General features: G+C 37.3%; 3 protein-coding genes across 4 annotated transcripts; 1 reads left to right on the top strand and 2 right to left on the bottom strand.

Annotated features, from left to right (window-relative positions):
* The first annotated feature begins 36,811 nt into the window (after positions 1-36,811).
* LOC132608516 (beta-glucosidase 11-like) lies at positions 36,812-40,774 on the top strand. 2 transcript variants are annotated; one of them, XM_060322422.1, is made up of 13 exons: positions 36,812-37,085; positions 37,163-37,226; positions 37,915-37,970; positions 38,048-38,123; positions 38,224-38,295; positions 38,445-38,532; positions 38,661-38,919; positions 39,014-39,129; positions 39,263-39,483; positions 39,723-39,754; positions 39,840-39,927; positions 40,058-40,148; positions 40,467-40,774. In XM_060322422.1, the coding sequence occupies exons 1-13, from the start codon at positions 36,945-36,947 to the stop codon at positions 40,672-40,674; spliced, it is 1,512 nt and encodes a 503-aa protein (XP_060178405.1). In that variant the 5' UTR covers positions 36,812-36,944; the 3' UTR covers positions 40,675-40,774. The 2 variants fall into 2 exon arrangements, with proteins under 2 accessions (XP_060178405.1, XP_060178404.1); XM_060322421.1 differs by having other exon boundaries at positions 36,816-37,085; positions 40,449-40,774.
* Positions 40,775-41,505: 731 nt separating this feature from the next.
* LOC132608542 (universal stress protein PHOS34-like) lies at positions 41,506-43,459 on the bottom strand. Its single transcript, XM_060322423.1, has 4 exons — positions 43,075-43,459; positions 42,907-43,001; positions 42,242-42,363; positions 41,506-41,806 (listed from the first exon to the last, which is right to left on the bottom strand). Exons 1-4 carry the CDS (start codon positions 43,238-43,240, stop codon positions 41,719-41,721), a joined length of 471 nt encoding a protein of 156 aa, XP_060178406.1. The 5' UTR covers positions 43,241-43,459; the 3' UTR covers positions 41,506-41,718.
* Positions 43,460-44,586: 1,127 nt separating this feature from the next.
* On the bottom strand, positions 44,587-60,498 carry LOC132608500 (uncharacterized). Its single transcript, XM_060322420.1, has 27 exons — positions 60,260-60,498; positions 60,012-60,189; positions 59,814-59,941; positions 56,352-56,474; positions 56,089-56,232; positions 55,275-55,966; positions 54,331-54,452; positions 54,147-54,238; positions 53,148-53,370; positions 52,915-52,978; positions 51,099-51,247; positions 50,917-50,987; positions 50,632-50,799; positions 50,473-50,544; positions 49,814-49,915; positions 49,644-49,733; positions 49,165-49,240; positions 48,982-49,078; positions 48,752-48,821; positions 48,479-48,658; positions 48,220-48,342; positions 48,049-48,132; positions 47,625-47,809; positions 47,363-47,501; positions 47,159-47,218; positions 46,833-46,937; positions 44,587-45,001 (listed from the first exon to the last, which is right to left on the bottom strand). Exons 1-27 carry the CDS (start codon positions 60,347-60,349, stop codon positions 44,888-44,890), a joined length of 3,741 nt encoding a protein of 1,246 aa, XP_060178403.1. The 5' UTR covers positions 60,350-60,498; the 3' UTR covers positions 44,587-44,887.
* Positions 60,499-72,089: the final 11,591 nt, after the last annotated feature.

The raw sequence follows: 72,089 nt of genomic DNA, 5'->3' as shown, positions 1-72,089 counted from the left end.
TAACAATGATCATATGCGAACTAAACACAAATGAAGCAAATAGCAACAAAGCAAACAAGCGGAGATTAAATAGAATTAGACAGAAAAGGGGAGGAAGGTATTTACTTACTTAAAGAAAACTAAACTAAACAATCATACCTAAACATGCTTGACCACATAAACAGGCTAACACAGAAACATATTTAACTAAACATGAATCGAACTTGGCATATAAACACAAGAACACATCTTGACTGCTGAAACAGAAATTAACTAAATAAAGAAGAGTTGTTTACATACTTAAGTAGACCAAAACTAAATTATCATACATAAACATGTTTTACCACATAAAACAGACTAACACAGAAACGGATTTATTTATCGAACTAGAATAACTTAACTAAAACTAACATACTTGAATTATGGAACAATAAACTAAAATAACACAGAACAACAAAAACGCAACAGAAATAAAAAAAAAGAATGGAGAATTACCTTCTTCGGGTGCAGCGAAGTGGGTGCGAATCTTCGATCTACACTCGAACACTTTGAAATTCGAACTTGCGTATGCTCGGATTCGAACGAACACCCACAACAAAAACAGAACAAGATCTAATATTTTGTTACATCCCGCGTTTTCACAAGTTGGAAGGCGTACGAGTTCAATGACATTAGTAACGGAATAAGTTTGATGAATTTTTAAACTGTTATATATGGTCTTGATATGGTATTTTCTTTTAAGTAAACCCCTTTTAGTAAATATTTGATAAGTATAATTTTCTATAGTTATTACTGTTACTACTTCTGGGATACATTTTTAATTATGTGCGCGGTATGAGGACATTTAGAAATGAGATTTTATTTGTTATGGGTACATAAATTATTTCCTCTTATGAAAATCTATCTTTTTCTATTATGAGAATTATTGAGGAATACGTATGATAGATATTAATATCTGCACCATTGCTATATTATTACCATATGAATACTACGTTACCAATTAGATATAGTGATTACTAGATGAAAATATAGAAGGAAACATATGGTGCTTTTTGTTTACAAGTGTAACAGATAGGAAGTCTTTTTAGTTGGAAAATATGTATTATATATTAAATGTTAAGTGGGACAGCAAGGATGGAATAGCTACTATTAAAAGGTGTAGTGACTACGTGGATTAATGGTAGGCATTCATTTTAGTAAATATAAGGAACATTACATTGATAGGATAAGTGTTTCGTACTATTAGTGCGTGAATTTGTTAAATTCCACACTTTTGTGCATTGGATTTGTCGTAAGTTAATTGACATAAGTTCAAGGACAATATTATGTGTAACAAGTGATAAGTAAGTGTCGTGGAGGTTAAACGAATCGGAGAAAATAAGTTTTGTCAAAGTTTAGAAATTGAACAAGTTATAACGAACTATATGGAATTTTAGTCACATTCAAGTATGCAAATAAAGAGATCATGGTATAAAAGTTTGAGGTCCCGAAATTATTTAAGACTCGAAAGTGAATGACGGTGATTGGAAATAATATTTTGTGTGTACAAAAAGGGACTGTGGACTACTGCTACATCACATGATCATGACAATGAATATGGAGTGTATTAAAAATGATTACTTTTTAAATGAATTGAGATCAAGAAATTAATTACGCGGGCAAAACGTTGGATTAGTGGGGGACATAATTCGGTGATCACCACAAATAAAGTGACCAGACGTACAAGCCGTGTAAGTGTTATCTACACTTAATCTCTTAAGGTGCAAATAATATAAGTGGAAGGGGAGGGGGCTTAGGTGTCAAGTTTATAGTGCAAGCATGCAAAAAGTTTGCCAGCAAGCACCACTAAGTATGTACTTATTTATTAAAATAGCAAATCAACATATGAGGCTACATTTCATTTGGATACTAATCCTTGGGAGAAATTGTTATATCCCGTATTTTTGAACCTCGGAGTATCTGCTGGAGTGGGGCCCACACACCGAGATTTTTTTTGGAACATCTGAAAAGTCATATGAATCACATATGTAAAGTTAAACACAACTCATGAAGTACCCTTGGACCAAATCAAAGTGGAAACCCTCCAAACGAATATTTTTAAGAAAACGTTTTCGGGTGACCTGACTTTGGGGGGGCAAAAACTGTATTATAAGTTTGGAATTTCGAAAATAACTTGAAATAGAAGTTGTAGATAATTGAATTAGCTTTCCATCCATAGGTCGTGGGTTCCCAGGTGACGTCGGTACAAGGAGTTATGAACGTTTTAAGGTTGAAAGGTCAGTGGGCTAGGCCCAACTCGGGACCAACCGAGTTGGCCCAAAAAAAAAAAAATTTAGGCCCAATGTTTAAAGGGTGGCCGGCCAAGTGAGGCCCAACCCATGGCTTTAATGAGTATTTCCATGTGCTAATTAATTATAAAGGGATCAATATCCCTTAGAAGGTTCAAGAGACTTAGAAGAGAAAGAAGAGCAAAACAAGAGCAAAAAAAGAAGACCATTTCGGGTTTGAGGTGCAAAAATTCACCACTAAAAATCTTGCTCCTAAAATTTTTCTTTTGTGGTTTTCCTACTAAGTTAAGGTTCCTTTGTAACTTGGTATAGTTGGATTGGAGTGGGGAGCATTAGAATCACCAAAGTGATCACATCTCCAAGTGAAGAAGACTTGAAGAAAAGGTAAGAATTTCTACCTTTTTATTGTGTTATGAAGTTTTGATTGTGTTGTAGTATATAGAAATGTGTTGATTGTATGGAAAAATGGAAGTTTGCAAAGTGGGTGTGTGTTGTAGGTGTGTAGCCGTGGGTATGCACAATTGTATAGCCACAATGTGTTGAATTTATGTTATATTCTAGTTGTGATTGTGATGAAATGCATATGGGAATTGAAAGTTGGATGAATTTAGTTGATATTGGAAAAAATAGGCATATGGCCGTAGGGTGTATATGGTTTGGGATAGAAAGGAATTGAGTTGTTTAGTGTGTTAAAGTGTTGTTGTGATGTTTGTAATGTAAATGAAGTTAGAATGATATAAGTTTGTATTGAATTGGAATGTAGAAACTTATGTCGTTTTAGTATGATTTTCCGACATTAAGGAAATGAAGTTGTTTGGTTGCTAATAGTGATGATCATTGATGAATTTGGAAGTTGGAAACTTGTTATGAAGTTGTATGCCAAAGATTTGATGTTTTGCATAAGTTATGACTTTGGCGGAAAGTTGTATATTATGTATATCGAGTGTATATCTTGAGGAAAACGATATGAAATGTTTCTAGAACTATATGGTGATGATCATGATTGTTGTTGAATGTGAAATTATTGATCTTAGTTGAAAGTTGGGTTGAATTGAAGATTATGTCAACTTGTGAGAAAAATGACTAGTTGAAGGATATTTATGTTTTTAATGTTCATTGTTGATATTGATGTTGTCGTTTGGGTTGTTGTTGATGATTTCTAGCCGAGTTGAATTCTCGGGGTGCTATATGTATAGGGGAAGTGCTGCCGAAATTTCGGTAGCCAAATATGCATTAAGTTGAAACTTTGGTATTCATAGCTTACAATTGGTAAACTTGACCAATTGCAGTTTTTCGACGAAACGGGAAGTGAGTTTGGAAAGGCTTAAGGAGCGTGAAAGGTATGTAAAGCAAACCCAATTCTTCCCTTGGCATGCCGTTAGTGTATTAGGGTCGGATCCGGGCCTCGAAGGACCTCTTGGCCCTCGGAATCCGCAAGACAAAATTTCAGTTTTTCCTTCAGTAGAATTGAACCATTTTGATACGCTTTTTCTGAAATTATGCAATTGTGCTCTAAGTTACTCAGAAAGTCATAGAGTGTCTGTATAACCTTCGTAGATGATATTATATGTTTAGAGGGCACAATTTGAGCCCGCCACCTTATTTGTTCTGAGGCGGGCCCACTATTTACGTTTTTGCCCCTAATGTGTTAAAGCTTCCTTTTTAAGCGATTTTTGAAAGAAATGTTTTAATTACCCTACTAATCGCTTAACGAATATTATTTTAAATATTCTGTTAAATATTATAAATTATTTTGACACTCGGAATGACTTCGGGAAAGTTATACTTCTGTAATTTATTATGATATCCGAAATACATTTATTATGATTCCGTCTGACCCCATTGGATTTGTTTGTCTTTGATACGCTTCATCGAGTCTTTGAAAACATTTATTATATTTTTAAATTGCATTAGTCTCTCACTACTTTATTCGTGGATGTCCCAATGTTTCCCACACTGAGCCCGGGCCAGGATATGTCGTCAAGCGTAATTCTCTGCATTGTTCGCCGCGTCCCGATGTGAGGGGGCAGGTATACGCGTACATGGGTCTGTGGAGTATGATGTGCCATGTCCGCCTATTCTGATCTGATCTGTTATGGCCATTTTGATATGACATTATATGATACGGGGCCACACCCCTTTTTCTGATTCCTCTGTATAGTGGCACCAGCGTCGGGAGGGTGGCCACATTCTGTCTGCCGAGTCCCGTGGCAGGGATCGGATATGATATGATATGACATATGTTTCTATACACATTCTGTCTGATTTGGAAATATGCATTTGACACTCTGGATTTTGTACCCATTTTCTGTAATCATTATGATTTGACTTCTGTGATTCCGCTTTATATATTCAGTACATATTTCGTACTGACCCCCTTTCTTCGGGGGCTGCGTTTTCATGCCGCGCAGGTACGGACGACAGGTTTGCTGATCCGCACGTTTAGGATCCCATTTCTGCTATTTTGGGGCGCTCTCTTCTACAGAGCCCATCTTTTGGTACAGTCTGTCACTGCTATCTGGATATGTACTTTGTTCAGGGTATGACGGGGCCCTGTCCCGTCTTATGATTATGATATGTTCTGTAGAGGTCTGTGGATACATCTGTGTGGGTTCTGTACATATGTTTGGGATGTTTTGGTTTTATGACAGCCTTATCGGCTTCTGTGTGCCAAGTCTGCTTTTCTGCTAAATTCTGTAGCATCCACTAATGTTGCTATTATATTACATTATTTTGATAATATGCTAAATTGGGTATCGGGTACGTATAGGTGCCCAGCTAGGGCACTGGTCGCGGCCCACGGAGTTGGGTCGTGACAAAAGTGGTATCAGAGCAGTTCGTCCTCGGAATGTCCACAGACCGTGTCTAGTAGAGTCTTGTTTATCGGTGTGTTGTGCACCATGCCTATAAACAGGAGGCTACAGGGCATTTAGGATACTACCCTTCTTTCTGTCTTAGATCGTGCGATAGAGCTGTGTTATCAGGATGACCCCTCCCTAACGAGTGGCTATATTTGCAGATATGCCTCCAAAAAAGGCAACCGCGGCCCAAAAGGCCAAGTCAGCAGCCTTGGGAGAGACTAGCCGGGTCCAGAGGATTACCAGGGCCCAGACACATATTGCTCCGGGGACTTTGCCCCAGACAGAGGGTTCATCTACACCGCCACTCGTGGAGGAGATTGGGGCGGCCGCAGCCGCAGATCGGGGGGCGGCTCCACCGCCAGCTCCCGCAGTTCCAGTACCTGAGCCTCCAGCTCCACGGCCAGGCACTGAGGATCAGTCTATGAGGGAGGTAGTCCAGTTGCTGACGAGACTTGTGGCAGGGCAGGTTCAGGGGCATGGACTGGGAGGTGACCGGGCAGTCAGGCGTGATAGTTCGAGAGCCCGTGAGTTTTTGACTTGTAACCCTCCAGAGTTCTTCGGGACAAAGCCCGAGGAGGATCCTGAGGAGTTTATCAGAAAGATGCGATGCACTCTAGATTTGATTAATGCTTCCGAGACAGAGTCAGTCGCGTTAGCTTCGTACCGGTTATATGATGTGCCGGCAAACTGGTACGAGTCATGGGGGCTATCCAGGGGGGACGGCGCTCCTCCAGCAGTTTGGGGCGATTTTTCTCAGGCATTTCTTGGACATTTTCTGCCCCCAGAGTTGCGACGAGCCAGATCTGATAGATTCTTATTATTGAGGCAGAAGGGCCGCAGTATCCGGGACTACAGTTTGGAGTTTGATTCCTTGGCCCGATATGTTATGGCGGACCGGATGCACAGATATATTATGGGGCTGGATCGGTATTTTGTTGATAGCTGCTTAGTATTGGCTGCTCAGCCCCGGTATGGACATTGCCCGTATCCAGGCCCATGCCCAGGGCATGGAGGATCGGGGCAGAGGAGGACACCAGCCTGACAGGGGCCAGGATCGGAGACAGCCCAAGAGGGCCAGGTCATCTGGAGATTTTCGGGGCAGACAGCCCCAACAGCCGCAGCAGCCTAGCAGATTTTCATCTCAGCCGACGCAGAGCGCGCCTCCCCAGCCTACAGGTCGCAGATTCGATAGCCCAGGGTATTCAGGAGCAGGCCAGAGCTCCAAGGCTTCAGGTTCGCGAACAGATAGGGGTTCTGGTCAGATGAGGCCACCCAGGGTTCAGTGTTCTTTTTACGGCAGATACCATACGGGAGAGTGCTACAGAGCCACCGGTGCATGCTTTTCTTGTGGCCGTCAGGGCCATTCTGTGAGAGATTGCCCGTATAAGGGTAGTTCGGGAGGTGCAGCGCAGCCTACCGGATCAGCCGCTGGGTCTTCATCTTCGTCAGTGGCTATGCACCCTACGGGGCAGGGTATTTCGGCACCAGCGGGTCGCGGCAGAGGCCGTGGTGGAGCTTCTGGTATTAGCGGTCCTTCGAACCGCATTTATGCTTTGGCCAGCCGCCAGGATCAGGAGGCATCTCCTAATGTCGTTACAGGTACTTTATTGGTCTTCTCTCGGTCTGTGTATGCATTAATTGATCCAGGTTCGACTTTATCATATATTTCACCCCTTGTTGCCGGTAAAATTGGTATTATGTCTGAACCTATAGAGCCATTTGAGGTAGCCACGCCGATAGGGGATTTTATTGTAGCGAAACAGGTTTATAAAGACTGTTCTGTGATCGTTTGTGACCGTGACACTAAGGCAGATCTGGTAGAGTTAGATATGACTGAATTTGATGTTATTATGGGTATGGATTGGCTAGCTTCCTGTTACGCTAATGTTGACTGCCAGAATAAGGTAGTTCGCTTCCAGTTTCCCGGGGAGCCAGTTATAAATTGGGCTGGTAATACAGCATCGCCGAAAGGTAAGTTTATTTCATACCTTAAGGCAAAGAAAATGATCAGAAAGGGTTATATCTATCATCTGGTTTGGGTGCAAGACTTGGACGCCGAGACGCCGACACTTCAGTCAGTCCCCGTGATTAATGAGTTTCCAGATGTTTTTCCCGACGAGCTTCCAGGTCTTCCTCCAGAGCGGGAGATAGACTTCTCTATTGACTTACTCCCAGACACTCAGCCTATCTCTATTCCTCCGTATAGAATGGCGCCTGCAGAGTTAAAGGAGTTGAAGGAGCAGCTGAAAGATTTGTTGGATAAGGGCTTCATCAGACCCAGTACTTCGCCTTGGGGAGCCCCGGTATTATTTGTGCGTAAGAAAGACGGGTCGCTGCGTATGTGTATTGATTATCGGCAGCTGAATAAGGTAACTATAAAGAATAACTACCCCCTCCCCAGGATTGATGATTTGTTTGATCAGCTGCAGGGCGCTAAGTGTTTTTCGAAGGTAGATCTTCGATCCGGTTACCACCAGGTGCGAGTACGAGAGGCCGATATCCCTAAGACAGCTTTCCGGACCCGATATGGGCATTATGAGTTTAGGGTTATGTCTTTTGGGCTTACTAATGCCCCCGCAGTATTCATGGATTTAATGAACCGGGTATTCAGGCCATTCTTGGATATGTTCGTGATTGTATTCATTGATGATATCCTGGTTTATTTTCGGTCGGAGGCAGAGCACGCAGATCACCTGAGATCGGTATTAGGGGTACTCCGGCATCAGAAGTTATATGCGAAATTTTCTAAGTGTGAGTTCTGGCTGTCTTCAGTGGCTTTCTTGGGGCATGTTATTGCAGCTGATGGTGTCCGGGTGGACACACAGAAGATTGAGGCCGTGAAGAATTGGCCCAGACCTACGACGCCCACAGAGGTACGCAGTTTCCTAGGGTTAGCAGGTTATTACAGGAGGTTTGTGGAGAAGTTTGCTTCGATTTCAGCGCCTTTGACAAGGCTGACTCAGAAGGGAGCTAAGTTCCAGTGGTCTGACGCTTGTGAACGGAGCTTCCAGTTGCTGAAGGAGAAGCTGACTACAGCCCCAGTTCTGACTCTTCCAGAGGGACCGGACGGGTATGTTATTTATTGTGACGCTTCTGGTATGGGGTTAGGCTGTGTATTGATGCAGCACGGCAGAGTTATAGCGTATGCTTCCCGGCAGCTCAAAAGGCATGAGAAGAATTATCCTACCCACGATCTGGAGCTCGCAGCGGTGATTCATGCTCTGAAGATATGGAGACACTATTTATATGGCGTTCATGTGGATATCTATACTGATCATAAGAGTCTCCAGTATATTTTCAGACAGAGAGAGCTTAATTTGCGGCAGCGGAGGTGGCTGGAGCTTCTGAAAAATTATGATGTAGATATTCTGTATCATCCGGGCAAGGTTAATGTTGTTGCAGACGCGCTCAGTCGGAAGTCTATGGGCAGTTTAGCCGATTTACAGCCAGACAGGAGAGAGATAACCCGTGATGTTCAGCAGTTGGCTAGTCTCGGGGTTCGTCTGGCCGATTCTGGAGATACCCAGATTTCTGTTCGAGGGGTTTCTGAGTCATCCATCAGGGACGATATTAAGCGGCATCAGTTCGAGGATCCTGTCTTAGCTCGGTACAGGGACACAGCCTATGATAAGGAGAGGACTTCGTTCGAGTTTTCACCGGACGGCACTATGTTATACAGAGGCAGGTTGTGTGTACCTGATATTGCAGGCCTTCGGCAGCAGGTCATGAGCGAGGCACATTATGCTCGCTACTCGGTCCATCCTGGGTCTACGAAGATGTACCATGAACTCCGATGCTTATACTGGTGGGACGGTATGAAGCAGGATGTTGCAGAGTTCGTCGCCCAGTGCCCTAATTGTCAGCAGGTCAAGATTGAGCATCAGAAGCCGGGTGGACTGTTGCAGGAGATGGAAATCCCGACTTGGAAGTGGGAGGTTATTAATATGGACTTCATTACAGGATTGCCTCGCACTCCACGGAAGTATGATTCCATCTGGGTCGTCGTTGATAGGCTGACGAAATCAGCCCATTTTCTTCCCGTCAGGACTACCTATTCCGCCGAGGATTATGCCAGGCTCTATATTAAGGAGATTGTGAAGCTTCACGGAGTTCCCATATCTATTATTTCTGACAGAGGCGCACAGTTTACGGCGCATTTCTGGAGATCTTTTCAGGAGGGACTAGGGACTCAGGTGAGTCTGAGCACCGCATTTCATCCTCAGAGCGACGGGCAGGCCGAGCGCACTATACAGACGCTGGGGGATATGTTGCGGGCCTGTGTTATTGATTTTAGAGGCAGCTGGGATGATCACCTGCCGTTGATTGAGTTTGCATATAATAACAGTTACCATTCCAGCATCCAGATGGCTCCGTACGAGGCTTTATATGGCAGGAAGTGCAGATCGCCGATCGGCTGGTTTGATATTGGCGAGACAGAGTTGATTGGCCCGGATATGGTCCAGCAGGACGTGGACAAGGTGAAACTTATTCGAGAGCGACTGTTGGCAGCCCAGAGTCGACAGAAATCATACGCGGATAAACGGCGTCGACCGTTGGAGTTTCAGGTAGGCGATTGGGTATTTCTGAAGGTATCGCCTATGAAAGGCGTGATGCGGTTCGGCAGAAAGGGTAAGCTCAGTCCGCGTTATATTGGGCCTTATCAGATTGTTCGGAAGGTTGGAAATGTCGCCTATGAGTTAGATTTGCCATCTGATTTGGAAGCGGTACATCCGGTATTCCATGTGTCTATGCTCCGCAAATACATTGGTGACCCTTCCAGAGTATTCCCTGCTGATGATATTCAGGTGACGGAGCAACTATCGTACGAGGAGCAGCCCGTATCTATTTTGGATCGTCAGGTAAGGAGGCTTCGGAATAAAGATGTAGCCTCTGTTAAGGTACTGTGGCGGAACGATAATAGGGAGGAAATGACATGGGAGGCCGAAGAGGAAATGAAGAAGAAATATCCTCATTTGTTCCCTATGCCCACAGGTAATCAAAAATCCTTGCTTAATTATATTCAATAATGAATGTATAACATATGTGCTGACCATAAAAATAAACTCCCCCGAAGCATTTTCAGACCCTATAAGATTAATTTAACATTCGAGGACGAATGCTCTAAAGGGGGGGAGGATGTTATATCCCGTATTTTTGAACCTCGGAGTATCTGCTGGGGTGGGGCCCACACACCGAAAACGTTTTCGGGTGACCTGAATTTGGAGGGGCAAAAACTGTATCATAAGTTTGGAATTTCGAAAATACCTTTAAATAGAAGTTGTAGATAATTGAATTAGATTTCCATCCATAGGTCGTGGGTTCCCAGGTGACGTCGGTACAAGGAGTTATGAACGTTTTAAGGTCGAAAGGTCAGTGGGCTAGGCCCAACTCGGGACCAACCGAGTTGGCCCAAAAAAAAATAAATTTAGGCCCAATGTTTAAGGGGTGGCCGGCCAAGTGAGGCCCAACCCATGGCTTTAATGAGTATTTCCATGTGCTAATTAATTATAAAGGGATCAATATCCCTTAGAAGGTTCAAGAGACTTAGAAGAGAAAGAAGAGCAAAACAAGAGCAAAAAAAGAAGACCATTTCGGGTTTGAGGTGCAAAAATTCACCACCAAAAATCTTGCTCCTAAAATTTTTCTTTTGTGGTTTTCCTACTAAGTTAAGGTTCCTTTGTAACTTGGTATAGTTGGATTGGAGTGGGGAGCATTAGAATCACCAAAGTGATCACATCTCCAAGTGAAGAAGACTTGAAGAAAAGGTAAGAATTTCTACCTTTTTATTGTGTTATGAAGTTTTGATTGTGTTGTAGTATATAGAAATGTGTTGATTGTATGGAAAAATGGAAGTTTGCAAAGTGGGTGTGTGTTGTAGGTGTGTAGCCGTGGGTATGCACAATTGTATAGCCACAATGTGTTGAATTTATGTTATATTCTAGTTGTGATTGTGATGAAATGCATATGGGAATTGAAAGTTGGATGAATTTAGTTGATATTGGAAAAAATAGGCATATGGCCGTAGGGTGTATATGGTTTGGGATAGAAAGGAATTGAGTTGTTTAGTGTGTTAAAGTGTTGTTGTGATGTTTGTAATGTAAATGAAGTTAGAATGATATAAGTTTGTATTGAATTGGAATGTAGAAACTTATGTCGTTTTAGTATGATTTTCCGACATTAAGGAAATGAAGTTGTTTGGTTGCTAATAGTGATGATCATTGATGAATTTGGAAGTTGGAAACTTGTTATGAAGTTGTATGCCAAAGATTTGATGTTTTGCATAAGTTATGACTTTGGCGGAAAGTTGTATATTATGTATATCGAGTGTATATCTTGAGGAAAACGATATGAAATGTTTCTAGAACTATATGGTGATGATCATGATTGTTGTTGAATGTGAAATTATTGATCTTAGTTGAAAGTTGGGTTGAATTGAAGATTATGTCAACTTGTGAGAAAAATGACTAGTTGAAGGATATTTATGTTTTTAATGTTCATTGTTGATATTGATGTTGTCGTTTGGGTTGTTGTTGATGATTTCTAGCCGAGTTGAATTCTCGGGGTGCTATATGTATAGGGGAAGTGCTGCCGAAATTTCGGTAGCCAAATATGCATTAAGTTGAAACTTTGGTATTCATAGCTTACAATTGGTAAACTTGACCAATTGCAGTTTTTCGACGAAACGGGAAGTGAGTTTGGAAAGGCTTAAGGAGCGTGAAAGGTATGTAAAGCAAACCCAATTCTTCCCTTGGCATGCCCTTAGTGTATTAGGGTCGGATCCGGGCCTCGAAGGACCTCTTGGCCCTCGGAATCCGCAAGACAAAATTTCAGTTTTTCCTTCAGTAGAATTGAACCATTTTGATACGCTTTTTCTGAAATTATGCAATTGTGCTCTAAGTTACTCAGAAAGTCATAGAATGTCTGTATAACCTTCGTAGATGATATTATATGTTTAGAGGGCACAATTTGAGCCCGCCACCTTATTTGTTCTGAGGCGGGCCCACTATTTACGTGTTTGCCCCTAATGTGTTAAAGCTTCCTTTTTAAGCGATTTTTGAAATAAATGTTTTAATTACCCTACTAATCGCTTAACGAATATTATTTTAAATATTCTGTTAAATATTATAAATTATTTTGACACTCGGAATGACTTCGGGAAAGTTATACTTCTGTAATTTATTATGATATCCGAAATACATTTATTATGATTTCGTCCGACCCCATTGGATTTGTTTGTCTTTGATACGCTTCATCGAGTCTTTGAAAACATTTATTATATTTTTAAATTGCATTAGTCTCTCACTACTTTATTCGTGGATGTCCCAATGTTTCCCACACTGAGCCCGGGCCAGGATATGTTGTCAAGCGTAATTCTCTGCATTGTTCGCCGCGTCCCGATGTGAGGGGGCAGGTATACGCGTACATGGGTCTGTGGAGTATGATGTGTCATGTCCGCCTATTCTGATCTGATCTGTTATGGCCATTTTGATATGACATTATATGATACGGGGCCACACCCCTTTTTCTGATTCCTCTGTATAGTGGCACCAGCGTCGGGAGGGTGGCCACATTCTGTCTGCCGAGTCCCGTGGCAGGGATCGGATATGATATGATATGACATATGTTTCTATACACATTCTGTCTGATTTGGAAATATGCATTTGACACTCTGGATTTTGTACCCATTTTCTGTAATCATTATGATTTGACTTCTGTGATTCCGCTTTACATATTCAGTACATATTTCGTACTGACCCCCTTTCTTCGGGGGCTGCGTTTTCATGCCGCGCAGGTACGGACGACAGGTTTGCTGATCCGCACGTTTAGGATCCCATTTCTGCTATTTTGGGGCGCTCTCTTCTACAGAGCCCATCTTTTGGTACAGTCTGTCACTGCTATCTGGATATGTACTTTGTTCAGGGTATGACGGGGCCCTGTCCCGTCTTATGATTATGATATGTTCTGTAGAGGTCTGTGGATACATCTGTGTGGGTTCTGTACATATGTTTGGGATGTTTTGGTTTTATGACAGCCTTATCGGCTTCTGTGTGTCAAGTCTGCTTTTCTGCTAAATTCTGTAGCATCCACTAATGTTGCTATTATATTACATTATTTTGATAATATGCTAAATTGGGTATCAGGTACGTATAGGTGCCCAGCTAGGGCACTGGTCGCGGCCCACGGAGTTAGGTCGTGACAGAAACAAGACACCAAAAACGTACAGCAACCTCCCTAGATTCATCAAGCAATGTATAGCACAAATTCATACGTATTGCAAAAACGTTTTCGGCCCTTTAAGGAAAACAATATTCCATTCTTGTTCAAGAATTAGTAGGAGCAAGAGTTGTTCTTGGAGAGCTCAAGTAAATGTTGTTGATGAATATATCAAGTGAGGTATGATGTCCTCTCCTACAGTTGCAAGATTAAATCAGCAACGTGAATTCTTTTGGCAAGCATCAACGTGTTTTATTCTATTTTAGGCGGATTGGAGGTTTCTTCGAACTGAAGAAAGGTGGAAGAAGAGTAGTTAACGGAATATAAGGTAATAATTCTCCTTTCCTTGATATATTTAAATTCATCCCTCTCATAGCTAAATTGCGAGATGGGAACTACGAAATTAATTGCGGGAAATCGGATAAGTTATTATTGTTGTTATGTGGACTGTTTTGGAGTGTATTTTTTTGAGTGGTGGTGGATGGAATTTTACGTATTTAGCTTGGGCACGTTGTAGTTGATGTTGTGTTGTTGAGTTGGAGGAATTGAAAATATAACTGTATCCATATGTTGTTGTTGGTATTTCTGTGTCAACAGGAGAGCAATTGGAAATTTTGGTTAGATGAAAATATAAGGGAAGTGCTGCCGGATTTTCGCTAAATTTTAGATAATAGAAAATCTTAAACAAGAATATGAATAAGATGGAATATAAGTTCGATAAGAAATAGGCTATGGATTTGTAGACTAGATAATATAGTTACTAACAATAACGTTACTCTTATATAAATAGGCTAAAAGAGCGACGAGACGAACGAGTTACGAATAGCCTTTAACAGGTATGTAAAGCAACCTCCTTTCTTTTTGGCATGTCTTAGTTTTCATAGGCTAAATTAGAGCCTTAAGGAAAATTCTAAATCCGAAATCCGAGCATGTTATGATCCGTATATGTTCTTTGGCACTCTTATGTATGATCTGATGAAATATGAACCTTTATGTATTTGAAAAATCGCTTTTCGAACTTTGCGCAAAAAGGTTTCCCTTTAAGGAACTTCGAAATATCTGAATGCCATATCTTTCACATAAATGCTCGGATTGCTCCAATATATTTTTATAAAAGTTTGCATTACGTATAACGAGTATGTTTTCCATAAGCGGGCCCGACTTGGGTAAATTCCCATCCGTGGGTCCCGCGACTTCCTTTTATGAAATTCGGGAGATTTTGAAAGAATTTGTTAAGACTATTATTCAATTTTCAAATATGATCGTTTTGCTTATGTTTGAATTTATGATATTGATTTTATGCATATGACTACTCACGACTCTATTCGTGCATTTTGTTATTCCCTTCGCCGAGTCCCGGGCCGGTTCTGTTATCGTGCGCGCTTTGATATACTCCGGAGTTATGCTGTGTTTATGGTTCACCGAGCTACTCGCAAAAGAGGGTCGGGTTCCACATATATTTGGTGTTATGCTGTGTATAGCGTTATGTTGTGATGTGATATGTGACGGGGATACGGAGATTTGAAACGTTCTGGTGTTATGCTGTGTTATGGCGCCATCGACGGGCAGGCGACCATATTCTTCTGTACCCTACGCATGACTTACATATTTTTAAAAGTAAACAAATTTTGATATGTTGGATTTATACTTATGTTCTGTACTACTATTTTGTTTATGCCTCAGATTTGTTTCTGTATTTTCTGCTTTGCATACTCAGTACATATTTCGTACTGACCCCCTTTCTTCGGGGGGCTGCGTTTCATGCCCGCAGGTACAGACGCACAGTTTGGTGATCCACCAGTTTAGGACACCCTCTTCTGCTGTTTGGAGTGCTCCTCTTATTCCGGAGCCTACATTTTGGTATATATACTTGTTTGATGCATATGTATATATTTGTTCAGGGGTACGGCGGGGCCCTGTTCTGCCATATGATCCGTTTGGTCTGTTTAGAGGTCTGTAGACGTATTTGTGGGTGTGTGTGCCTACTTCTGTACAGATGTGTTTGTATGACCCTGTTCGTTATGGCAGCCTTGTCGGCGTGCACTTTGTATATGTTTTGGGCCGTTGCGCCATCTGTTAGCCTTGCCGGCTTTTTGATATAAGTATATGTATATGTTTGCGCTGAAATGTGTCCGATACAGTTTGACATAGTTTGAGACGGCATATAGTGTTTATGGCCGTATATGCTATTTGGATGTGATCAGATATGGATAGGTATGTCAGGGTGCCCAAGTAGGGCGCCAGTCACGGCCTACGGGGTTGGGTCGTGACATATTTTGTGACGATATCGAGCAAATTGAAAGCTGATGTTTTAAAGGGGAACTGGAACAATTAAAGACTTGTATTTTCAAGGGAAATCTGGCGATTCAAAGACTTTGATTCTTGGGGATTTCTGCGATTAAGAACCTCTCTTTGTAGAGGATTTCAGCGACTAAAAAAAACTATGTCTTTGTAAAAGGGATTTCCCCGTCTCCGAACCTTTCCCTAATGAATTAACATAAACGATTATTTATAAGGCGGATTAGGGTTTTCGTTTGAGAAGAGCGTGGACAGAGGAACGTGGGGATGGCAGAAGAGCGTGGGGGACAGGGCGTGGTGGAGATGGCAGAGACAACGTGGGGGGAAGAAAGGGAGAGAAGAGGAAGGGTAAGAGAGAGACGGAGAAAGAGAGAAGGGAGCGTGGGGGATGGGGTGTGCAGCGATGAAGGAAAATGAAAGAACCCTAGGGTTCTTTTGTTTCAACTGACCCGGGTCGGGTCATTGGGCTGGACCGGGTCAGTTCAAATAGTGTGTTGGGTTGGGGTCAAATAAATATGGGCTGAATTCATGAATTAGGCTTTAGCCCAAATAGTTTTAGGATTTAATTATGAACTGAATTAAAACGGACTAAATATTACTTAATATAAAATATGTAATTATTGGTGCTTAGATAAAAAATAAAATGGCGCAGTAATAGCTGTGCAATAATATTTTGAAAATCCACAGTAAATAAACACTATTATTTAATTATGCGAATATAAATGCAATGCGTGTGCGTAAGATGGTAAAATGATTATAATGCGAATTGCAATAATAATAATAATAATAATAATAATATTAATAATAATAATAATAATAATAATAATAATAATAATAATAATAATAATAATAATAATATCATTGAGGGAGCAGCATCTCCTCAAAATATCTCTACTGAAATATCAGAAATTGAACAAGCCCCAGATGGGACAATTAGATTAAGGTTCCATGAACCAGAAACTTTAGAAGAAAATGAACATAATAGTGTTCGTTCTAATATACCTAGATCTTTATCTTCTAACAGATCTTATATATCTCCTGTTGATTATATTGTGCAGACTCCATCAAGAGCTTCTACTTCTCAAATGAGAGATATTGATTCTAATAGAATTAGTAATTTAAAAATTAACCAAGATAATATTGTAACTGATACTCAAGACCCAGAATTGACTGAGTCAGAAATGGATTTTCCTATTTTTAATGGATCAAGAACAAAATCTTGATTTTAGTCGGGGATCACCCGCAAGATTACAAATCAGCAAAGAGTTTTATACTCCCAAATGGGAACCATTTAGAAAATGGTTTTTTGATAATTTTAAACCTGAAGAAACTATGGTTTTTCAGGAAGAATTTTATAAAGATCTTACCAAAGCAAATAAGATTATATCTTTTGTGCCTTGGTTTATGGCAAAATATTTTGCTAATTATCTCTCTGTTTTAGAAAGAGATTATAAGTTGTCAAATGGAGAAATCATTCATACAGTATTTCCTCCGCAACAATCTTTTCAAATAGGCAAAGATGATAAAACTTTGCACTTTTCAGCATTTTCAAAGTTAATTGAAAATGAAGGCTTGCCTATATTTACTAGACATGTTAATATGGTAATAAGGCAACAAAATTATTCTAATATTTACATGAATATTTTGGGTGAACAAATATTTTCACTACATGAAAAAGTTGATAAACTTTTAGCTAATATTCATAAGGCATCTATTTCTGATAAAGGGAAACAGAAGGAAGTTGTTGCTACTCCCAGTATACAGCCTTCTCCTGAAATTCATGATTTCAAATTAAAACCTATATCAGAATTAGAAAAACTTTTAGATGAAAAGTTTAAAAATTTAAAGCTTACTCCTCTAATAGCAGAGGATGATAAATATTTATCTGATATTGATTATAAGTCTCGTATAGCATCAGATATTAATAAAATTGATGAATATTATGCTGTCAAGCCTACCCAGAGGATGTACTACTATCCTCGTCCAACTCCTCAAGATGTTTTATTAGAGGAGCATGAACATGTTATTTCCAACAGTTATAGTGGTAAGGAAATATATGAATGGAATATTGACGGTTATACTGAACGTCAGATTTATTGTACTATTCATAGGATGTTAATGTACAGCACTATCTGCAAAGTCCATAAAAATACTGAAAGAGTTATTGCAGATATGATTATAGCCGGTTTCACTGGCCAATTAAAAGGTTGGTGGGATAATTATCTAACTGCTGCACAGAGAAATGCAATTTTAGGAGCTGTTAAGCAGGAACCTGGTCATGAAGCACCAGTAGCAAATGCAGTTTATACACTGGTCATTAATATTGTTGAACATTTTTCAGGAAGATGGTCCGATAATAGTGAATCGATACGAACCATGCTTCAAAACCTTAGATGTAAGACCCTAACCTCATTTAGGTGGTACAAAGATGTTTTTCTTTGCAGGGTCATGGAATTACCAGAGAGTAATGACTCCCACTGGAAGTCCAAGTTTATAGATGGGCTCCCTTCTCTTTTTGCAGAAAGAGTTAGAAAAGCTCTTAGAAAAGGAGATAGAAGCATTAATTATGATGCTTATACTTATGGAAACTTGATTGGTACTTGTATGCAGGAAGGTTTAGCCTTATGTAATGAGATACAGCTTAACCAGCAGATCAAGCGCCATGGTCTTAATGAAAGACAACAATTAGGAGAATTTTGTGGGCAGTTTGGGTTAGATGTGCCCCAATCTTCAAAAAAGCCTCATAGGCAAAAGAAAAAATATAAAGACTTCCAGCAATGGAAAGAAAAGCGCTTACAAAATAAGGCTAGGCACAAAAAGTCTTTTAAAGAAAAGAAGGATTTTATTAAATCAAAAAATCCCAAAGCCTGTTATAAGTGTGGCAGAGTAGGTCATTTTTATAAAAATTGCAAGGTTAAGGAAAAGATTAAAGCACTTAACATAGATGATGACCTTAGAGAATCTTTATACAAGATTTTATTAAATTCAGAACCAGAACCAGAGAATGATTCTGGTAAGGAAAATGATAGTTCTTCAAACCCTTCTTCGGATGAAGATATTAGGGTATTAGGAGAAGAAAGTTATATCTCAACCAGTTCAGATGAAGAATGTCAACCATGCCAATTAGGGCAACCTTGTGTTAAACCCAAGGATGATGATGAGTTCTATAAGCTTGTCTCCCAATTTACTGAAAATAGTATCCATGTTTTAGATGGTAATAACCTCTTTGATCTCCTTAAATATATTAAGGATCCCAATCTTAGGTCCCAAATTATAGACCAAATAGGTTCAGAACAGAGGCCCCAAGAGGAACCAACGGCTGTAGAAGTTAGAGAACCTACAGGACCTTATACTATGGCTGGAGTTAAAAAACTCCTTCAAGAACGCCGGAATATTATAAGTACACCGACAACTACTCAAGATTTAGAAAGAGAGGTTTATAACCTTAAACAAGAAATTTCCACCCTTAGGAGGCACCAAACCACCCTTGATTACCGGGTCTCGCAATTAGAAGGGAAAGGAAAAATCATAGAAACACTACCAGTATATAATACAGTAGAAGATTCACCAGTTGATAACACCGTAGAAACAGTTGCTATGGAAGAAGGAGAAAGCAGTAATCCCAGCTCTAATTTTCTAATAAAATTAGAAGTTGTTACTTCTTTTAAATTTTTTATAAAAATTACTCTCTTGATAGATTACAATTTCAAAAAAGAATTTACTGCTCTAGTTGATAGTGGAGCAGATTTAAGTTGTATTCAAGAAGGATTAATTCCTTCAAAATATTTTCAAAAAATTACTCATAGTTTACGGTCTGCTAGTGGCCAAAAGATGGGTATTACTTATAAATTACCCAAAGCTTACATTTGCCAAGACAAGGTTTGCATTCCTGAAAACTTTGTATTGGTAAAAGATATTTCAAATCAAATGATTTTAGGGACTCCATTCATACATAAACTATTTCCTATTCAATGGATGGATGACAAAGGTTTTATAGGAACCTATGATGAAAAACCAGTTAAATTTCAGTTTATAACTGAACCCTTTACAAGAATTTTAAACGAAATTAAAGAGAAGTTGATAAATAAATATCAGCAAATCAATTTTCTTAAACAAGAAATTTATACTCTTCAGATTGAAGATATTTTACAAAATCCTAAATTACAAGAAAAAATTGAGTTTATAAAAAATCAATTTTCTTTACAAATTTGTAATGATCATCCTAATGCTTTTTGGGACAGGAAAAGACATATTGTCACTCTTCCATATGAAGAATCTTTTTCTGAAAAAGATATTCCTACTAAAGCAAGACCATGCCAAATGAATTCCGAATATTTGGAATTATGTAAAAATGAAATTTCTTCTCTTTTACAGAAAGGCCTAATAAGACCTTCGAAATCTCCATGGTCATGCACAGCTTTTTATGTTAATAAACATGCTGAACAGGAACGAGGTGTTCCAAGATTAGTAATAAATTATAAACCCCTTAATAAAGTTTTAAAATGGATTAGATATCCTATTCCTAATAAAAAGGATCTATTAGATCGCCTTCATAATGCGATCATATTTTCTAAATTCGATTTAAAATCAGGTTATTGGCAAATCCAAATAGCCGAAGCAGATAAATATAAAACTGCTTTTAATGTCCCAATAGGACAATTTGAATGGAATGTCATGCCTTTTGGACTGAAGAATGCCCCTTCAGAATTTCAAAAGATTATGAATGATATTTTTATGGCTTATAGCAACTTTATCATTGTTTATATTGATGATATTCTGGTATTTTCAAATACTATTGAAATGCATTTCAAACATCTTGATATATTCAAGAAAGTTATTGTTCAAAATGGTTTGGTTATATCTAAGCCAAAAATGTCACTTTTTCAAACAAAAGTCAGATTTCTTGGACATAATATTGAGAAAGGAAAAATTGTTCCTATCAGTAGAAGTATAGAATTTGTTTCTAAATTTCCTGATATTATTACTGATAAAACTCAGCTCCAAAGATTTCTTGGAAGCTTAAATTATATTTCACCATTTTATAAAGATTTGGCCAAGGATACAACTATTTTATATGATAGACTAAAAAAGATTCCAAAACCCTGGACTGATGCTCATACGCAAGCAGTTCAAAAAATCAAAGAGAAAGTTAATAATCTTCCTTGTCTTGCTTTAGCCAATCCTAACTGGCAAAAAATTATTGAAACTGATGCCTCTGATATTGGCTATGGAGGAATTCTTAAACAACTTTCTCCAATTAATAAACAAGAATATTTGGTCCAGTTTTATTCTGGAAAATGGAATAATAGCCAAAAGAACTATGCTACTATAGCAAAAGAAATTCTTGCTATAGTAAAATGTGTTCTTAAATTTCAAGGTGATTTATATAATCAAAAGTTTTTAATAAAAACTGACTGTCAAGCAGCCAAATTTATGTTTAATAAAGATTGCAAACATGACGTTTCTAAACAAATGTTTGCTAGATGGCAAGCTCTTTTAGCACCATTTGATTTTGAAATTCATTATAAAAAAGGATCAGATAATAGTCTCCCTGATTTTCTCACTAGAGAATATTTGAGTTCATAACCATTATTTCCATATTTGCAGGATGAGACCAATGTTGACACCTCCCTCTAATAGAGGAAGGGGAAGAGGACAAAAAGGAACAAGCAGAGGTACCCATAACACGGCAGGATCGCGCCTCCACATGATGACATCTGGGTAACAATATAGTTTTACAAGGTTACCAACCCTGGCGATGGGGTTGTTCCGAACAGAACAAGTCCAAAAAATGCCCTAAAACGCCATCCTCGGCTAAGCGGGCCAACTACAGGACCTCCGCCTGGTCTGAACAGTTCGCCTGGGTCAGTCTCTACCTAACCTTTAACATCATGTTTTGGGCATTGATCATGATGCATTAAAGCATTATTACCATGATCTCAGTAGTCTAGTGTGACGTAATTCAACGGAGTATTTAGCCTATAAGGCTAAACATGAATTGATTTGAAAAATAAAATTAATTAACAGAAAAATAAAAATATACCTTAATAAAGGAAGTTGTGCTCAGCAGAAAAGATTTATATCAACAAACTTTTATTTATGTGAGAAAGATTTTTACAAGGGAGGGAGCTGGAGAGAGCTTGTGCTTGGGTAATCCAAGACTTGCCTTCTAACTTAGAAAGATGATCCTTATATAGCGGATCATGAATACAAAACAACAAAATTAAAAAGTAAATGGCCGACAACCTGATGGCCCAAATAAAAAGAAAGGCGGAAAATAAATAGAAAAGTGGCCGAAAGTAGCCAAAAGTGGAAAATATAATTATTACAACTTTTAATAATTAAAGTTGCTTTATAAAAGCAGATTCCCTCTTTATAAAAGTAGCTGCATAGTGGCGGGTCCCACCACTCACTTCATTGATGTCTTGCCCTTGTCTTTTGTAGTGCTGGAAGATTCTTCCGATTGGCTAAGAAATTGAGCCGCAAATTTCTCGAAGTCTTGTGTATTATCTGGACTTTGGGATTCCCCTGCTAAGACCTGTGTATTATAGTCTTCTTCTTCTTCATTTTCATTGTCTGTGGTATGACCAACGGATGCCATTGATGTGTCTGACATAGCTTCCATATTAAGATGCTGCATTAAATTGGATTTAAATTCCTCCATATAAGTGGCTATAAGCTGTTCTGGGGGAATTGCTCCTTTCTTCATTTGGATTTTTCGAGCAATGTGCTCGAAAGGACTGGGAACTTCCTTTTGTCTGGAATTAATGGAGTCCTTATAATGTGCAATAGTAGTTTTAATCTGATTTATTAAATCTTGTCCTGGGATAGTACCATCCTTTGATTTTTGAAGTAGTTTTTTCCAGAATTTTGTATAAAAAAATCCTGTTTAAGCAAGGCATATTTTGAGGGGTATAACCCACTTCAACTGACCATTTCATAATCCATGGAATGGAAAATTCTATGAAGAAATACATATTAGATATTTCTTCAGAGAAGGTAATATTATTTTCCAAATCTATTATTTTTGGAGAAACATCAACCCATTCAGTATATAAACTTTTGAAGGGTTCTGGTAAAGTTTTTACAGTTGGACCATAATGGATCCACCATTGATAAAACCAATTTGGAATGCCCTGTTTATAAACATTGGCACATATTTTTATAAACCAAGAATGTTTTTTATTATCATTCTCGTATAAAAAAGCTTTATTAAAGCTTTCCACATAGTCCCAATATTTGAATTTAACTGAAACCTTTTGTTCTGGGTGGATATAATCCCTGTCCTTTAATGGACTTATTCCCCATTCATTTGGAGAAAAGATCTTTTTTATTATAATTTTTGAAAAGTTATAAACTTTCTTGGTATTAGCTGGATAAAAATGTTGAAATTCAGCTGATCCTGTATTAGAAAGGACCATTTCATAATGCATCCGTTATTTATAAGTCGGAGTGGCGTATGACGCTGTATCAAAATACCTTTGCATTATTTTCCACGGTTCCTCCTTCCATTGGAGGTCATCATTCTCAAGGAGAATTATTAACTCTCGTTGAGTGTTTTCTTCGTATGAATCGGTGTCCCCATTATCATCGATGATGAGAGCACTGGAATATGATGGAGGTATATTATCCCCTTTCTTTTGTGCTTCTATGAAAGCCAAATATTCAGCATAAGTAATTTGCTTCTGGGTATTACCAGAAGTTTCTGCAATATTTTCGGCTATTAGCCTTCTGTTGCCCATTTGAGCAAGAACAGTACCTCTGCTTGTTCCTTTTTGTCCTCTTCCCCTTCCTCTATTAGAGGGAGGTGTCAACATTGGTCTCATCCTGCAAATATGGAAATAATGGTTATGAACTCAAATATTCTCTAGTGAGAAAATCAGGGAGACTATTATCTGATCCTTTTTTATAATGAATTTCAAAATCAAATGGTGCTAAAAGAGCTTGTCATCTAGCAAAAATTTCTTTTGCTATAGTAGCATAGTTCTTTTGGCTATTATTCCATTTTCCAGAATAAAACTGGACCAAATATTCTTGTTTATTAATTGGAGAAAGTTGTTTAAGAATTCCTCCATAGCCAATATCAGAGGCATCAGTTTCAATAATTTTTTGCCAGTTAGGATTGGCTAAAGCAAGACAAGGAAGATTATTAACTTTCTCTTTGATTTTTTGAACTGCTTGCGTATGAGCATCAGTCCAGGGTTTTGGAATCTTTTTTAGTCTATCATATAAAATAGTTGTATCCTTGGCCAAATCTTTATAAAATGGTGAAATATAATTTAAGCTTCCAAGAAATCTTTGGAGCTGAGTTTTATCAGTAATAATATCAGGAAATTTAGAAGCAAATTCTATACTTCTACTGATAGGAACAATTTTTCCTTTCTCAATATTATGTCCAAGAAATCTGACTTTTGTTTGAAAAAGTGACATTTTTGGCTTAGATATAACCAAACCATTTTGAACAATAACTTTCTTGAATATATCAAGATGTTTGAAATGCATTTCAATAGTATTTGAAAATACCAGAATATCATCAATATAAACAATGATAAAGTTGCTATAAGCCATAAAAATATTATTCATAATCTTTTGAAATTCTGAAGGGGCATTCTTCAGTCCAAAAGGCATGACATTCCATTCAAATTGTCCTATTGGGACATTAAAAGCAGTTTTATATTTATCTGCTTCGGCTATTTGGATTTGCCAATAACCTGATTTTAAATCGAATTTAGAAAATATGATCGCATTATGAAGGCGATCTAATAGATCCTTTTTATTAGGAATAGGATATCTAATCCATTTTAAAACTTTATTAAGGGGTTTATAATTTATTACTAATCTTGGAACACCTCGTTCCTGTTCAGCATGTTTATTAACATAAAAAGCTGTGCATGACCATGGAGATTTCGAAGGTCTTATTAGGCCTTTCTGTAAAAGAGAAGAAATTTCATTTTTACATAATTCCAAATATTCGGAATTCATTTGGCATGGTCTTGCTTTAGTAGGAATATCTTTTTCAGAAAAAGATTCTTCATATGGAAGAGTGACAATATGTCTTTTCCTGTCCCAAAAAGCATTAGGATGATCATTACAAATTTGTAAAGAAAATTGATTTTTTATAAACTCAATTTTTTCTTGTAATTTAGGATTTTGTAAAATATCTTCAATCTGAAGAGTATAAATTTCTTGTTTAAGAAAATTGATTTGCTGATATTTATTTATCAACTTCTCTTTAATTTCGTTTAAAATTCTTGTAAAGGGTTCAGTTATAAACTGAAATTTAACTGGTTTTTCATCATAGGTTCCTATAAAACCTTTGTCATCCATCCATTGAATAGGAAATAGTTTATGTATGAATGGAGTCCCTAAAATCATTTGATTTGAAATATCTTTTACCAATACAAAGTTTTCAGGAATGCAAACCTTGTCTTGGCAAATGTAAGCTTTGGGTAATTTATAAGTAATACCCATCTTTTGGCCACTAGCAGACCGTAAACTATGAGTAGTTTTTTGAAAATATTTTGAAGGAATTAATCCTTTTTGAATACAACTTAAATCTGCTCCACTATCAACTAGAGCAGTAAATTCTTTTTTGAAATTGTAATCTATCAAGAGAGTAATTTTTATAAAAAATTTAAAAGAAGTAACAGCTTCTAATTTTATTAGAAAATTAGAGCTGGGATTACTGCTTTCTCCTTCTTCCGTAGCAACTGTTTCTACGGTGTTATCAACTGGTGAATCTTCTACTGTATTATATACTGGTAGTGTTTCTATGATTTTTCCTTTCCCTTCTAATTGCGAGACCCGGTAATCAAGGGTGGTTTGGTGCCTCCTAAGGGTGGAAATTTCTTGTTTAAGGTTATAAACCTCTCTTTCTAAATCTTGAGTAGTTGTCGGTGTACTTATAATATTCCGGCGTTCTTGAAGGAGTTTTTTAACTCCAGCCATAGTATAAGGTCCTGTAGGTTCTCTAACTTCTACAGCCGTTGGTTCCTCTTGGGGCCTCTGTTCTGAACCTATTTGGTCTATAATTTGGGACCTAAGATTGGGATCCTTAATATATTTAAGGAGATCAAAGAGGTTATTACCATCTAAAACATGGATACTATTTTCAGTAAATTGGGAGACAAGCTTATAGAACTCATCATCATCCTTGGATTTAACACAAGGTTGCCCTAATTGGCATGGTTGACATTCTTCATCTGAACTGGTTGAGATATAACTTTCTTCTCCTAATACCCTAATATCTTCATCCGAAGAAGGGTTTGAAGAACTATCATTTTCCTTACCAGAATCATTCTCTGGTTCTGGTTCTGAATTTAATAAAATCTTGTATAAAGATTCTCTAAGGTCATCATCTATGTTAAGTGCTTTAATCTTTTCCTTAACCTTGCAATTTTTATAAAAATGACCTACTCTGCCACACTTATAACAGGCTTTGGGATTTTTTGATTTAATAAAATCCTTCTTTTCTTTAAAAGACTTTTTGCGCCTAGCCTTCTTTTGTAAGCGCTTTTCTTTCCATTGCTGGAAGTCTTTATATTTTTTCTTTTGCCTATGAGGCTTTTTTGAAGATTGGGGCACATCTAACCCAAACTGCCCACAAAATTCTCCTAATTGTTGTCTTTCATTAAGACCATGGCGCTTGATCTGCTGGTTAAGCTGTATCTCATTACAAAGGGCTAAACCTTCCTGCATACAAGTACCAATCAAGTTTCCATAAGTATAAGCATCATAATTAATGCTTCTATCTCCTTTTCTAAGAGCTTTTCTAACTCTTTCTGCAAAAAGAGAAGGGAGCCCATCTATAAACTTGGACTTCCAGTGGGAGTCATTACTCTCTGGTAATTCCATGACCCTGCAAAGAAAAACATCTTTGTACCACCTAAATGAGGTTAGGGTCTTACATCTAAGGTTTTGAAGCATGGTTCGTATCGATTCACTATTATCGGACCATCTTCCTGAAAAATGTTCAACAATATTAATGACCAGTGTATAAACTGCATTTGCTACTGGTGCTTCATGACCAGGTTCCTGCTTAACAGCTCCTAAAATTGCATTTCTCTGTGCAGCAGTTAGATAATTATCCCACCAACCTTTTAATTGGCCAGTGAAACCGGCTATAATCATATCTGCAATAACTCTTTCAGTATTTTTATGGACTTTGCAGATAGTGCTGTACATTAACATCCTATGAATAGTACAATAAATCTGACGTTCAGTATAACCGTCAATATTCCATTCATATATTTCCTTACCACTATAACTGTTGGAAATAACATGTTCATGCTCCTCTAATAAAACATCTTGAGGAGTTGGACGAGGATAGTAGTACATCCTCTGGGTAGGCTTGACAGCATAATATTCATCAATTTTATTAATATCTGATGCTATACGAGACTTATAATCAATATCAGATAAATATTTATCATCCTCTGCTATTAGAGGAGTAAGCTTTAAATTTTTAAACTTTTCATCTAAAAGTTTTTCTAATTCTGATATAGGTTTTAATTTGAAATCATGAATTTCAGGAGAAGGTTGTATACTGGGAGTAGCAACAACTTCCTTCTGTTTCCCTTTATCAGAAATAGATGCCTTATGAATATTAGCTAAAAGTTTATCAACTTTTTCATGTAGTGAAAATATTTGTTCACCCAAAATATTCATGTAAATATTAGAATAATTTTGTTGCCTTATTACCATATTAACATGTCTAGTAAATATAGGCAAGCCTTCATTTTCAATTAACTTTGAAAATGCTGAAAAGTGCAAAGTTTTATCATCTTTGCCTATTTGAAAAGATTGTTGCGGAGGAAACACTGTATGAATGATTTCTCCATTTGACAACTTATAATCTCTTTCTAAAACAGAGAGATAATTAGCAAAATATTTTGTCATAAACCAAGGCACAAAAGATATAATCTTATTTGCTTTGGTAAGATCTTTATAAAATTCTTCCTGAAAAACCATAGTTTCTTCAGGTTTAAAATTATCAAAAAACCATTTTCTAAATGGTTCCCATTTGGGAGTATAAAACTCTTTGCTGATTTGTAATCTTGCGGGTGATCCCCGACTAAAATCAAGATTTTGTTCCTGATCCATTAAAAATAGGAAAATCCATTTCTGACTCAGTCAATTCTGGGTCTTGAGTACCAGTTACAATATTATCCTAGTTAATTTTTAAATTACTAATTCTATTAGAATCAATATCTCTCATTTGAGAAGTAGAAGCTCTTGATGGAGTCTGCACAATATAATCAACAGGAGATATATAAGATCTGTTAGAAGATAAAGATCTAGGTATATTAGAACGAACACTATTATGTTCATTTTCTTCTAAAGTTTCTGGTTCATGGAACCTTAATCTAATTGTCCCATCTGGGGCTTGTTCAATTTCTGATATTTCAGTAGAGATATTTTGAGGAGATGCTGCTCCCTCAATGACCCACTCTTTTGGGAATTCTCTTTCTATAATAGAAATTACAATAGCTAGTGAATGCAATGGAATAATGAAACACCGATTTTAATAAAGCTAATAATTATAATAAAATATAAATATATTCTTTTAATTGCCAAAAATATTAGAACCGTAAATAGGTATTTCGGAGGAGAGGCGGGACAAAATTGGGTGTCAACAACTATAACATTTTCCATGACATCATCTTCTTTAGTGGCATAAAAAAAAGCCCTAAAAGTTCTTTAAATTTATTAAATTGTGTGACAATTATAAAGTCATAAAAATTTCAAGTAAGAGTAAAAAGGGATAAAAAATTCATGTGAGGATTACAAAAAATGGGGATTCTTCCTTATATATAACAGTAATTCGCTCTATCCTTGTCATCCATTAATTTTTTGACGAGCTTGAAAAATTATATGTATAACAGGTTGAATAAATGACCGAAAAGTCCTCATAATGGAGAACATTAATGTGGTAACTTACATGTAAAATTCTAGGTAAATGATTATCCCTTTACATTTACAGGACCCAAAATTGGTGAAGTTCTTATCAAAGAAATAGTTTTCACATTAAGATCTTGGAAAGGAATTCACGAATAGATATACGAATTCATAATTCTAAACAATTAATTGATACGAAGATTCATACGTTAATTTTGTGACCACAATAATTCAATACAGGGAGAATAGCAATTTTAGTTCTTGAATTATAGCCATAGCGCAGTTTTATCCCCTGTGTAATGTCACTGAACTTATTTAACCTTCAATTAATATAAATGTGTGATTTTAGTCCCTCAAACTAACGGAAGTTAAAAACTTAACGGAATTAATATTTTTAAAAAGTTTGAATTTTAAAATAATTAAAAAAGAGGGGGGGGGGGGGGGGGGGGGGGGAAGGCTAGGTATTGTGGAAGCTAGGCCGCCATTGACAGCAATTGAATACGATGTCCTCCACTGTGAACTCATCCTATTCAAATACAAATTATGAAATCCATCCAAAAGTTTTCTTCCTCACCCTCTTGCTCTTCATTTCCTTTTGTTATGATTTTTGTGTTTGTTGTTGTTATACTTCCTTGATAGATGAAATTTTAATGAAAGAAAACATGGACGAGAATAATCTTAGCACGCACACTCCAACCTACAACTTTTCAAAAATAATTGATCACATAAAAGCTAGCTCCCAATGTAGTCTCCTCATCGGCGTGTTGACTTACTTATCAAACTTCTCATATCTATTTTTGTTTAATCCGTTAAGTTTTTAACTTCCGCTAGTTTGATGGGCAAAAATCACACGTTTATATTAATTGAAGGTTAAATATGCTCAGTCAGATTACACAGGAACCAAAACTGCAGTATAGCTATAACTCAAGGACTAAAATAGCTATTCTCCCTTCAATATATTATAATTTTTTCGTTAACTATTTAAAAATGAAGACAAAGGCTTTAAGTTAAAAAATAATTGAAAATAACCACTTTTTACATGTAACAAAAATATTCTTAGCTTGAAAAAGCAGAGAGACCCGATTGAAAATCTTTTCCATTTTCTTGTAAACGCAAAAGTATTGGGCTTGTGACTGGTAATCCAAATCCGTGTCAATATGGGAAGATTCTGTCCTTAGCTGTTAATTACAGGCCTACATAAATACCCCCGAACTGTTTGATATTCCTCTTCCATGCATGGCGAACTGGGCAGTAGTATTGACGCCGATCTCATTGCTGCGATTGCAAAGCGTATTAAAGCGATCGAGGATTACATTGCTTTTGGTGCCTCATGGCGAACTGCTGCCACTAAGGATAATTTTGATGTGCTTCTCCCCAAGACGGAGTCGATGATTATCGAGAATTTTACTCTCTTTCGAAGGAAAACGTTTCACGCATATTTCTCCCGGAAGCTAGAGGGCGACTTTGTCAACTATTGGAGACTTTAACTTGTTGCATCCTTTCTCCCGTCAACAAATTCAAAACGCTTAGGGGATTTCGAGGGTCTCTCCGCCTTTGAACCACATGAAGAAGAGGGGATACCGTTGAGTCGATAAAGCTATCTTATCCGCCAATCCTCCTCTTACATCAGACTATGTACTGGTGATTTCCTATTGTCAATTGGACTTGTATTGACAATAGAAAAATTATTCGGTGCAGTCACTAGTATGATATATTATAAGGGTCAATTTTATGCCGTCTGAAGTCTGGGTTTGTGATGTTGCAGGGCCTAGTATTACTCAACCAATTGTAAAGTCAGACTTGGTTGTTCATCTTAGAGATGGTATCTTCAATAACCACTCCGTTCAGTTCTATCTGGTTGAGTTATACGATGCATTATTACTTGTTACCCGATTTGCCAATGAAGACAGAGATTTTTATCATACTTATAAATTTAAGGTATTTGATCTAAATTTAATAAAACGTGAATTGAGCGAGATTAACAGTTTGGGAGATTCAACGATTTTTGTGGGCCGTAATGGAGCAAATTCTATTGACTCTTCTAAGTTTACAGGAATCAAGCCTAATCACATATATTTTACCGATGATTGGGTTGAGGAATATCACTACGTAGAAGGTGGTGGTGGAAGTGATATGGGGGCTTACAATCTTGAAGATGGAAAAATTGAATCTTTCTATCCTGGATTATCACTAAGTCGTATTTGCCCGCCAAATTGGGTCACACCGTCATTCTCATAATGTGGTTTCACTCATGTTCGCTTTTGAATTGTAGTTTGGTTATTTATTACTTACTTCGGGATTATCATTCTAAAGTTAAGTTATCTATTTATTTTCCTTCATTTTAATCTTGTAATCGTGGCTTGTTGATGTAATCTTGACTGCTGGATGATGTATGGATGTTATCCTATTTAATAAATTCTAATAGTGCTTTCTCTAGTGGATTGAGGCTTATGATATTCAGTTTGCAAATATTGTGACCCTGCATTTGATTCCGCTACTACATTAATTCTATCTCCTTCTAGCAGGTCATTTTAGTTGTCTGTGTAATGCATTAATGAAACTGAATAGCAAGAATGTTATAATAAAGACAAATACACGGCCTAGGTGCAAAATGTTATTAACGTAGAGTTGGAAGATGAAGCAGGTTGTATCCAGGCTTCAATTGTAAACCGCAGTGGTTACGGCTACTTGTGCAGACACTTATCTCACTCAAGAAGGACCATTATGTACTTGTTAAACATTTTGCCTGATAATTTCATATGCTGATATTATGGAGTCCGAGATCAAAACGTAACAATACTTGCATTTGTTACATTTGCAAAGCTGTTCAATAAGAGTAGTATATCTTTTTTACTTTACTCAGTTTAGCTTTTTGTTGCATTGTTGAATTTATTGTGATTGACTATTGATAAGTAATCTTATTAGCAGCACCTAGGAAGAACTCTCTAGGCACGGAAGTATCTGGATTTTATCCCTCAATTATGTATAGGATCAGTGGACTCCAGTACAAATTCCATATTATTAGCAAAAGACACTTCGCACTTATATTCAAATTCTTTAGACAATTATAGAATGATCTTACTGAAAACCATCCCCATCTCTGTCCACTCCCTCTGATTTGTACACTGATTAACATGATTAAGGAGTTCTAATAATGCTTTTCTTGTAATCACCAGCAAATACAGGTCAGTGGATATACCTTTCAGTATGGGATATACCATTTATATATCTTCTTTTATTTGTTCAACCACAATATTTCTTTTTCTCCATTGCATATTCTTATTTGACCTTGTCCAAGGATTCCTTCCATACACTTACAATATGTTTCTAAGCTATGACTCCATGAGTGGACTAACTAGTTTAGTGCACTAGTAATTCCCTTTACCATATTTACTTATGATCATTCTTTTCATAGAAAGTATAGTTTCTATGGTTTCCTGCAATTGTACTATAACTTGAATGACCTGGGTAACAACTACAATAACATTTGTGGTCGGTGTTTACACCAGATCACTTCCAGTTAAAAGTTTCCCAGGCATAAATTCAGAATTTGCAGCTTCGAAAGCAAGGAAGAGTGTTAGAAATATGCTTTAGAAGTTGCTCCCAGTACTTTTTTTTTTTTGTTTCTCTGGATGCTGGAACAGGAAAATTGTTATGGGCAATGCAATGCAGCAAATCTTGGTCTACAAGATGGATTGATGGCGAAAACCACCATCTTAGATAGGAGCACAAATATTGGAAGTTTAAGTGAAAATTTGGATTATGTGAAACAAGTCAAAGTCGAGACTTTATTTTCTTTTGGAAATGAAAATAAAAAAGGAGGGCCACATAGCTCATCTTTGATGATGAATCAACGAGACGATATAGTGCGTGGGTATGTGAGGCGTCTCCTCATCTGCAGATTATGGTCCGAAGGAGACTTTGTGATATTACTACTTTTTTTTTTTTTTTTTTTTCCCCCTCCCATTTTAGGAGGATTTACTACTTAATTGATTTAGACTACCACTAAAAGAAGAGAAAAAAGATCTGAGCAGTGGGAATTGATATTTTTGTTACATGCTTCAAATAGACACAGACAAGTATGAATGCTTCAAGAATATTTTAGTCGTACTAAATATATTTAAAAAGCGAAAAAACAGCAAGATAAGGATCTATCCCTGGCAAAAACATTGTTCTAGGAACAGCAACCGTGCCCATTTAAACATTATGATTGAACAACAACAACAACAACAAACCCAGTGTAATCCCACAATAGTGGGGTCTGGGGAGGGTAAGATGTACGCAGCCTTACCTCTACCAGGGTAGAGAGGCTGTTTCCGATTGACCCTCGACATTGAACAAAATATAATTACCAAATATAATTATTAACTGTAAAAAGATAAAAGGAAGAGGGCAGTAAATAGAATAGTCTAAAGTATATGATTCAGTGGCTGATATTTATGTGGCAGTGTGATATGATCTTTGTTACACCCCGGAAAAATTTTGCGTTACCAAAAACTGTAGACGGCTTAGAATGGGCCAAAGGGCCAATACAGCGCGAACGCGCCCCAACGTGGCGCGAACGCGCTGAACAAAAATCTGAAAATCAATTTCAGAATGAAGGTTGTGTTATAAGAAGGTAATAATAGCATATATATGACATTTGGAGACCATATGGTGTAAATTAGTTCATATGTTAATTGACGAAAAGCCCTCGTTGCTGCAAGCTAAGTGGGTCCCACATGTCAAAGTTTTATAAAGGACATATGAAGATATATACGGATAGTATATGGAAAGTTGAGCAAGTCCTAAGAAGGACCCATAACCCAAAAATGGGCATAAGCCCTCCAAAAAGACGATTTAAGGAAACGTTTTCGGATGATCTGAATTGAAAGGGCAAAACCGGCATTATAAGTTTAGAATTTGGGAAAAACCCCAGAACTAAAGGTTGTAGATAATTGAATTAGCTTTCCAACCATAGGTCGTGGGCCCTCATACGATATCGGGATCAAGAGTTATGACCGTTTTACTGAACGAACATCCAGTCAGAAATTTTAAACCTGCGCGAACGCGCCCACAGGGGGCGCGAACGCGCAGAAGGAATTTAATTAACTCTGCGAGAACGCGCCAGAAGGCAGAGCGATCGCGCTGAACACTTTTCCAGCTGCTTCTGGCAGCTTCTAAACATCATAAAAAGGGGGAAACCCCCCTCATTTTCAGTTGAAGGGCACGAAAAACACCCCCAAAAACTCTCCAAAAATCTGGAGAGTTCTCCCCAACTCCCCAAACCAAATTTTGCCCAAACCAGGTATAAAATTCCAAATTTCAGTCCGGGTAGCGTATAATTATTGGTGCAGAATCATATAACAGTGTGTGGTGGCCTAAATTTAGCATGGAAAAGTGGAGATTAAGAAATATTAAAGGGAGAAAGGTATGAATCTCTTTCTATTTGTGCTAATACTAGTTTATTTACGAAGAATACGCGATTAAATAATTGTATACTGAGTTAATTAGTTATGAAAGTTGGAAAACAGCGTGTGGGCTGTTTTATGAGATATTTTGGAGTTGGAAACATTATATTTGATGTTGGTATTGTTGTTGTTGTTGTTGTTGGCTGCTGAATTAAAATTTTGGGCTAGGCATATAAACAGGGGAGATGCTGCCCGATTTTCGGCAGAATATAAAATAGTATAATTTGAATTATGGTACAAGTGTACGATGAAAAGGCTAACGTTAGTGTGAATTATCTTAAATGTAGACTTACAAGCTCGGACACATAAGCGTAGCTAATAGGACGTGGAACAGGTATGTTAAGGCTCGTCCCTTTTCTTTCAAAGGCATGATCCCCAAGTCGTAATGTCTCAAATGTCTTTTTTTATATATATTTTCTTTACTTGCAAAAGCTATAAGTCTATGACTCCAAGGTATAAGTCTTTTCCTAAAAGTTCATAATTGTTTTTCTTCAAAATGCCCATATTTTTTTCGAAAACCAAGTTTTAAGAGATAGGAAGCTCTTATGACTAAGATGATGAATATGATCTTATAATGACAACGATGAAGTCAAATATGAGAAAATGTCTATGATAGATATGTTGACGATATGTTCCTACCATGAATATGACAATATGAAAATGTTAAGTTATTTCTTGATTTCTCAATTCTATTATGGATAAGGACTATTTTAAAGGTTCCAAGTATGTGAAACGATGCCTTATGACCCGGTTCTATGTTTTCTCATGATGACACTCTCCATTGATAGTCTCGCCTTATATTAATTGTCCCTTCAAGGTGAGACACGATGTCCATGGCTATTCCATAATATAATCGGAGGTTACCGACCTTACGTCACTCCGATGGACACATGATTTTCTTTGGGCTCTCCTGCATGCTTATATGACATATGTATATGATATATGTATATGCACATGGGGTGGGGGAAGGGATATATGGGGAAGGGGAAGGGACATATGTTGCATTGCCACCTGGTCAGCTGGCGTTATCATCCCGGACGCGGGATGCCCGGACGCGGGATATATGGGCGAGCCGACGTATTTCGGCGCTATGTGGGCGAGCCGACGTTGTTCGGCGCTATGACATGACATGATATGATATGATATGATATGACATGATATGATATGACATGACATGATATGATACGACATGACATGATATGATACGACCAGACAAGCATGCATGGCATTCGTGCCCAGGGGCACTCATATGTACAGGTTACTCTTTTATCCTATGACATGTTCCATGTTTCCATGCAGTTATTGTTCATACGCTCATTTCTTACTATGTTACTATTCCTGCCTTACATACTCAGTACATTGCTCGTACTGACCCCCTCTTTCTTCGGGGGCTGCGTTTCATGCCGCGCAGGTGCACCCAGATGAGTTGAAGCTAATATAGAAGATATTCCAGCAGAGTTGGCAAACTCCACTTGTTCCTGGAGTGCTACCGAGTCAAAGTACATGTGCTACGATGTGTGATAAATGTTAGAGACTTTGCAGACAGAGTCGTGGGTATAGGATGTCGGTATTGTGAATGTCGTTTTATGTTATGTTATAAAGTCCATATGATAACAGATTATATTTGATTTGAGTACGATGAAAAAAATAAATTGAAAGCTTTACTATGTTTTCCACTCCTTATTGATGTAAGAGTCTAAAGAGGTTAAGTATGTAATAAGAGTCAGCGGGTTCGCTCGGCTCCGAGTATGGGGTCGGGTGCCCATCACACCCTAGTAAAGTAGGGGTGTGACAATCTTACATGGCACACTTCATCTAAAGACTTACATCCAAAGCCAAGCTATGGAACTTCAAGCTCTACCAGTAGCATGGATGATAAGGAAGGCATTGAAGGCCTTTGGAGGCTCCTACAAGTCACACAAGATGGCTTATGATCTGTGGAAGGTGGCTTGGGAGTTGATTGAAGAAGAAGCTACTAGAAAGGGGACCAAATGCGCAAGTGGCTAGAAGTGCAAGAGGGATATAAACGCAAAGTGGCCAAACATGCAAACAGGGCCATTTTTGCAAATTGGCTACACTTGCAAACTTGGACAAGATCGGGAGTTGACTATTTGTGTAAGGAAGAAACATTTCGAATTCCAAGTCAACATCCCAACTAGCCAAAGAAGGTCTCTTACCTCGTTAAGGCAAATATGTTATAGCTAGTTGTCTCTTAATTTCCTAGCAGTACAAGTAGGAGGATCTACCTCATTTATAGGGGGCTTGAATTGTGATGACGATAGGAGATACTCTTTGAGTGATAGATTGTTTAGCTAGGATTAGCTTAATTTTAGTGTTAGAATGATGGTGGATTCCATTATTGATTATAGAACATTTTATTTCCAATGAATTCATGGAGATTGTTTATTCGTAGATTTCAAGTGAACTTCTTGCCTTGATTCAAATTGCTTTGTTTCTTTTGGGTGTTTGAATTCAAATTAGAAGGGTTTAAATTTAATATACCTAAATTTGTTTATAAGATTTGCCCCATTCGGGTCAAGTATCTATCCCTCTATTTCTCATCCATTTTCTTTGTATTCTTTAATTTTCCGCGTTTGAATTGATTTGGCAAATCGATTTGTTATCATTGAAGTGGATGAATTAATCTACAACTAATGATTTCCTCCTACGGTCGCGGTTCACAATGTCAAAAAGTAAAAGAGTGATATGTAAGACTACTAGTGGAGTAGTATTTACCAAATTCGGAAAGCCACCTCAGGAGGAGGAAAAGGAAGAGTGGGATGGTCCCTGGCCATATTCTAGATAACAGAGTCGTGCCAGTTTGGGCTAACCCATTTTTCTCCACACAGAGATTGGCCACATGTTCATTAGAAGCTACTTTATTCGCAAGTTCACAAATAAATAAATAAGATACTCCACAAATAAACACCAACCCTTGAGGCATGAGATAGAGAAGGATGCAGCGTCCAGTGATGCTTGTTTTGGTGGCACTAGTGCACTTTTCTGTTGTTCTAGTGTTTGGTGCCAATGATGATGATTTGAGCAGAAAGGACTTCCCTGCTGCTTTCGTTTTCGGCTCCGGTTCTTCTGCTTATCAGGTCAGTGAACACAGATATATGTAAGGTTGATTCTAAAATGGATACTCACACACACAAACACATACTCATATTTGAAGGTTGAAGGGGCCGCACTTGAAGATGGACGCATGCCTAGCATTTGGGACACTTTCTCTCATGCTGGTTTGTTTTCTGTTGAACTAACTGCACCCTTATGCTTATTCGAACTATTGAATCTAGCATATTATGTACTGTTAAATTCGATGAACCCAAAAAATCTCTTCTTTCATTTTCCTTATCTATTAAGTACTGCTACTCTTACGTTTTCCTGAAACCAAACAAGAGGATTTTTAAAATAATTTTCCCCCTCCCTTCTTTTCCAAGCGAAAATGTTCATCTTTTCCTCACAATAAATGATAAGTAGTACGTAATCAGTTTTTTATTTCACTATCTGATAAAAACCGGATAAATGAATGATGTTATAAGAAGTATGCTGATTGAATGAGTAAATGGAAAACTTAAAAGGATTAATAAAATTTTAAATGCGACTGCTGCATAATTTTATCCAACTAAATTTCTACACGATGCATCTTAACTTATCATGACCGACTAATCATTGACTCCAATAGCTAATCAATGCTTATTTTATAAAATTATCTGCAATTACCTTTTAGACAATCCTGATAGTATAACATATGACATAAATTGAGTAGTTGGTTTTACTGCTACAAGTTTAGCGCCATGAGCCAACCTGCTGTCGGCTTCAGTTTGCCATCAATGCAGCGCTAAACAAAGGAACAAAAATAAAGAACCACGTGTACAGACCAAAAACATGCCATGACCAATATCACCAAAACTTTATAATTTCCAGGTGCATACAATGGAGCCAATGGAGATGTAGCTGTCGATGCATACCACAAATACAAGGTATGTAAATGGTTTCAACTTCGAGTTCACATAAATTAATGATTGATTTGATTCCCTTAGAAAATTATGTGTTCCAGGAAGATGTACAGCTCATGGTAGACACTGGATTAGAAGCCTACAGATTTTCCATTTCGTGGTCGAGACTTATTCCTAGTAAGTTTTATTATCCCACAATCCCACTGCTTAGGAAAACCTTACATTATCATATACTCGTGTTTTCTTTCTTCTCATGCTTGGTTTTTGTTCTATTTAGATGGAAAGGGTCCCGTCAATCCAAAGGGATTGCAGTATTACAATAATCTCATCAATGAACTCGTCAGTCATGGTTAATACATTTCCTTGTACACTAGTTTTGAATATAATTTCTTGCTGTTAAGAGATCTGAAATCGCACTTTCAAAGTGCTAGTGCATAGTACATCAAACAATTGGCTAATGGGCTCCATGTTATGCTATTGTATATAATAAACTTGTAGGAATTCAACCACATGTTACACTATGTCACGATGATTTACCACAAGTACTTGAAGATGAATACGGTGGATGGCTAAGTCAAAATATAATGTATGCTGAATCCTTTCCACCTATAATTCTTCATAAAATAGGACATACAACAACATACCCAGTATAATTCCACAAGTGGATGATACCAGTACATCTGACTGATTTCAGTTTATATTTTCCCCCTTTAGCAAGGACTTCACTGCTTATGCGGATGTTTGCTTCAAGGAATTTGGTGATAGGGTTTTGCACTGGACTACTGTGAACGAGGCCAATGTATTCGCTTTGGGTGGTTATGATATAGGATTTACACCCCCAGGGCGTTGTTCCCCACCTCTAGGAATTGGACCTTGCTCTAGAGGCAACTCCTCAACCGAGCCATACGTAGCAGCTCACAATATGCTGCTTACTCATTCATCTGTTTTCAGACTGTACAAGAGAAATTACAAGGTATCATCATTCAGCTCATTTCCAAATAATTTGTGAGTATACTGTGTTCCCAAAACCAAAAAAAAAAAGTTTACTAACATATGTTGCAATGCAGTCAACTCAACATGGTTTTGTTGGATTAAATCTCTTTTCATATCGGTTTATTCCTCATACAAATGCAACAGCTGATGAAGTTGCAGCTCTGCGAGCTTATGAATTCTACCTGGGTTGGTAAGAGCACAATTTTGTTGGCCTATTAACATAACAACTCCTCAAATCTAAGATACTCTGCACTAAGGAACTACATATTTATTAACTGTGTGGCTGTGCTTATTTGGTTCATTTTATTTCATCTCCACTGCAGGTTTACCAGTCCTTTGATATTTGGAGACTATCCTGTCACAATGAAGAGGAGGGTCGGCTCGAGGATGCCCATCTTTACCAGAGAAGAATCTAAGCAAGTTAAGGGTGCAATTGACTTCATAGGCCTAAACCATTATAATACATTGGGAGTTAAAGACTGGCCGGATGCCCTTGAAAGATATTTTAGGGACTTCATTGCCGATTCAGGAGCACATACTGTATGTAAGTGACTGATGCTACCAGAATAGAGTTACGTTCATCTATTTGGCATTTGAAGATCATAGTTGTCTTTGCTGATCTAGATAAATTTAGAAAATCCAAGTGAGAGGGACCAATCCAGTTTTCTAGTTGCTGTCATCAATCTTTCTCTGTTATTGATCTGATTGTATCAAGAAACTGACTAACTTATCTCTTTCTTACTTCTTTTTTTTTTTTTTTGGTGGGTTTTCTGATTTAAACAGTTGAGCAAGCTAGTGATACACCAAAAGGCGAGGTGAGACCTGACCCTTGCGACGTGCATGATCTTTGATAAACCTTACCATTATTTTATCTGTTATTCACAAGTTGTTTTGACTCAGTTTCCAGTGACACAACCGGGTCTCCAAGCTGTATTGGAGCACCTTAAGAAAACTTGTGGCAACCTGCCAATTTACATTCACGAAAACGGTGCGTCTCTCTCTCTCTCAACAATATGAATTTTTGAGTACATGAAAGTTGGTTTATAGGCTTTGACAACTCTCTTTGAACCTCATGAACCAACGTTTTCTTAGAAGCTTAGCATGATTTATGTTGACAGGTCAGATGACACCACGAAACGCGACACTAAATGATACGAGTAGAGTAGAATATATGCATGTTTATATCAGGAATTTGCTTGATGCTGTGAGGTAAGCCCCTCCCACATGGAACATTTGTTATTAGTCATTGACGGCAGAACTATAGACTTGTTCCTTATGTGTTTGGTTTTGTTAAAAGATGGATTAAAAATGAAAATGAACTTTGGTCTGAACTTGCATGTTTGAGAAGTTAATCTTCACACTCTACAGATTGATCAAGATGTCTCTTTTTCTCACATACTGAGTGATTTGCTTTTGAACAGTCTAACAATTATATTAGGTGTTTCTGGGTGTTCTTTCTAACATGTTGGACATTTATTTCCTCAATCCCTTGTTATACACTTATACTAGGAATGGATCAAATGTCAGAGGCTACTTCTCATGGTCGTTCTTGGATGGGTTGGAGTTATTGGATGGATATAAATCAGGGTTTGGCCTATACTACGTGGATTTGGACGACAAAAATTTAAGAAGATATCCAAAGCTTTCTCAACATTGGTACTCCAATTTCTTAAAGGGAAAATGTTGCAAATCTTCTGTAGATCTTGTAATTGCAGACAAAGTCTTCTCAATCTGAATTTTCTTCATAAGTACATCGTGGTTGTAATTGCGGACAAAGTATCTTCTTCTCAATCATTGCAGACAATAAATCCATCAGCTGACTTTTCCTTCTAAAATTGTTGTTTTTTGGTGATATGTTTTTTTCACTTTGCCATTAGTTCACAGGGTACAGATCAATCCCAATAGTGAAATAATTGATTTTGTGGATTTAAGAAAGCCTCGACTATCATTTTAGTTCACAACTTGGAAAAGCAACTTAATAAGGTACCGATCATGAGAATCCTAGGACATGACAAAAGGGCATGATATTGTACATGGGATACAAAGTCTGCAGCGTCCAAGTGTCAATACTTGAAAAAGAAGAATCATAAAGTTTGAATTGCGATGTATTCTAAGTGGTCAGTTGGTTTGCGTACCTGTAGGCATTATTGGAGTTACATGGGAAAAAATGTAGACTTCCATTCTGGCGAAAAGCTAGGATATTTCTTTCGCCAGAATGGAAGTCTACATCTTCCAGTTTGCGTACCTGAAGTGTTGCTTGCGCATAAGAGCATTCCCAGCCATTGCATGGATCCCATCTTGTATCAATTAAAGAAAATTTTCCTTGCAAGGACTAAGAACTAGTCTACCTATTTGATAATCTGAACTTGACAACTGACAGACGCTCTGGAAAAGGGTATGAAGAACTGGAAGAGTTTATCTGGGTGAATTATTGTTATAATTAGATTCTGTCCATGAAAGCATTACGTATTCAACCTGTGTTAATCAATAATGGACAGAAAGAATCAGATTTATTTGTGATGAGGCTGGCTCACTAGCTGCCAAGGTCCACTGCATTCACAGTCAGTTTTCTTTGATGCAAGACATCAATTATTATTCAGAGTCTGAAACTTATCCACAATAAATGTTACATGGCAGAACTTTTACATTGGAAAATATATAGATATGGTTACAGGGTCAAACAATAATTAATACACACTCAACCAAGTCCTCCGCTTGGAGAAATCCATAACAAAGTAATAAACTCTAGAACTTTTTCAGAAAACGAATCAGATATATCTCAAGCCTTGACCTTTGGGCGCTTCACAATCATCACACTGCAATGGGCATGGTGAGCACAGTAGTCACTTACACTTCCCAAGACAGTCCTGCAGGAAAAAGTGCATTAAGAAATAATTACCAGAAAATGCTCTCATAATTTATAGTAGGAAGAAGTGGGAAGCTTGTATGTCTTAATAGAGAAAGTGCGAGATAGCGTGACCTTTTAGTTTTGGAGAAGCTCTAATAGAATTGAAATGGATTTCAATAAAAAACAGAATGGATACAAAAGATTCATATGACCACAACTAAATATGGTATTAAGAAGTAGTTGATTGATTGATTAGCAGGAGGGTGTGTAATTTGAGCAGAGTAACTCGTGCTAAGCACCAAACTTTACATTTTTTTAGGCGAAGATTAATGTTTCAAGTACAATATTAGTCGGTTTCCATCCCAAGCCAAACAAGAGAACAATGTGACCATGTGGAATAATATTTCTGAAACTAGAGATAGGTTCATAGATATGTGGAATAAAGAAAGTTTACCTCTTGAGAACTCCATAACCATGACTACCAACAACTAACATAGAGGCGTGATGCTTCTCTACAGCGTCACACAAGACACTCCTAGCATCACCTTCCACAACCTCAACTACAACATCGTTTACCTGAAAACAATAAAGGGGAAAATGAGAAGATACAGATGCAGAGCCCATAGGCAGAACTAAAACTGCTAGCATAAACTGTGAATTTCGCAAAATATGCAATAAAAAATGAGAAGTGATAAGATTGGAGATGACTGATCAGTTTTGGAGCTAGTTTTGACAATTTATCCAGCTAGAAGATGACAACTATTCTTTCTAGAAAAGAATAGGAGATTTGCTTAGTTATATTATAGTCCAATGAAAACATGCCACCTCTAAATACTACTTGATGACCTAATGAAAAAAGTTATACCCAGAATCTAATGCTGAAGGAATATTTGGGTTTGTAAGAAAGGGAAAAATAGTGGAGTTGCATTCTGTTATGAAAGAAGAAACATTTAGGAGAAGTGAATTCGTGTTCATAGGAAGCAAATAATCATATTACATTTCTGTAGCTGTGGTTTTTCACAAGACTAGCAAAATCAAAATAGTGAAATCCCTCATAAAGAGAAAAGGTCCACTTACTTATTCTAAAATGAAAAGATGATTGAAGGAAAGATTGAATACCGATTTAGCAGAACAAATGTGCTTAGCTTTTTCGGCAACCCTGGAAGAGATCTTCCTCAAATCAGCCTCCACATACGGCAAAACATCAGCACCCCCTGCAGCAAAAATATTACTTGGGAAATATAAATACAATTCGATGCTCATATACAGACAAAAAGAAAAGAATACCAGGACCAGCGAGGCCGATGGCGGAAGTAGCAGTAGGCTTGGCGTGGACGAGGAGGAGCTTGAAAGGAGGTGAAGGACCAAAGAAGTGTTCCAAAGTCCACTCTAATGCATAAAAGCTGTGTTCGCTGTCATCCATCCCCACCACCATCACCGGTTTTTCCGCCATCCTTTCTTTTTGAAACGCAGAAACAAACTTGAAGATCCAGAAAAGAACACAAACCTCTCTCTTCTTCTATGTGATTTTGTCGTCGGCGTACCAACTGGGAAATCAAAAATGGATTTTTTTTAACTAATACTGTAGCATAAACGAAACGTGTTATGTACTCTAGGCATAGCAGCCCCGCATACAGACAGCGACGTGCACAAGCTTCTGCGCTACAAATTTTAATTAGAGACATTTTCTGGGTCAGTCTTATCTTTAGACCTTTTCGTCCATCGCGAGTTGTTTCTCCTAGCCTTGAAAAGGACTCCCCCTCCGTCTCATTTTAATCGTTCTTTTCACGCTCACTATAAAAATTTACTAACTCACCCCATTTATGAGAAAATTGACCAAAATTAAAAGAACACCTTATTTAATGTTACGAATATAGTTACAAATAATTATCAACTTTAATTTTAAATTTCTAAAATATTTTGAGACAATTCTTTAAGCTAAAATGATGTATATATAATGGGCCAGTGAGAGTAACAAATCTTCAATTCCATGCCTGGCCCGTGGAGTGGGATTTCCTTCTTTTATTTCCTGTTGCTAGAAGGATTGACTTTGACTACCATTAATATTAAGCTTAAATCAATTGCCTCCCCGGCTCTGAGGTTGTCTTTTCCAATTGTGAACCCATTTTGTTTAGTCAAATAGAATTTTCTTTTATCTTCTGTCTGCTCGTCTCTACTTCAGATGCACAAACTAGAGCAAACAGTATAGGAGAGAAACCTATTGATTTACTTATCTTAGGTTGAGTATCAGTTATTTACTGGTTATTATGTTAAAAGTTGATCTTCTAATTCGGTGTTAATGAAACAAGAAATTAGAAACTTTTAGCCAGAAAACACAGTGGTTAATGCAATTGTCATGTTGGCATCACATCACGTTAAGAGAAGCAAAGCAGGGGAATTAGTGCTCCCTCTCCTTGTTCTTGAGATTGAGATATCACAGGATTCATCTTCTCAATGAGATGCTTCGCCCAACCAATATGATTGAGATTCAATAATGTCGAGGCACAAATTGTAGGTTAGTAAAATACCAACAACTCTCGTTTTGGGGGCCCTCCGAAAAAAAAAATTCAGCATCTTTTTTTCCTTTCTGTGGAATTACTTTAGCAAACCTTTGGTGTAAATTTGACAAATGAATTATCCGAAGCAATTGACGCACACTTAAATGGAGCAGGACAGCACTGGCGAGATTTCCTGCCCATTGCCATCCCGAAGTTGTCATGCACAAATATATCTTTTGTTCCTTCAGTCGGCATTCGCATCGTACAGCGAAACAAACTTCACAAGATTCAAGAAAGGAAAGAGAGAAACAGACCATGGGTATGTTTATTAAATAAATCAATTTGTATATACAGAACAGAGACCTAATAAGGTGAAAATTGGGCGACAAGCTTCGGAAAGATATTTCATAACCTGCACTTGCTGAGATAAATACCTATAAAACTAACTATGATACACATGGGCCACGTTTGACTAGCGAGAGGGGAGGGGCGTTGGACTCGGGGGAACCTGAGATGGATTTCCATGAAAGCAGGTCCCGCTGCTACCATCTTGGGTAGATTGAGAACTAGATAAATAAAGCAACTATACAGTTAAAATGTCTCTACATGAAGTAGCTGAGAGATTTCTTCTTCCTTGATCCACCTTCTCCATATAATTCATTCCACTGGAGAAGCTCATTCATGTTTGCCGATTCTGATGATACACTAGCGCATACCTGCATTTTAACATGCAACAAGCCATGAAGCTCCTTCATAAATGCATGATGCTCAATGCTACTCTACTCTGATGATAAAGCTTAATCTACTAGTCCCTCCGTCCAATTTATGTGGCACCGTTTGACTTAGCACAAAGTTTAAGGAAGACTCTTGAAATTTGTGGTCTAAAACAAACCTTAAACATTTGTGTGGCTATAAATCATTTCAATTAAGGGTAAAAGAAGAATTTGAAGTCATGTTGTTTCTAATTATGGAAAGGTGTCATTCTTTTAGGGACGGACTAAAAAGGAAAGTGTGTCACATAAATTGAGATAGAGGGAGTAATAGTTACAGTTATGTTCCAATTGATACACTAACCATTAATCTTACCGAACAAGCTAAAATGTAACATCAAGCCATGTAGCAGGGCATCTAATGGATGTGAAGAGCGTGGAAAGTGAAGAATAGCTATATTTATGGTTGAGGATATAAAAGAGAACCTTAGAACTTAGTCTAATTCCAAGAACAAGTTTTACCACTGGCAGGAAGGCCATATGATCAGATAATCATGCTTATATATTTAAACTGCAGAGGCAGAGCCTAAGTTGTAAGAACAATCCCACGAGGCAAACGAAATTGACTATTTACGACAAACTACCTATATAAAAGCTGAGGAAAATAAAGGAACGTGCATTTTAAGAATGCAGAAGATCGTAGAGGGATAGGCCAAACCCAAGGAAGACCCATGGAAAGTCATATCAAACAAAATCAAAATATAGGATACATGCCAGTTCATTATCATCCAGGCAAGAGGTCATCAAGACATCAACAATGTAGCATTCAAGCACAGTAACTACGAGGATAAAAGGGAGGAGCTTAGTTTTATAGAAGCCTAGGCTTTAGACTGGCCTAGATGAGGCATTACACTAAGAACAATCGTCTACCAACTTCCACTATGTTGAGTTTCCTAATGTTGAGGGCTACCATGTTACGCAAGTTCAGCCCTGGGTGTGCGGAAATGTTAAATGTCCCACATTATTGGTTGAGAAATGAGTTGTATATGGTCTTAGGATGGTCGTAGATGATGTGTGGTCACACATCATAAGCTAGATTTTGGGGCTGAGTTAGACTCAAGGTCATCTTTCTCACATGGTTTCAAAGTTGCTTACGTTTGGCGAAAAAAGAAAGGTGACTAGGAAACAAGGGATGTATCAATTTGAGAAGCTGCTGATTTTTCAGCTTACATACAAGACACCAGCGCGACAGCACAAGCTATTTCATCAATTGTGATCTCCAAAATTTCTATTCAGTCACGCAAAAATCCATTTCAAAGTACTTATTCAGCAGCAAACACTGACATTTGACAGATAAACAAGACTTGACTAGTCAACATGGTTATCAATCTGCACCCCTGACCAATGAATATTTCTTTTTATGACCGAGAAATCCATCTAGGGCCAACACGTGGGACAAACCCCAGCCTTCGAAATAGGGGATAATGTCGTCCACCCCTCTACCCTTCTCCACTAAAATACCAGACTTGGCTCGAATGGTGCAAGGTTCGAACCTGTGACACAAGTCACAAGTCCCTGACCTTTGCCAGGGCTCACCAACCAATATATACGTTGATAAACTGATCTGGCACTTAATAATATCTATAAGACATCGACAATTTGCAAGAGGCTAGGCAGAATAGGATATATGAGAAAAGTTGAGAGAGAAGCATTTACTCGTCAGTTAATTATCTTGTCAGAAAAAAAAAAGCAATTACTAATTCAAACAAGATTGTTTGTGACTGAGGAAGTAAGCATAAAGTATCATGTTAATAATCACAAAAGCCATAAAACATACCTGTTCATGTGCATATTTAAAATCATCCATGTTAAGAGGACGAACGTCCGCACTGCTATGCAATGCAGGGATTGGCCTGCTCTCTGCAACTGCCAATGCTTTTTCCTGAAATCATATAAGCCAAAGTTACATCCCAGTTACTTGACAAGCGAATGACAGTATGTAAGACAAGATGATACTGATTCCAATAAAGCCAACATTACTAATCTCTGAAGGACTATGAAAAGAGCTAGTAGAGTTAGAAGAGCTTGAAGTCACAAATTTAACCATGTGTTGGAAGGTTACAGAATTATAGGAAACCACTAGAGTGAACTCACTCAACTGACCTTTTTCTCTTTCTCCAAAATTTCTCTAATTGGGCAATGAGCAGCTGTGACACACAAATTCTGTGGATGGAAATTTAGAAGTTGATAAGCGTGAATTTTGATATCATAGAAAATGTAAGGGGGGAAAACCAGTCATTGGGGCGTTAAAACTTCTAATACATTAGAAAGTCCATTAATATAGAACTACAGGATCATCTACCAGACCTTTAAATCACTCCCGGAATACCCATCAGTCATATTTGCGATAGCTTCCAGATCAACGTTTGGTGCTAACTCTTCCTTAGCCAATATAACTCTCAAAATTTTCTCCCTGTTCGGAGCATCTGGCAAGTTTACCATCAACCTGCATCAACAGAGAGCACTAAAAGTTATGACTCCACATAAACTAGTAACACGCGAATTTTCTTTTTTCCCCTTCTCTTTTCTGATTGATCAGGTAAAAAGCCACTAGTTGGTTAAAACTTACCTTCGTGGAAGTCTCCTAATAACTGCTTCATCAAGGTCGAATGGTCTATTAGTTGCAGCAAGTACAAGCACTCGTTCCTTGTCCTTTGTACGCAAGCCATCCCAATTCACCATGAATTCATTCTTCATTTTCCGCATTGCTTCATGCTCACAAGGATTTTCTCGTCTTCCAAGCATGCTATCCACCTAATAGACCAGAAGAATGGAAGTAAGAGGAGGGTAAACAACAGTCTTTTTAATAAAGCAAAAGATGACTTGCTGTAAAGAGAATGGCATTTACATTTACATAACATATAAGATAAAGAGCAACATTCTCAACTTAAAAGAGGAGCGCACACTTATACACAATGATAAGTATGTGGGAGATACTTTAACTATAACATCATTATATTCGAGAGGGTAAATACAAAGTAAATTTTACCAACCTCATCAACAAAAACAACAGTAGGCGCTATTTTACTAGCTAATGAGAAGACTGCTTTGACATACTTCTCTCCTTCACCGAACCACTACAATCAAGAAAAAGTTGTAAGGCATTAAAGGAAGGGCTTTAAAAGACAAAATGGGAACACACAAACAAGAAAAAGTTGACATACCTTTGAAGTAATGCTTGACATTGATATATTAATAAAGTTCGCACCAGCCTCAGTTGCAACAGCTTTTGCAAGCATTGTTTTACCGGTACCAGGGGGGCCAAAAAGCAGTATTCCCTTGCAAGGCTGTACATGATAGCTTCTTCAGAAATAGAAGTGCATAAATGATGAACATGTTTCAACAAACCCCACCCCCTATGGCAAGAGAAAAAATTAAAGTCCAACGAAAATTGGATCCATATATACAACAAAATATTTTCACCTTGGTCAGCTGTCCTTTACAAAACAATTCAGGTCTTTGAAGTGGTAGCATCACCAATTCTTTCAAAGTATCCTTGACATTTTCCAGTGCTCCAATGTCACCAAAAGTAACACCAATATCGCTAGGCGGGATTACGTCCGCAAGTAGTCTCTTTTCAAAGTCATTCTCAGTAACCACGTCCTGAAAACTCAAGCATTAGTACTCTGCTTCAAGAAGTTCAGAACAAATAGCAACCTTTTGACAAATTAAATTTGCGAAAAAAAGATACTTAACCTTAAGAGATTTTTTAAGACTCTTTGTTTCATTGTGGATGCCTTGCAAAATATTGATTCCATAAGAAATGCTGTCAGATCAAATAAAAAACACGTCAGTGCGATGCCTCCTTTTGCCAACCCCCAGAAAAACCATGAAGAACCCTTCAGTTGCCCAAAGTAGGAAAATAAGAGGACTTAATAGTGCACATCTTCCAACATTATGAATTAGACAGTAAAATTTAATTTGACCTTGCACTGCCGATAACCAGCTTGGCCTCTTTTACTGACGATTCAGATTTGTGCATAACGTGATTGCTCAAGGCCCAGCCTATTATCTTTTCCACACCTATCACACACAAGGAGAACATGAAAACATATTATAATCATGTTTCAGTTTCAAACATAAAAAGCCCAACTTCAAGGAATACTTACTCTCATTGGTTAATGCTTGATCTTTTATGCATAAAGTTTCGAGGTCAGGGCAATCAATTCCTATACGATTCAAAACCTGAAAAGACAAACAGTTCGAATAATTCAATCTGTCGATTAATTGAAGGTACAGTCAAAATCATTATAGTTGGCGAATCTCCAATAGACAGAAAAGATGAGAACATTCATCAATTAACCTAAGCTCTTTTGAAAAGAGATAAGCCTAAAAGAAGGTGGAATGAGGTGATATCCAGAACAAAACAGCAAGAAAATGAAAATTGGGTATGCTAGAGAAATGTTTCATGGTTCTATAAATGACAGTGTCCATGAGAACTTCAAAGAACATCCCGTAGAATTTGAGGATAGGGGAGGAATCGTCCATGAACAGTCCTGTATTATACAGCCAAAAAGCAATAAAAGGAGAAGACAAAAAAGGTATTTGCACTCAAGGTGCGTTAAGCTGGGGCAGAAGGAGCTCTCACATTGCGAATGCTTGCGATGTTTGACTGAGATTTCAAAGTTTCACTATCTCGCTCTAGTTGTTGCTTCCAGTCAGATAACAATGCTTCATCCTGCCACAATAAAACACATACTAAATGCTTCCATCACAGTATTTACAGTTGGCAAGAGTATGCATGAACTAGGAATTTACCTGAGGTAGTTGTATGGTAACTTTGTTGGGGAAAAGACGGGTGAGCTGCTTCATCGTTTTAGGAGTTTCTTTGCTTCTATCATGCAACCTACCAAAATTATCCTGGAAAAAGCGAAGACATTGCAATGCATTGAAATCAGTTATCTTACCAGTGTATATGCTTCTAGAATGCAATCCATGATTAAGTAAATAGCCTTGAAGCTTCAACAAAAAGCCAATTCCAATAAAGTAAAGAGACCGAGTATCCGTAACTCCTTAACTATAGATCATGATGGAAAAAGAGGTTTTTGTACTGGGTCAAAAACGCTAGTGTAAATAATCTTGATTAACATAGTGCTGAACGGGAAAACAACAAAACAAAGGCAGTCCATGTTAAAATAATGCAATGCATCTTCAGAGTATGTAGATGTCATCTTAAGGTCTCCCCAGTTACAACCCAGCTCTCCACAACCACTCAACAAGACAGAAGAATACAGAAGACAGAAAAGGAAAAGAAAGGGCCACGCATCGCCTCGCAGGTAACTTTTTTATGAACGTAAAGTGTATTTTATTATTACTATAGGCCAGACACACCTCCTTGCATTAGAAGGAGAAAACAACTAGAGATCAAGTAATTGAGGGAAAAAGAACACATAAAAGAGATAAGCAGATTCACATACTGGGAAGGCAAGGTCAAGCAATGCTGTCTGGTTACTTCCGAACTTTGTAAACAGTAGTCCACCAGGATGTGACTGGAAAGCATATAGGAAATGCTATTAGTCTTGCGAGCCAGAATTTGATTCCAACAGAAAATAAAAGACAACTGTGCCTTTACATACCTTCTCCTTTCGGTTGTCTGTTTGGGTATGGGAAGCTATGACAACAACATTCTCAGGTAAATGTTCGAGCTTAATCTTGAAAGCAGCATAAGCCTCAGGCACCATAGACTTCTCAATGTCTTTGACAAATAAAACTAATGCACTATTTTTACTTTCTTTTGAAGCAACCTACAAATATGAAACAAAGTAAATATAAGGACAACTCAATTGCATACAATTCCCAAAAAAAAAAAAAGGGGAGGGGGGGGGGGGGGGGGGGAGGGGGCCACAATACATGAAAATTACCTCAAAGAGTTCATCAATGGCCAGTTTATCAATATCATCACTGCTTGAGCTATCAAGGCGGAGAAAGTCAGCTGTTCAAGAAAAAAGGTCAAGTTTCAGCAGGAAGACATGCTCGGTTATTCCACGTTGCTGGGCAACACATAGATGAAACTTTTAAAATGAACCAGGTAGCAGAAAACTACCAGCACAAAAAAACCCATGATCTTCCTCACAGCGACCACCAAGATCATTGCCCTCTGGAATTGATCTATCAAACCTGATGCCAATCTTAGAGGACTCATTATCTTCAAATGCAAGAACCACTTTGCCCCTGTAACCATATGTTGGACCCCTGTGATTGTGTATGCATGCCATGATTTGCAAGATAAAGAAAAGAGTCAAATCACAATATACACACCCACTTTTACTTGATAAAAAATAACAATACTTTTATCTAAACAAATCAACCTACAGAAGCAATTCCTTATTGCATTTACATGCCCTTACATACCATATGATTGCTTGATTGACCCAAAATATTGAAATAAATAGTGAAACTCTCAACTATTTTAAATCGGAAAATTATATTTGCACTGTCTATAAAACATCTGAATGAATACAAATTTGCATCGTCTTCTTCAAAGTTAGTTAGAAATTGAAAACTATATCATGTAGACCAAAACTCGATTACCACAGAGTTAAATAACAGTTTAAAATTTAAACACACTTACATGATAAAATAATAGTCATGAATATTTCAACTTCTTATATAAAGGACCATGTTATGTCATATTTCAGAATCAAGTCTATACTCAAATCTTATTTTAACATTTGCAAAGTAAAAATAACTAGTCTGAGGGGAAATATTGAAGAGTTTGAATGGCATACTATTTTTTAAGAGGTTTGAATGATTATGTAGTAACAACATATATTAAGACAAAATTACACTTAAAACTGCTAAAGTATTTGACTATATTGAAATATACTTTCAGCATTTCTATTTCCTACATAAAACAAATATTTTAAATAAACTTTCAAAATATATATAGATATATATATAACCGACAAATCCCCGAGGTCCAATCGCGGACGGTTGAAAGATCAGTGAATAATGGACCTGCTCATCTACCCTTCTCCACTTAAATTCCAGGTTTTTGCCTAGGGTTCGAACTCGTGACATTATTAATCATTAATTTTTTTCAAAAACTTATCAATTACTCCCTCCGTTTCAATTTATGTGAACCCATTTGAATGGGCACGGAGTTTAAGAAACAAGAGAAGACTTTTGAAGTTGTGGTGTAAAATGAGGCACATATATTTTGTGTGGCTGTAAATCATTCCATAAACGTAAATTGTTTCCAAATATGAAAAGGGGTCATTCTTTTTGGCACGGACTAAAAAGGAAATAGGTTCACATAAATTGAAACGAAGGGAGTATTAGATATGCGCAGTATTACTCTTAGAACTTTAAGGAGGTTTTAGTTACCAGACGCTACTAACTTCTTTATAATTACAGACACCTAAAATTAATTTTCCTATGCCACTTAACACCAATTAATTCGCTAACTCCTGGCAATCATTGTTTATAGGCTATCCTGATTAAATTAGCCACAAAGCTAATAGCCACATCGCATATCGAATGTCAAAAGCAGCAGAGATTTACACACATGCATGTGTTGCACCCCGTAATTTTGGAGGGAGGGGGGAATCCTATAGTCCTGTCCCAATTGTTTCTTTTGTTAGGCCCATAAAAAAACCCACTTTCTTTCTTACCATAACGAACACACACACATTATTTATGTGTCTGTTAGGAATCACACGCGCGCGTATATGGTAAGAAAGACATGAATGTTCTTTTTTTCATGAAAATTTGAACAAGACATCACTGTTAAGAATCAAATTCTCCAATGGAAACAACGGAAAATGCATTAGCAAGTCGGATGTGAATTGAGCATAAATGGGAACTATTGAGCCAACATCTAGGATGAAGAAAATTTTAACCAAACTTCAAGCCCTTACCTCAAAGGTGTTTGCAAGGGAGAAAAGCCTGACTGTAACGGACCAACATACTTCACTCTATCACCTGTCAAAAATACAGATTCACATTCAGGATAGAACTACAACAACAAATCAAGACTTCAACCCAATTCTCTCAATTTTCCTTTTCTTTTGAGATGGTAACTCTACCGTACAGACACACACATAAGAAAGAGATCTTCCAGAAGTACAGTCACTGAGGAACACCTAATTACCTTTCTTAAAAGTGTAGTTTTTGGATGATGCAGTAGATGCCTCCTGCTTAGGTTGAGCATGAGAACTTATTGTAGAACCACCAGTTATATCAGCCTCAACGCTTGAAGTTGGCTTCTTATTAAGATGTAGTGCAGCCACCTGGGCTGCACGTTTAGCAAAGACACTTGCTCTCTCAGGCTTTGAACTTTCCTTTACAGAGTCAATGACTTTGGCAATTGATCCCTGCATGATGTTCAAGAAAACAATGAAATGCAGGATTCAGCGATTGAAACTGCCTTCCGAAAAGAAAAAAATATATATTTGAGTGCCACCCTCTCAGTTTCACTTAACACCCCAATATAAACCCAACTGGTTCGACTGCAGGACAAGTGAAAAAAGCAAAAATTCTTCAGGTGATACTGACCATGATTTTATAGTTATTTGCCTCCCATTAAAATATTATATCGGCAATAAATGGAGGATCAATGATTAATAAGATGTCAGACTTGTAAAAAAATGATTAATAAGATATCAGAACTTAATCTTTTGAAAAACCTGAGCATTGAACTCAAGATTATTAGTAGGGAACGAGAAAATTGTCAAGTTATAGATATTTCCTTGTTCCACCAAGGAAAGAAACAAGAAAACTGGCAGTCGATTAGTTTCAAGCAGCAGTACAAATAAATGTATTTTGAAATGTGCAGCACAAATATATGTATCCACAAGCATTTCTGGTGACACAACATTGTGTTGTATGCTAGAACCAAAGGGGGATGTAATAGCAGGAAATGCCGATGGTTATATAAACACACTCAACTGATCTTATCAGCATTGCAAGTTGCAACCGAGTGAAGATTAATGATGTTTTTGACCTACAATTTGGATTCCTATCTTTTTCTCTTTTGAGGATCAATTAGCTTAGCGCAAATGTCCCTTACAGCTTTCAATAAAATTATTGTGTTTCATGAAATTGAGCATACAAAAACAGCAACACAAGTTGAGTACAATAAGAGGCTTACACCAGGCAATAAAAGAGAATCAACAATCAGTAGCCTGACACCAAAGTATTTTGCAAGAGCCTTGGCCAATGTCTCCTGATAGATTTCTGAACCTGTGAGCAGTGCATCAAAAATGTAATATTAATGGCTATATTGAATATCAAATAGAGATTTCCGTAATTATATATGGAAAAAAAAAAACTACCTGCTGGACCTGATAACAGAATCCTAGGGCACAACGTGGGGAGATCGGATGCATATTTTGTGAATTTGTGACACTTCAAATGAACGTAAGTGGAAGCAATCAGAACATTCTTCGTGGTTTCACTGTCATGGATCATGAAAAAAAACACCTCAATAAAACAAATTCCAAAAGTACATTTTGCACATCCTGCATCTATCACTAGACACCAGCAACACAAAAAGGGAGAAAAAGTACACATGTACTTCTGAAAATACCATACAGAAACGAAAAAACTACAGGTTGCAACACAAAGTACTGATGTTAATAGAAGATACGAGTACTGCATTGCAATATATACCAATTGCACCTATATTCTCTTTTTATTTGTTCACGTATGATGCAATATGAGGAAACAGTAATATCATACACATATTATCTAGACACATGTCTATGTTAAAAAAGACACACAGTCATGCATATCAATCATATATACAACAACAACAACAACAACCCAGTGAAATCCCACATCGTAGGGTCTGGGGAGGGTAGAGTGTACGCAGACCTGACTCCTACCAAGGTAGGACGGCTGTTTCCGAAAGACCCCCGGCTCAATAAAAGCATAAAAAGAAGTCAGATACGGTTAGATAAGGTTAAGAGATTCGGATAAGAGATTTAAAGCGATATGGAAATGAAATAATGCAAGCGACACAGAAAAATCAATCATATATAGGAAAGAAAAATGATAAACACATAACTCCCACTGATTAATAATAGTACAGCATTAGTAAAATCAGAACTCCATTTATACATTTTCTGACAGGTAAAAGATCAACTCCAGTCACACTCTAACAAGTTGATATCACCGAAACATTTGAAAGGAAAAGCACCAAAAAAGGCATCAAAATACTTGGAAAACAACAAGGGCGATAATAAGATTATTTATTGCTTGAGATCAATGTGCTCACCTCAAATAATACGGGAAGTTTTCAAACGAGACCTCAATATTTTTTGAATCAAGTACTCCTTGTTGTAACGCATCTTTAAAAGCTTGCCGCCTGGTTGATGTCAAAATTGGCGGGTCAAAATCTCTGAGTAGTTCCCGTCCCCTTCGCTCTTCAAGAATTTTGGAAATGCTACCACTTAAATCGAACTCAGAAGATCCAGCAAGTACTCGCAGGAGAGGTCGCAATTCCTGAGCTACCCCAGAGATCTTCCCCAACTCTGCATCCATCTTCCCTATCTCTGCATCGACTGAATCAAGTGCACCACTATCAAGATTCAAGTTCTCATTTCCAGTTTCAGGAGATATTACACCAGTCTTCTCACACAGTGAAACACCAGGTAAATCACTATGATCAGAAGCATCCTTCATTTCAGCATCTAAATCATGTTTGTCTGCCACTCCATTTGCAGCTGGTAGTCTTGGCATTTCTGAACCTTGTTTCACATCTTTGCCCTTTTGAGATGATGGTGGGAGAAGGGATGACTCTTTCTGATAGCTTGACAAAGATGCGAGGGTTGATGCCACCGCTACTGTGGAGGGGTCCCCTGACCTTGCCTCAATATGCAATCCCTTGACTGATCCGCTATGAGCCTCAAGTATGCTGACTGAATGTGGCAAACTAGATTTGTCATCATTGGTGATTTTTTCGAATATCTAAAAGAGTAAGTAGAGGAAACCATTGATTCTTCGAGTACTAACATCAATATGGAATGCACACCTTTTACATGTATATAAACTCTAAAAGCAGGGGAAAACATATTGGAGAAAAAGGATACATAAGCATGTTCACCCGACGAGCCAAAAACAATCTCATCACCATCATTGAGAGGCACAGTAGAATTTTTTGGGTAGACCTTGCCATTGACTTGCACGTCACCTTTCTTGCCAGTAATTTCAAGTAGAGTAATAAAACCTCCTTTCTACATACACATAAATAGAATGAAAAATGTTAGTTTACGTCACAAGTGGGAGAGAAAGGAAGTTAAGTTATACTACTTCAAACAACAGTAAAAGAATATCTAAAAAATGTCAAGTTCACCTCCTGCTCAATGTGCTTCAGATTACACAAAGATTTGCTAACTGAAGGATCTCCTATCCACAAGTCACATTGACGACCTTGACCAACAGAATAAATGGGACGATGCATGACAAAATGAGGATTCTGCAGAAACAAATTGAAGTCAATTAGTGTCTTCATTATAGAAGGAAAAAATTAAGCAAGTAATAGAACTGCATAAGTTCTTCATCAGTAACATAAATGTGTAGACATGACCCAGCCTACTTTTTTAAAAGCTAAAATGATTCATTACATTTATGTCCAATTTTCTTTTGAAAAAAGTATTATTTTCCTATGGACAAATCTTGGTATTGGGAAGTTCTCTGGTTTGTTTCTCAAAAAAGGTGGTGGAAAAAATAACGTTTGGATTGTTTGTATAATAAATATTATTAATTAAATAAACAGTTTTTGGACAAAAGCCTGAAAGACAACTAAAAATATATTTGTACTTTCCTGAATAACTTTTTGGATTGTTTTTCACAAACAAGATTACTTATCAGACCAAACACTTTCCCTTTTTGAAGAAAAAAATTCCAATTCAAATGCCACCTTAAGTTTAACGACAACCAATTGAATTGGGCCTGATGTTAGGACTGTGCCCAAGAATTAAGTTGAATTGAGACATAGGAAGCATGGACACCAAATTGAAGTCGTCTTCACTCCAACATCAACATCCTTCAACATCTATCCAATACCGCCCAACCATTTCCTTGAATTTTGTTCATTTTTAATCCAAACACCAATATAACACATGACAACATCGCATATTAATACTTTTGAGAAGGTTAGTTTCTGCAACGTACAGAACTTCTTATCTAAAATAACATATCGGGCCTCCAAATTAATAGGGTATTTTATTTTAAACTTGAAGACAAAGCTACCACTGTACAGGAGATGAACTATAGATGCATCTGTTGGTTAGATTTTCGGTGCAAGCTCCAGGATGTACATGAAATACATAAGATGATAGATTTCATTAAATTGCTTTATTAAAATTAGAATCTTTTGTACAGAGGCTTTTCCAGACTTCCCATTCCTGTTTCCCAATCACCATCTTGATGTAGGGGTCTGTTTCTATTGTAAAGCAATCCAATATCTATAGATCTTTTTGTTAATCGTTAAAGGAAATTCACTATATATAGACCTTGGTGCAAAGATAAAGATGATCTGTGCAATGTCTATATGATTTAAGCACAGGCTAAAGAACACACCACCATTGAATGTACACAAGATTACAAGTAAACATGTAAAAACCTGCAAAATCGAGGTACACACAATGGAGACGGGGAATAATGGCATGTTTTCTGTCAATTTCTACTATGAGAAACTGTTGGGCAGGGAGGAGCACACTTTCCCGCGTCTCTCAGTATGGATTCCTAGGGTTCCGAGAAAGTTTGTTTCTTCACCCGGTTAGCTATGAGGGGGGTAATTTTGACGGTTGAGAACCTGAGAAAGAGGAGGATTACATGTGTTGGTTGATGCTTCATGTGTAAAAGCTCGGGTAAAGACATGAATCATCCTCTTCTACATTGTCGGATAGTCGGATAGTGACTCGACTGAAAAATGGTACAGCCCAACATTTAGCTTCTCCTATTCGCTGAAGAGTGGAGTTTTTTTTTGATGATGTAAGTGTTTTATAATCACAAAGGCATCAAGGGGATGCATAGTTACAAAAGAGGAGGAAATATCAGCTCATACAAAGATAACAAAAAACCTATCGTAAGTCTAGAGAGCTGGCAAATCCAAGAATCTATCATAAGACTAAGGAGCTAATAAAATCCAAAAAAGAGTCTGGGTTGTATGCAGGGGTAAAATTAATCCAGCTAAAAAGAGTAGTCAGGCATCTGGCCTTGAGATTTGAGCTGGCAGTTACAATACCATGAAAACATCTTTGGTTCCTTTCCAACCATAAGCACCACAAAATGCAAGCAGGGACCATAGACCAGATTCTTCTGATGACCTTCCCAACTTTCCAAGAACTCCAACAGACAAAAACTTCCCTGACAGTGTGCGGTATAACCCATTGCAAACCAAACAAAGTGAGGAACATATTCCACACATCTGTAGCAACTGGACAGTGTAAGAATAGGTGGTTAATGGTTTCAGAGGTGCAATGGCACATGTAACATCTATTAGCAAGATGAAATTTCCTTTTCATGAGGTTGTCCAGAGTTAAACAAGCCCTTTTTAGAGCGACCCAGCAGAAACAGGAGACTTTAGGCGGTAAATTGATTTTCCAAATCAGCTTCCAAGGCCATTGATCAATCAGGTCCTTGTTGGAGGTCAGAAGCAGGTAGCCTTCTTTGACAGAATAAGAACCGTCCTTGTTACTGCCCCACTTAAGCCTGTCATTTTTCTGAGTGAGAACTGGGCTGTTCTGTAGACACCCAATCAATGCTATCATGTCCTCTATTCGCTGAAGAGTGGAGTTTCCAGTTGATGAATTGCCTCCAAGGACACCGTTTAGTCAGGTAGCTGATTTCAATTGTAGTTATGTTTGGTTCGAGAATTTCTCCTAAATCATAGGTGGTATTAAGCATTGCATATGCTGTATCATTGAGGCTGAGTTGATGAATGCTCGGGATTTCGTCACCAGATTCAACGAATAATGTCTATAGACGCACCTGAGGGTGTGGCCTAACAGTCAATGAGGTGGGTTGAGAACCATGAGGTCTGAGGTTCAATTCCTACACTAGGTGAGTTCTTAGCCTTTGAGGACAGAATTAGAGTTACCTGGCACCTGTGTTGGTGGGAGGTAACAGGTACACCGTGGAACTAGTCGAAGTGTGCAAGCCGGCCTGGACACCACGGTTATCAAAAAAAAAAGTCTATAGACATACTCCCCCGCATACAGTCTATTTTCACTATAGATCGGGTTATTCTGGTCTAAATTCATGGTAACGAAGAGTTGTGTAACTTGGTAGAGAGATATTTTGACAAATAAATGATAAAGAGATGAGAGACTGAGCGAATAAGGGTAGAAGACAAACCCTAAAACACCACATTATATATCCTTATTTCATATTTTTTGGTTCTTTATTTTTGTTCAGAAAAAACAGAGCATAAATCGATCCAAATAAGCCAAAGTTTTCGGTTTGGTTGGTTTGTACAGTCCTAAGGGTTACATCCAACCCACGTTGGATTCAACTTTTCCATGTTCTGTTCTTAAGAAAACAAAAATATAACATACTGAGCGACTGTATTCCCTTTATTAAACCCTAAAGGTCACATACTCTTAATTGAAAACTAAGAAATCCAATTTTAAATGGAGGAGTAACTGAAATTCACAAGCGGAAGGCGAGAATGGGTGCAAACTTAAATGCTTTTCAAGTTTTGTTCTTTTCATATCATGGTCAGTATGTTGTGCACTTTTGCCATCAAATTATGACCAAATGTTGTAAATTTTAATCTTCTCTACTGGTTAACATAGAAAGAGTGACCTACTTGAGAGCACTGGGAAATAAGCTTTCCCCATGCAGCCGCAACATTAGATTTGAGCTGGCGCTTCTTGCCCCTAGTATTCAATGCCGACCCATTTAACTTGGCCTTGTCCACATCAATCGCAGAGTGACCTAGAAGAAGTTCAAATTAAAAGATCGGAATTTTGATAAAGTCAAGGGACATGCAAAGAATAAATGTTACCTAGAGTGATGGGTGATACGAAAGGCTCGGCTTGCACTTGATTATCCGCATCGGAGGACTTGAGAACAGTAGGAGGAGGCAGATCAGCCGATCGAACCTCCTGTTCAGCAGATTCATTCACCGCACCCTGGGTTTTCTGCCCTAGGGTATCATTAGTTGATGACAACGCCTCCGCCGCCTATAAAACCCACCGATCAAATAAAATTATTCCAGATACATGCAAACATGTGAATAGATGAAATCGTTACCTTGGAGCGCTTGCCGTTAGGGAGAGGAGATGAGGAGGGAGAAGAGAGAGGCCGTTTAGAAGAAGAGGAGCTTCGTCTCGTTTCCACCATGTTCGATCAGATCCAAATTATATGGATTTTTTTTTATTTATTTTTTTTGTAGAGAGAGAAAGGGGTGAATGATTGCGGGGAGATCAGTCGCCGGATGGATGCTACTTAATTTATAGGAACAGTCGTAATTTTATAAAAAGGCAAGGTTCCACTAGTTTGGGCGAATCATGGTTTTATAGGCTTCGGCTGGGTAAAGGCCCTCAGCCTGAATCATCATGGGCTTTGTTCCCCAATACTCCCAATCCCAAATAAAATAGCTACTCCTAATTTTGGTAAATTCAAATCTGGTCACTCACTATATAAGGTCGCTATGTGGATTTACATAGGTGAATTGAATTACTTAACTCGTCCAACTCGAAATTGTCTTCTTTGTTTTTATTTTCTCTTTAATTTCTAATTTCTAATAAGTATTTTGAACTACGCCTACTTTAACCTTTAAATTCATGTACGTACTCCCACAAACTCATCCACGAATTGTGAATCACAATCAACACATCTTAATGTGAAGGAAGTCCAACTGTGAGCATGCAGGAATGTTATCTCCTCTTCTCTTTATTCTTTTGCTTTTTGGTTAATGGAATGTCATTTTGGGAAACTCTTTTGTGTTGCTCGATGATTCCAATGGCAAGACTAATAATTTATCCATAAAATTCTACATATACGGTCTCTCTCTTTTGGCAAATGGAGTAATATTTTATATGAAATATATTTATCTCGTATTACATAGTGGCAAGACTTAATAAGTCAACCTTGCAACAACAGGACACATGAGGAGCAGAAACCACACATGCAATATTGCTAATAATATATCTAGTAGTTACTAGTACTAATATAATACTGTGTCTTCTTTTAATTTTAATATAATAGTAATAATAGATGAGATGTGAGTGGCTGCAATCATTAGCTTGGCATCTCCATTAAAACTTGTTCCGAGTGTCACATGCATAGCTAGGACATTGACCTCAGAGCAATAATTAATACTATAGCTAATATTATTTAATACCAACATGTAACATTGTAGCTGAATTTGTATTCGAATTTTGTCTAAGTTACAGGATTAACCTCATTATGCATAAACATAATCTCTAATCTGGAAAAAGTTTCACTTGTGTCAAGAAACCATCAGATGTTATGTGAGATATTTTAATTATTAGACAAGTACACAACTCAGTTCACACCATTTTCCATGTTGGCCTCCAACTTGTGAAAATGATTTTATTTTTGATGCAGCCATAGCGCATAGTGGTATCATAGTACCCTCCCACGCACGGTACTGAATTACTGATGGTGCTTCTTTTTATTTCAAGCTCTGTCCTCTATGTTCACATGTCTTGCTGTTTGCTCTTGTTAGGAGGAGAATAAACTATTGAATTTTTTATGGATCGAAAACATTCGGCTACTTTACGTTTGCTCATCATTTTTTTATGAAATATTATCTAACATTTTATTCAAATTCATTGTTGCTATAGATTACCGAGTGGTGGTTCTAATACATTTGTTATGAGTGTGAACCCGGTAGTATTTGTGCAAACCTTATATTTCAATTAATACGTTCACCAAGTATCTATAAATTTTCATGGTGAACCCATTAATTATTGTATTTTTAGTTGAGGTCGTTGTAGGAACTCAAAATCTTCAAATTCTCACCTTTGAGATAACCCCATCCACTTCACGAGTTGCTTTATTAATTTGGTTGGCTGACACAATTTTGTATGAAATAATTAAATACATTAGCCAAAACTTTTTAATCATGAATTTAAGACTACTAAAGAATTGGTAATGCTGAATATTGAGACATTCTTGTGAATTTATAATTGACTATGTCAAATATGAGTGTGGTTGTGTTTTAGTGTCCTATAATTATAATGACGAGGTTATAAGCAAGAGTCCCTCCTGGTAGTTACTGATGGAGAGGCTTAATGAACTCATAGAATGAGCTTTTTCATTTTCAATAGTGTTAAAAAGCAACATGCAATTCGTATAAATAGAGAACTTAAAGTTTATCTGGCCGGTAGTAACAACATTAAAGTTGAGAAGGAAGATGTAGATTCACTGAAACTGTGGTACTAGTTCATTTGATAATAGAATACAAATTTCGCAGACAAGCAATTCATACACTTACAGAGTACTGATTGGATGCTTGCAATAACTTGAAAAGAAACTTGTGATGAGTAACAACGATCTTGTTATTCCTAAAAAGACATGCTAATAGAAGTAGAAAGCGATGACAATGAGATTTAATTTGGAGATTATATGTTTTTCAAAAGTATAAAGTGTGCTCTGATTTCAACATAGTCATTCTTATTTTATTAATGTCTTATCGGCAGAAAAATAATAAAATTGAGGTAAATTAATAAGATCAGAGAAGGTTTCCCTCTCGGGGAAGAAAGTTATTGAGGAAAACTTCATTCACCATATTTAGCGAGACACCGAGAAAATTCTTAGTTAATTTAACCACATATTATACTGCTAGTGAAATTTGACGTATTTTTATTTATACGCTATTTCTTCAGTTTTCATCCTCATCCCACGGCTGGGAGAAAAGAAAATCCTAGGGTGAGTCTCAATTACCTTACGAAAAGTTGAATGTGATAATGTTGTTAATCATCATATATATGAGTCTATAGTGTTGGCCTGTTGGGTGTGAAACAAAGTCTCACCCTATAGTTGACAATAATAAGAAGTTATATATAAGGTGTGGGAATATTGTTAATGGTGTGAGGCCTTTTGAAAACAACTGTGCGGACTTGGCCCAAAGCACACAATACCACTATATTAGAGTACTTTTGGGTTGTTTTAATCCAACATTAGATATTAAAATCAGTGATTCGATGATACGAGTACGGTGATGACAGAGTGATCACGTGGGTCTGGCTTAGTACCTTTGGCCATATACGAGGCGATTTGATGCCTCTACTCGTAGCATTGAAGATGTATACACACAAAAAAGTTTAGTGAGTTTTGGTGCCATAAAGTATTACTCAAACGATGTGGTGTGGTACACAATTAATTTCAAATTTAGCCCATAAATCATGATGAGTGATGTAGAACTTAGTTAAAGGGTGGAATTTTTGGAAGCTCGTGACACAAGAAGGGCAAGAACCTTAATGCCTGAGGAAAAGGGCTATAAATGGATGTGAACAAAGTCCTACATTGATTGTTGAGATATAATCATCTTTCGACTCGTGTATGGAGTTGCAAAAACTTTAGACATATGTGTCTGAAATTTATCTTGCAAGAGCCTAACTCTAGACAATTTGGAAGCAAAATAAACCACAATCTTCTTTGCCTAAAGTTTGGCAATGCAGTCCCAAAATTTAGACATTTTTTATTTCGAGGTTTGGCATGACAATTCAAAATGTACGAAGTTTGAACTATCAAACCAACTTCAAGCTCAAACCTATCACTGAAGTGTAGTTTACGAACCGGAGAAACTGATGAACCCATTAAATACATTAAAAGGGAGCTAGAAGGAGTGAAAACCAGAGGTTCCAGTTACACACCTAATATTATGCATTTCACCACTATTAGCATTCATGTTGATCAAATTTGATAGCGAACGTACTATCTATATATACATAAAGCTAGGCAAAAGAAGAGTGATGTGACACCTCTCTTTGGCCAAGAATCTTATTTATCTTTTTTCTCATTTTTTTTTGACAATTTCTCCTATTATTCTCTATTTTTTATTGTACAAAAAATATATTAATTACTACTCCTTCATTCATTCATATTATTTAATGTAAAAACTTAATGGTCTTTATTTTCATTACTCCCACAACTTTTTATTACCATAACCACAACTTTTCCGTTCCTAATTCTAAACGTTTGGCTTCTGACATTCTCCAATCTTAGCAAAAAGACATACAAGGTATCTTATATATAGAGTTAGAGAATGACCGCAAGCCAATCGGTAGAAGCATTATGGATTATAAGTCAGTTTTGTTGCAACGAGCCAACCGTGAGTGGATGAAGTGTTAGAACAAGGATGATAATAATAAAAGAAATCCAAAATAAACTTGCTTGGCTTAGAGACACGTTAAGACGTTTCTTGAAGATAGTTGGAGTCTCTCCCACGAGCAAACGGAAGAATAAATAACAACTCTATCTTCGGGATTCAACTAAGCCACAACAAGTAATATTCAAGAAAGTTGCTCTTCTATTCTTGAATTGGTGATTTCACCTTTTGATCAATGTCTCTAAAGTTTTTAGGGGAAATTGTTTTCTTGAAGTGCTTGCCTTTTCCAAAAGAATGAAACATTATTTATAGGATAAAAATTACATAACATAAAAGTTTTCATTAAATAGGATTTAAAATAGGTTCATGAATTTTTCTTAAAATACATGCAACTTTCATGTAACTTTCAAGAACCTAAAACGTAAAATACTAAATGAAGAATGTATCTTCAAATTCACATTCATTTAGTTTGAAAACTTTTATCATATGAAATGTTTCAAAATTAATTAAAACATTAACTTAACAATCCCCCACTTGTTTCAAGAAATTTTGAAAATATTTTGAGACATTAATCTAGTAATATGCATCAATAATGGTGTCTTTTGGACTTGAACCATTAGCTAGTGAATACATTCTAAATCATTGACTACTTAGTGAACGAATCTTGAACTGAGTAGATCATTAAATGAAGTAGAAAAATTTCCACGCACATTACTATGTTCCGGTGAAAATCGTAATCCTTTGACACCTTACGGCCATGTGTCCTGAATCCTTTAAACTAAGTGCTTTAAGATTTCCCTGTTAAAAATCTTATTGAAGCGGCCTCCACTTCGCACTTAGCGCGGTGAATTCATCAAGAGTAACTTTGCATACTCCGACCAAACAGTCTATGAATTCATTAAGAGAATTTAATCTCATCCTCCTTTAAAGCAAAGTGTCGATAAATCTATCAAGAGGGTTCCTACACACTCCAACCGATACCGGTTTATAGACTTATTAAGAGAATATAATCTCATCCTCCTCTACAGTAGGAATATTGGTAAATCTATCAAGAGTCGTCATACTAACTCCAACCGAGATCGGTCTTATAGATTTATTAAGAGAATAGAATCTCAACCTATGCACATTTACTCACTCTTTGAAGAAATGGAAGTTTTATTGATGTGCTCCACAATTGTAACTTTACTTGTTTTTCCCTTTGAACCTAAGATTACATCATTAGGTAGGGTTACCATAAAGTACAATTAATTTACAACAGGCTTTATTTCCATCCCTTTACAAGTTTCCATTACTAACTCTTTGCCTAACCCTTTAGACAAAGGATCTGCTAGATTAAATCTGGACTTCACATATTGAAGCGATATTATGCCATCCTCCAATAGTCTTCTCACATGATTGTGTTTGAGACAAACTTGCCTTGATTTGCCATTGTAACAATCACTTGAAGCCCGAAAAATAGCAGCTTTATTATCACAATAGATAGTCAAAGGTGGCATTGGCTTACTCCACATAGGAATATCTATCAATATACTTCGAAGCCAGTCATCTTCTTCTCCAGCAGAAGACATAGCTATAAATTCTGACTCCATGGTTGAGTGAGTAATACATGTCTGCTTCTTTGATTTCCAAGAGATTGCTGCTCCGGCCAAAGTGAAAATCCAAGCAGTAATAGATTTAGAGTCATTTGGATCAGAATTCCAAGTAGCATCACTATAGCCTTCAATAACTGCTGGAAAGGTAGAATAATGTAGGCCATTATTAATCGTGCCCTTTAGATATCTTAAAACACGAATTAAGGCATTCCAATGTTCAACTCCGGGGTTACTGGTAAACTTGCTCAAAGTTCCTACTGCATAACCAATATCTGGCCTGGTACAATGCATGGCATACATAAGACTCCCAACAATCTGAGAATACATCAATTGATCAAGAATGTCACTAGAGTTTCGCACTAGTTTGATGCTAGGATCAAATGGTGTAGGAGCAGGTTTGTCATTAAAATGACCAAACCTCTTCAGAACTTTCTCAATATAACTTGCTTGAGTAAGAGTCAAACCATTAGCTGATCTCACAATTTTAATGCCCAAAATTTCATCAGCTTCTCCAAGATCCTTCATTTCAAACTGAGAAGCAAGAAATGATTTTGTTTCTTTAACTCTTTCAATATCAGTTCCAAAGATCAACATGTCATCCACATAGAGACAAATTATAACTCCAGAATTTTCTTAAAATTTACTGAATATGCATATATCGCCACCATTGATTGAGTAGCCATTAGAAATCATGGCCTTTCTAAATTTCTCATGCCATTGCTTTGGAGCTTGTTTTAATCCATAAAGAGATTTACGAAGCTTACAAACTTTATGTGTTATATCCCGTGTTTTCACACGTTTGGAAAAATTCGATAAATAATGGATTCTTGAGATACGAGGTCAAATTTGATATTTTGTTGAACGTAGGAGTTATGCATGAAAGAATAGAGTCATGAAAGTGTGGGACAAGGTTAAGGGTAATTTTGGAATTTTGGAAATTAGTTTCGGGAATTATAAAATACGATCCATAAGTTATTGGGCTCAAAAATTGAATTGTAAGTGAGGCCCAAAAAGGGGTGTATGGCCGGCCACATTAGGCCATGATCCAAGCCCAATTTTAGTTGGTCATGTGCTTGGTCATGTGACCAAGCACTTCAACTACATATACCATAGAAGACTTAAGAAATTAGAGATAAGAACAACAAAGAAAATAGAAGGAGAGAAAGAAGACCATTTCGGGTTTGAGGTGCAAAAATAGCCACCATAAATATTGTTCTAAAAATTCAATTCTTGTTGTTTTCCTACTAAGACAAGGTTCCTTTGCATCTTGGTATAGTTGGTTTGGAGTGGGAAACATTAGATTCCTCAAAGTGAACACAAGTTCAAGTGAAGAAGACTTGAAGAAAAGGTAAGAATTTCTACCTTTTTATTGTGTTATGAAGTTTTGATTGTGTTGTAGTATATAGAAATGTGTTGATTGTATGGAAAAATGGAAGTTTGCAATGTGGGTTTGGTATATGGCTTGTAGCCGTGTGTATATATATGTTGTATAGCCAAGTTGTGTTGAATTTATGTTATATTCTAGTTGTAATTGTGATGAAATGCATATGGGAATTGAAAGTTGGATGAATTTAGTTGATATGGAAAAATAAGCATATGGCCGTGTGGTATATTTGGCTTGGGAATGAAATGGATTAAGTTTGTTTAGTGTATTGGAGTGTTGTTGTAATGCTTGGCATGGAAATGAAGTTAGAATGATATAAGTTTGTATTGAATTGGAATGTAAACACTTATGTCGTTTTAGTATGATTTTCCGACATTAAGGAAATGAAGTTGTTTGGTTGTGAATTAAGATGATCATTGATGAATTTGGAAGTTGGAAACTTGTTATGAAGTTGTATGCCAAAGATTTGGTGTTTTGCATAAGTTATGATTTTGGCGGAAAGTTGTATATTATGTATATCGAGTGTATATCTTAAGGAAAATGATATGAAATGTCTCTAAATCTATATTGTGATGATCTTGAGTGATAATGGATGTGAAATCATGATGTTAGTTCGAAAGTTTGGGTTGAATTGAAGATTATGTCAACTTGTGAGAAAAATGACTAGTTGAAGGATATTTGTGTTTTTAATGTTTATTGTTGATATTGATGTTGTCGTTTGGGCTGTTGTTGATGAATTATAGCCGAGTTGAATTCTCGGGGTGCTATATGTATAGGGGAAGTGCTGCCGAAATTTCGGTAGCCAAATATGCATTAAGTTGGAACTTTGGTATTCATAGCTTACAATTGGTAAACTTGACCAATTGCAGTTTTTCGACGAAACGGGAAGTGAATTTGGAAAAGCTTAAGGAGCGTGAAAGGTATGTAAAGCAAACCCAATTCTTCCCTTGGCATGCCCTTAGTGTGTTAGGGTCGGATCCGGGCCTCGAAGGACCTCTTGGCCCTCGGAATCCGCAAGACAAAATTTCAGTTTTTCCTTCAGTAGAATTGAACCATTTTGATACGCTTTTTCTGAAATTATGCAATTTTGCTCTAAATTATTCAGAAAGTCATAGAATGTCTGTATAACCTTTTTAGGTGATACTATATGCTTAGAGGGAACAATTTGAGCCCGCCGTCTTGTTTGTCCCAAGGCGGGCCCGCTATTTACGGTTTTGCCCCTAATATGCTAAAGCTTCCTTTTTAAGCGATTTTTGAAAGAAATGTTTTGATTACCCTACTAATCGCCTAACGAACATTGATTTAAATATTCTATTAAATCTTATAAATTATTTTGACACCCGGAATGACTTCGGGAAAGTTATACTTCTGTAATTTATTATGATATCCGAAATGCATTTATTATGATTCCGTCCGACTCCATTGGATCTGTTTGGCTTTGATACGCTTCATCGAGTCTTTCAAAACATTTATGATATTTTTAAATTGCATTAGTTCCTCACTACTCCATTCGTGGATGTCCCAATGTTTCCCACACTGAGCCCGGGCCAGGATATGTTGTCAAGCGTGATTCTCTGCATTGTTCGCCGCGCCCCGATGTGAGGGGGCAGGTATACGCGTACATGGGTCTGTGGAGTATGATGTGTCATGTCCGCCTATTCTGATTTGATCTGTTATGGCCATTTTGATATGACATTATATGATACGGGGCCACGCCCCTTTTTCTGATTCCTCTGTATAGTGGCACCAGCGTCGGGAGGGTGGCCACATTCTGTCTGCCGAGTCCCGTGGCAGGGACCGGATATGATATGATATGACATATGTTTCTGTACGCATTCTGTCTGTTTTGGAAATATGCATTTGACACTCTGGATTCTGTAACCATTATGATTTGACTTCTGTGATTCCGCTTTACATATTCAGTACATATTTCGTACTGACCCCCTTTCTTCGGGGGCTGCGTTTTCATGTCGCGCAGGTACAGACGACAGGTTTGCTGACCCACACGTTTAGGATCCCATTTCTGCTATTTTGGGGTGCTCCCTTCTTCAGAGCCCATCTTTTGGTACAGTCTGTCACTGCTATCTGGATATGTACTTTGTTCTGGGTATGATGGGGCCCTGTCCCGTCTTATGATTATGATATGTTCTGTAGAGGTCTGTGGATACATCTGTGTGGGTTCTGTACATATGTTTGGGATGTTTTGTTTTATGATAGCCTTATCGGCTTCTGTGTGCCAAGTCTGCTCTTCTGCTAAATTCTGTAGCATCCACTAATGTTATTACTATATTATTATTCTGATAATATGCTAATTTGGGTATCGGGTACGTATAGGTGCCCAGCTAGGGCACTGGTCGCGGCCCACGGGGTTGGGTCGTGACATTATGTTCCTGACCATGAATGATAAACCCCTCTGGTTGTTTCATGTAAACTTCTTCATCTAGATCTCCATTCAAAAACGCGGTCTTAACATCCATTTGATGAATTATCATATTATGAATTGCTGCTAAAGCAATTAAGAGCCGAACAGATGTCATCCGAGTTACAGGTGCAAAGGTATCAAAATAATCAATATCTTTCATTTGAGTAAAACCTTTTGCTACCAAGCGAGCTTTGTACTTATCTATAGTACCATCAGATTTTAATTTCTTCCTAAAAATCCATCTACAACCAATAGGTTTACACCCAGGAGGAAGATTTGATAAAATCCATGTATTATTTGACATGATAGAATGCATTTCATCATCAATAGCTTCGCGCCAAAAAGGAGCATCATGGGAAGATACTACTTCAGCATAACTTTCAGGATCTTTTTCAACCAAATAAACTTGAAAATCAGGTCCAAAGTTCTTTGGTTGGGCTGATCTTATACTGCGCCTCAGATGGCTTTCTTCCACGGACTCAACTGTTTTCCTTTTAAGAGGAGATGTAAAAGAACTTGCATCTTGTTCTAAAGATTCTTTTTTCTTAGGAAATATATGCTCAAAAAAGTTAGCATGTAAAGATTCAATAATTGTGTGAGGACTTGGAGTCTCAAGATTTAAGAATCTATAAGCCTTACTGGTCTGAGAATAACCAATAAACACACAATCTACTCCTCTATAGCCAACCTTAGCCAAATGTTGATCTGGTAATCTAACATGAGCCAAACAACCCCATACTTTAAAATAATTTATATTTGGCTTTCGATTCTTCCAAAGTTCATAAGGGGATGCCTCGAGTTTCTTGGAAGGTATTCGATTCAAAATATAACAGGCTGAAAATAAGGCTTCACTCCACAAATTTCCAGGCATACCAGATCCATAAAGCATAGAATTAACCATTTCTATGAAAGTCCTATTTTTCCTTTCTGCTACACCATTTTGTTGTGGTGTATAAGATGTAGTCAATTGTTTTTCAATGCCTTCTCTTTCACAAAAATCAATAAAATCTGATTTTAAATATTCTCCACCTCTATCAGATCTAATTGATTTAATCTTCAAACTCAATTTATTTTCAACATCTGCTTTATATGTTTTGAAAGACTCAAATGCCTCATCTTTTGTTCTTAATGGAAAGACATATGTATATCTTGAGTAATCGTCAATGAAAGTGATAAAATATCTCTTACCATGACGTGACAAACAATCCATCTCACAGATATCAGTGTGAATTAATTCCAAAAGTGTGGATGTCCTTTCAACCGTCTTAAAAGGTTTCTTTGTTATCTTGCATTTACTACAAGTAAGACACTTAGTAGTATGATCTTTTCCACAGTCCTTAATTAATCCATTTTCACCATAAGTTGTATGGATCTAAAATTCACATGACCAAGACGTTCATGCCATAAATCTAGAGACTCCACAATATAAGCAGAAATATTTTCATTATCAACATTGAGTTTGAACATTCCATTTGTAGCATAGCCTTTTCCAACAAATATGTCATTTTTAGACAGTATAAATTTATCTGCCTCAAAAATCATTCTAAAACCATGCTTCGAAAGAAGCGTACCTGACACCAAGTTCTTCCGAATTTCAGGAACATGCAACACGTCCATCAGCGTGACTATCTTTCCGGAAGTAAACTTCAATTTAACAGTTCCTTTTCCCACAACCTTGGCAGAGGACGAGTTTCCCATATACAAAACTTTATCGTCCCCCACTAATTCATAGGTCTTGAAAGCATTTCGATCACCTGATATATGACGAGTTGCGCCAATGTCTATCCACCATTCCACTTGATTTCCTGCTACAAATGCTTCGGTAACCATTGCTACAAATTCATCTTTTCCATGATTATTTGCCTTTTCTTTCTTCTTTTCAGCTTTAAGAATTTTACAATCACGCGCATAGTGACCAAATTTGTGACAGTGGTAACATTCAACCGACTTAGAATTGGTACTAGTACGCTTAAAATTCGTACTTCTCTTTGCCTTCGGAATTTTCTTATTAACAGATTCCTTCTTGGTTGATTTTTCTTCAACCACATGAGCTTTCATGACGGGTTCCTTCAAAATACTATTGTCACGATATCGAGTCTCTTGTTCAATTTGCAAATGCTGCAACAATTGCTCAAGAGTCAAATCTTTTTTTTTGTGTAAGAGTTTGCTTCTGTATTCTTTCCAAGAGGAAGGAAGTTTTGAGACAATAGCACCAACATGAAAATTTTCATCAAGAGCAATTCCAGAGATAGCAATTTTATTAGCTATAAGTTGGAATTCTTGCACTTGTTCAGTGATTGACTTATCATCAACCATTTTGAACTCCATATAGTTTGAAACAAGAAATTTCTTTGAACTTGCCTCTTCCGCCAAATAGATATTTT

This window comes from Lycium barbarum, chromosome 1 (genome assembly GCF_019175385.1).
Source record: "Lycium barbarum isolate Lr01 chromosome 1, ASM1917538v2, whole genome shotgun sequence".
Lineage (NCBI taxonomy): Eukaryota > Viridiplantae > Streptophyta > Magnoliopsida > Solanales > Solanaceae > Lycium > Lycium barbarum.
The sequence above is the reverse complement of the archived record's forward strand: the minus strand, read 5'-3'. Positions and strand labels throughout refer to the sequence as shown.

What these genes read in the sequence shown, in the direction of transcription:
- LOC132608516 (XM_060322421.1), top strand. Translation starts at nt 36,945, where the DNA reads ATGCAGCGTCCAGTGATGCTTGTTTTGGTGGCACTAGTGCACTTTTCT. An exon ending in CAATGAACTCGTCAGTCATG is followed by an intron (nt 38,296 to 38,444) that starts GTTAATACATTT and finishes ATAAACTTGTAG; the next exon opens with GAATTCAACCACATGTTACA. An exon ending in AATTTACATTCACGAAAACG is followed by an intron (nt 39,928 to 40,057) that starts GTGCGTCTCTCT and finishes TTATGTTGACAG; the next exon opens with GTCAGATGACACCACGAAAC.
- LOC132608542 (XM_060322423.1), bottom strand. Translation starts at nt 43,240, where the DNA reads ATGGCGGAAAAACCGGTGATGGTGGTGGGGATGGATGACAGCGAACAC. An exon ending in CATCGGCCTCGCTGGTCCTG is followed by an intron (nt 43,002 to 43,074) that starts GTATTCTTTTCT and finishes TTTTTGCTGCAG; the next exon opens with GGGGTGCTGATGTTTTGCCG. An exon ending in GGTTATGGAGTTCTCAAGAG is followed by an intron (nt 41,807 to 42,241) that starts GTAAACTTTCTT and finishes TTTTTCCTGCAG; the next exon opens with GACTGTCTTGGGAAGTGTAA.
- LOC132608500 (XM_060322420.1), bottom strand. Translation starts at nt 60,349, where the DNA reads ATGGTGGAAACGAGACGAAGCTCCTCTTCTTCTAAACGGCCTCTCTCT. An exon ending in CCCTTGCAAACACCTTTGAG is followed by an intron (nt 51,248 to 52,914) that starts GTAAGGGCTTGA and finishes ACACAATCACAG; the next exon opens with GGGTCCAACATATGGTTACA. An exon ending in TTTTGGAGAAAGAGAAAAAG is followed by an intron (nt 46,938 to 47,158) that starts GTCAGTTGAGTG and finishes ATATGATTTCAG; the next exon opens with GAAAAAGCATTGGCAGTTGC.